This window comes from Salmo salar, chromosome ssa27 (assembly GCF_905237065.1).
Source record: "Salmo salar chromosome ssa27, Ssal_v3.1, whole genome shotgun sequence".
Taxonomy (NCBI): domain Eukaryota; kingdom Metazoa; phylum Chordata; class Actinopteri; order Salmoniformes; family Salmonidae; genus Salmo; species Salmo salar.
In genome coordinates, this window is record NC_059468.1 from 21,815,429 (window position 1) to 21,887,517 (window position 72,089).

The 72,089-nt window shown below is 41.4% G+C and overlaps 3 protein-coding genes and 1 long non-coding RNA gene across 4 annotated transcripts; 3 read left to right on the top strand and 1 right to left on the bottom strand.

Annotated features, from left to right (window-relative positions):
* Window positions 1-9,706: 9,706 nt before the first annotated feature.
* On the bottom strand, window positions 9,707-14,955 carry LOC106588716 (uncharacterized). Its single transcript, XR_001324699.2, has 3 exons — window positions 14,850-14,955; window positions 10,569-10,843; window positions 9,707-10,410 (listed from the first exon to the last, which is right to left on the bottom strand). It is a non-coding gene; the product is annotated as an uncharacterized lncRNA (long non-coding RNA).
* On the top strand, window positions 13,916-33,816 carry LOC106588715 (transmembrane protein 106B). Its single transcript, XM_014177992.2, has 8 exons — window positions 13,916-14,060; window positions 18,971-19,153; window positions 26,126-26,189; window positions 26,346-26,505; window positions 26,831-26,971; window positions 27,878-27,927; window positions 31,622-31,675; window positions 31,814-33,816. The coding sequence occupies exons 2-8, from the start codon at window positions 18,979-18,981 to the stop codon at window positions 31,932-31,934; spliced, it is 765 nt and encodes a 254-aa protein (XP_014033467.2). The 5' UTR covers window positions 13,916-14,060; window positions 18,971-18,978; the 3' UTR covers window positions 31,935-33,816.
* A 5,063-nt stretch (window positions 33,817-38,879) lies between these two features.
* Window positions 38,880-49,743, top strand: LOC106588714 (adseverin). The gene is made up of 16 exons (XM_014177991.2): window positions 38,880-39,215; window positions 41,444-41,598; window positions 42,339-42,500; window positions 43,135-43,284; window positions 43,547-43,639; window positions 43,712-43,844; window positions 43,968-44,056; window positions 45,416-45,631; window positions 45,886-46,007; window positions 46,112-46,202; window positions 47,462-47,632; window positions 47,872-48,049; window positions 48,584-48,705; window positions 48,777-48,854; window positions 48,950-49,010; window positions 49,193-49,743. The coding sequence occupies exons 1-16, from the start codon at window positions 39,023-39,025 to the stop codon at window positions 49,360-49,362; spliced, it is 2,184 nt and encodes a 727-aa protein (XP_014033466.1). The 5' UTR covers window positions 38,880-39,022; the 3' UTR covers window positions 49,363-49,743.
* Window positions 49,744-50,795: 1,052 nt separating this feature from the next.
* On the top strand, window positions 50,796-54,602 carry LOC106588713 (ADP-ribosylation factor-like protein 4A). Its single transcript, XM_014177990.2, has 2 exons — window positions 50,796-51,067; window positions 51,927-54,602. Exon 2 carries the CDS (start codon window positions 52,049-52,051, stop codon window positions 52,658-52,660), a length of 612 nt encoding a protein of 203 aa, XP_014033465.1. The 5' UTR covers window positions 50,796-51,067; window positions 51,927-52,048; the 3' UTR covers window positions 52,661-54,602.
* Window positions 54,603-72,089: the final 17,487 nt, after the last annotated feature.

Sequence of the window (72,089 nt, forward strand, 5' to 3'; positions counted from 1 at the left end):
TCTAACACACAACTGAGTCACTCCCCTCATTAAGAACAGGCAGGCTGTCCTGCCGAAGACCAGGGCCTTTGGGTTAGACTAGAGCAGCAGTAGGGCCTGGCATGGAGCAGAACTAAATAACCATCTCAAACATAAACAATTTCAAATATGGATCTGACATTTTAACATTTCATTATTTCACTAAACATTGCTTATGACTTTGGGCTTTCTATTCTTTCTCACTTACTTGTGGGTTATAGTAGAGTGGGTTACAGTACAGTACTACTTACTGTATATGACTTTGGCCTTTCTTTCGTTCAGCCCATATCCATTTCCAGGTATGATAACGTGATGAAAACAAGTTATTTGACTACATAACAATTTGGTTTGGTCTGCATTTCTTTAATCATTACAGATAATTACACCAGTACCACATCAGCCACATACATATTTATGAGCTCCAAAAGGTTGTGCAATCACTTTGACTTGATCGTAATTACAGATTGATGTAAACTGTTTCCCCTCTGTAACAGGAAATGTAATTTAATATTTCATGGCAGTTACATGCTAAGTATTCACGATATAGGCAATAATAACGGGTGTTTTGTACGTTCACTTAAAGGCTTCATTTAGTATTTTGACATAAATTAAATGCTTTCTTTGAAGCCAAGCTCAAGGATATCTATAGCCATCTTATAAATATTTAACCTTGTTTTTTTCTCATCATCAATTGTTTCTGAAATATTACATATACCTACAACTATGTGACAGACTGGAAATCGAGGCTAAGTATAGTTTGTCCCAGGTATTGTGGTTTTGATAGGATATGTTTAAATGTTTTAATTTTTTTAACAATGAAAAAGAGTTAAACATGTCAGCCTTCATTTTATCATGTCAGCCTTAATTTTAAATCATGTAACATTGCACTTGAGAGAGAAAATAATCCTGACCTGAGAAAAAGAGCAAAGGGCCCACATAAAAGCAGGATAGGACCCACATAAAAGCAGGATAGGACCCACATAAAAGCAGGATAGGACCTACATAAAAGCAGGATAGGACCCACATAAAAGCAGGATAGGACCCACATAAAAGCAGGATAGGACCCACATAAAAGCAGGACAGGACCCACATAAAAGCAGGATAGGACCCACATAAAAGCAGGATAGGACACACATAAAAGCAGGATAGGACACACATAAAAGCAGGATAGGACACACATAAAAGCAGGATAGGACCCACATAAAAGCAGGATAGGACCCACATAAAAGCAGGATAGGACACACATAAAAGCAGGATAGGACCCACATAAAAGCAGGATAGGACCCACATAAAAGCAGGATAGGACCCACATAAAAGCAGGATAGGACACACATAAAAGCAGGATAGGACACACATAAAAGCAGGATAGGACCCACATAAAAGCAGGATAGGACCCATATAAAAGCAGGACAGCACCCACATAAAAGCAGGATAGGACCCACATAAAAGCAGGACAGGACCCACATAAAAGCAGGATAGGACCCACATAAAAGCAGGACAGGACCCACATAAAAGCAGGATAGGACCCACATAAAAGCAGGACAGGACCCACATAAAACAACGCCAAATCAGATTAGAGAAACCAGGGTTGAATATCTTGTCACATTCCCCTTGTATCATCTCAGTAATGGATAATAAAACCATTAACATGCTGTTACATAAAAAGAGAAAACAAGGACAGGGAGGATAAACATGAAATAAAAAAATGCAACATGACAGACTGACAACAGATACACTGCTGTTCCTAATGCTGAGGATGGAAGAGAGCGAGAGTGAGAGAGAGTGAGAGAGAGAGAGAGAGAGAGAGAGAGAGAGAGAGAGAGAGAGAGAGAGAGAGAGAGAGAGAGAGAGAGAGAGAGAGAGAGAGAGAGAGAGAGAGGGAGAGGGAGAGGGAGAGAGACAGAGAGGGAGAGGGAGAGAGACAGAGAGAGTGAGAGAGAGAGAGAGAGAGAGAGAGAGAGGAGGGAGAGAGACAGAGAGAGCGAGAGAGAGAGAGAGATAGAGAGAGACAGAGATGAAAGTGTGCCACTGAACTGAGCTCAGCCCCATCACAGCACACGCACACAACAAAGACCCATCTATTATGGTGGGAGTGGGACAAATGAGGACAGAGACAGCCATGAAAACAGAGATGGGGAAATTGTAATATTGTGATCCAACACACACTGTTATTAGCAAGGCCATTAAAACCTCTTACTGGTGCATAATTGCGTGTCAAATGATTGAATTTGGTGTGTATAGTGCACTGCACCATAGCACATAGCAGCTTTTAGCAACACAGATTTATTTACATACACTAGTGTTGCTCCCAATTGTATTGGGTTGCACAAAAACAGTCTGTGGGAAGCCAGAAGTTAAATACAATTAAATTTCAATTTACTGTGCCGGGGGAAAGGCGGTTGGTCATGATGGGGGGAATTAGAGACAAAATGTCTAAAGGATATTATTATACAGACTTTCCAAACATGGGTCTGTTGTACAATTTACATTGTAAATTCTGTAACTCAAGTATGATTAAACAAATGACGTGTCTCATTTGACAACTATACAGCATTCAACTTGATTTGATGCATGGGTGTGGTGGGTGGTATGTAATCAAAGCTGCACTATCTGGGTGATATCCTGCTGATAACAGAGGAAGGAGGCTGAGTAAACATTGATATAACAGGAATGAATAGCCACGTTTTCAGAAGACATGGGCCTATAAGCAGAGTCAAAACACAGATCACAGTAGGTACGTTCGTATGTTCGGAGTTGGTTGGTGGATTTCAAACACTAAATGTTACTGCCATCATGTGGATAGAAACAGAATGGCGGCTCATGAATTCGTACAGATTTTGTTTGCAAGAATATGAACATTTCAAAGTAGCAGGCCTAAAATTGTAGCGATAATTGAAGATAATTTGCTCATGGTTTGGAGGCCACGTCCAAGTCTTAGAAATGCTTTTTTTACATTCTTACTTCCAAAAAACATGTGTTGCAAGGACGTGAAGAAGTACTTTCTTGTACTGTTTTGTTTTGCTATGTTTTCAACTTAACACGAGGATCAATCGATATGTACAATCAGTTTCAATCAGCTTCGCACGCAAAGTTGGTGGATTTGGATTCTCTTCTTCTTCTGTGAGGTTTAATGGCAGGTAGCTTGGTAGAGGTTCAGGAAGGGAAATGGCGGCGAGTAGCGCGGACAAAATGGAGGAAATGGAGAAAAAGTTAGTGAAGCAACAGCTGTGCTGGAATGCCAACAATATGGGAGATAATTTGAGAAACCAACTCTCGCATCTTTCACAGCATAGAGCGAGGGAGTCCGGGGGGTGACGAGGAGGAGCAATGGCGAAAGAGGAAGTATTGTGCGATTCTTGGCGCGAGAATAGTTGGTGAGAATGAGTGGATGATGGTGAAGAAAAGTGGAGTGAAAAGGGCTAAAGTTGGAAATTAAAAGGCAGTTTATGGTTGGAGAGCGATTCACGAGCAATGATGTTTTTTGGGGTGACCCGCTTGCAGTCTCAAAGATGGTGAAGGACAAATTGGGTAAATTGTCATCTGTTCAAGCAACCAGGAACGGTATGATGCTGATTTCATGTGTGTCAACAGCACAAAAAGAGAAAGCTCTGTGTCTCAACAAAATGTCGACGTATGATGTGGAAAGCTATGATTTTCAGAGTAGGCCACCGGTGTCATCTCTGGTGTTTCGTTGGACATAGAGGCTGTGTGGTTTAGGGATGACATTCCAAGAGTGGTAGACGCACATCGATTGAATCGAATGATAGAAGGAAGGAAGGAAGGAAGGAAGGAAGGAAGGAAGGAAGGAAGGAAGGAAGGAAGGAAGGAAGGAAGGAAGGAAGGAAGGAAGGAAGGAAGGAAGGAAGGAAGGAAGGAAGGAAGGAAGGAAGGAAGGAAGGAAGGAAGGAAGGAAGGAAGGAAGGAAGGAAGGAAGGAAGGAAGGAAGGAAGGAAGGAAGGAAGGAAGCCTATCGGTTAAATGTGGTTCTCCCAACTTATGTCAAACTTGGGTATGTGAGATATGCGGTGAGACCGTATGTACAGAAGCTGTTGCAGTGTCACAATTGTAACAAGTTTGTTCACGTGGCAAGTGTTTGTCAAAGGATTTGTCAGATGAAGTATGTTGTTGTAATTCAAATTTTAAATCAAATCAAATTTTATTGGTCACATACACATCTTTAACAGATGTTATTGTGGATGTAGCAAAATGTTTGTTATTGTGATGGGAATCATGTTCCTGAGTTTCCGGAGTGCCCTGTATGGATGAAGGAGGTCGCAGTAGCTAGGATCAGGGGCATCCAGCAGGTCTCCTATGTGATGGAAGTGAAAATTGCAGAAGGAGTGAGTAGAGAGGATTTGTTAGTGGCTGTCCAACAGTCTGCAGTGAATGCCATGCAGGAGAAAGATCCCTCCATAGTAATAGTGAAGAAGGTGGACAGCATAGTAGCGTGAATTTTGTTTGTGTTTATTTTTTACATTTTTGGTAATTAGTATGATTTGTTCACCCAAAACCTTTATTGAGGGGGGGTTGTATTTTATTTTACTACCCCATACAGTAGGTGGCGGCAATACACCTTATGAGTGTAGTCTGCCAATAAACCTCAGAGTAGAAGAAGAAGAAGAAGAAGAAGAAGAAGAAGAAGCAGCAGCTTTAACGGCGGTTGGCATCCAATACAGTATATCCTAACATTACTTTGTCAGGTAAAGACTCCGAATCAAAGTTCAAAAGAACAGACTGTCATCTCTGTTTCACCATGGTCCCCACCGGGTCTGCGTCGCACCAAACGGTGGGCGTTACAAACACCAGCAATCTTCAACTTAAATTGCTTCACCTCCACACTTAATGCTACCCCAGAAATGCCCTGTACCTAAGTGCAAAGCAAGATACAGGTCTTTCCCCAAGTTACGTTGCACGGAGTGCCTGCTCCCTCTGATCTGAAGAAACACAAACAAACATCACAAGTCCACCTTCACTGACTCAACAGCACCCACTATGTTTTCCTCTCAACCCCGAAACCACCCATGGATCAGCCAAAAGGCCTGGTTCCACTCTCTGCAAAAATGTCACTCCCACTGGACCAAAGGTATCTTTATGATAACCATTTCCATCAGTACTAGGCTCGGTCTCCCTCAATCTTTTCAACCTCCTCTCTCTTTCCCTCCAATCCTCCTCCCTTAACCAATTACCCGCCTACTTCTGAAAATATTAAACTTTTCCAAGTCAAAATCAATTTTTTGCCTCCTCGACGGACATGCTAAGCCCTGTACTCCCTCTCTTGTCAGTTTCAAACTTGCGAGAGGTGCAAGTCCTTTATTCCTTCATCACCATTAGCTTACAGTGGTTCATCCTTTAAAAGTTGCAGTGTACTGCGGCACAGCTTGTATGGTGCTGCAGAATTCTATGGCACGTTATTTAAGTGTCAACCACAGGTACTATTAATGCTAGTTAGTGCTAGTTTGACCACCAGAGGGCATCTTTGAGAAGCATTTGATAGCCTTCAATAGTGTCTGTACTAGAGAATTTAAAACCTTTTTTTGTAAGAACATAGTTTATGGCACTGATTTTAAGAAATGTAGTCTAACCAATACCCAAACGGAGATTCAGTGAAAATAGAAATCTCATTGATTTATCAAGACCGGTCCCCATGCTTGTCTCAGAGCAACACGAAATGGAGCTAAAATCACTGTAGGCTATTGCTTCAAATCCTATTGCTTTTAACTTCATTATGCTCTTTAAATAAATAAGACCTACACCACTTTTAACAGCACATTACTCAACACTAGTGAGACAGTGGCGGTTCTAGACCATTTCAACTGGGGGGGCCAAGCTGGGGCCAGTTTTACTGTTAGAGGGGACAGTTACATTAGTCATTATTGTTGTCATATCTTTTTCTTCACTGCATTGCAGGCATTAGCAGGCAAAAGAGCATGTTCATAATCATCATCGTTGCCACTGTCTAATAACGGATGTAAAAAACGAACGATAGAAAAAAATTGTTATGTAAAAATTATTTCATACTCCACATTTAGGGGGGCCACAAGGGGGTCCAAAATTGTTGTCACAGGGGCACTGCCCCCCCTCCAGAACCGCTACTGTAGTGAGACTCATGTAGTCTATGGTAGGCTCTCCACCAAGGATTCTAATTTAAAACCAAAAGCTGCCTCATGGGTCTCCCAGTGGCGGCCGGCACGGGTATCGAACCTATATCTGTAACAACGCATTTGAGATTATTTCGTTTTCAAAAAAACGAAAGTGAGCGATTGTAATCTGAATAAAGGCCAAAATAATATTTGTAAAGGCCAAAACATGTATTTCTGTTTTTAGAGGGAGAGAAAAGTTGGGCCAATTGTGCACCGCCCATAAAGGTCAAAATATAGCCCTGCTAATAGCCATAATGGCACTGTACAACGTGACCATGTGTGTTTGAAAGAGTATTTTCCAGTAAGCAACAATTTGTTTACCTTCATTAGACAACTTTGTTCCAATATTTCTGTAATTCAGTGATATTTATTCCCATAGTAATTCGTTATAGATCCTTAACTAAATAAACATTGCCATTTTGAAAGAGTATTTTTATCATTATTTTATTAACGAAAGCATAAAGATGCTGATGAAGAAATACAGTACTGTACAGTCTATGCTTTTACATTTGGATAATAAAGCATTTAAAGTATTTTGAAGATATAAGCCCCCTGCATTTGTTTATTAGGCTATAGCAGGACAGCATAACGGTCCGGACGGTCCTTGCTGTGCCTGGTGAGCAGTTGATCAAGTTCTGTTGTCAGAAGAGGAATGGAAATGTCAGGGTGAACAGAAGACCTGATGAACCCGCCAGGTATGTTGACTCTGCCTGTCGGAGTTGGAGTTCCAGAGCTCACAGGTGTGCCTGGCATGGATTGTGACTGATTTTGGAATGAATGATAACTTCCCCACCGAGATCAATGAAAGGAGAAAAAAAAGTGTATCCCATCATAAAGGAAAAGCGTTGCCTGAATCAACAAATCTCCATGGTGATGGATAAACTTTACATCAACTGGAAACTGTATCAGGACTCTAGAGTAACTCCCTGGCTATTTTAATCCAATCTTCAAATCTGAGTTTGTGTGTTGTAGTGTATCATGACAACTTCAACTCTAACGAATACATGCTCTATTGATCTCCACTTGACAAGGAAAGGGCTGCATATAGCTCAGGTTAATGTATGTAGCCTTCCTAGCAAAATACATGAGGTTTTTAACTTGGTCAACATAAATAATATTCGTATTTTGGCTTGACCGAAACGCATTTAGATGCATCTGTAAATTATGGGCTACTGAACATTCAAGGATATAGTCTACTTAGAAGGGACAGGAATAGGAATGGTGGGGGTGTAGCACTGTACATTCAGAATAATATACCTTTTAAGAGGAGGGATGACAAATAGAGGTACTATGGGCTCAAGTACATCTGCCTCACCAGGCAGCCATATTGGTAGGATGTGTGTATAGACCTCCTAGCTCTAAGGTGTCCTATCTGGATGACTTATGCACTGGGTTTGACCAGGCCACAGATAGTAACAGATGTTTTTATCTTGGGTGATTTTAATATAAATTGTGAGGATCATAATCATTCAAATAGAACTAAATTGATGAGATGTGCCGAGAACTGTGGTTTGAAACAAATGGTTAATGATACTACTAGATCATCAATTAAGTTGGGTCACCGTTCAGACACATGCATTGATCTGATCTTCTGTAATATACCATTGCAATGCTTAAAAGCCAGATCAATGCCAGTGGGCTGGACAGACCATAATATTGTGACCATAACCATGAACACCAAAGTTCCAAAGAAACCCCTAAGGATTGTGGTCAAGAGACATTTAAAAATATTTAATCATGAGCTTTTTCAAAATGATTTGGCCGCTGTACCCTGGGAGCTGATTTATCTAGAGGATGATTTAAATCACGCTACAGAATGTTTTATTGATTTGTTGACTGAGGTAATGGACCATCATGCCCCAGTAAGAAAGAGTACAGTTAGGGCTTGTCCATCTCCATGGATTGATGATGAACTGGGTGAGGCTTTTTCTCAAAGACATATGGCAAAAGTCTTAGCAGCCAAATCTAAACTAGACATTGATAAATAGAATTATAGAACACTACAAGCAGTTAAATTGAAATGTAAGAAAAAAAAGTATTTTACAAAAATGCTTTTATTGATTGTAAAAATGATTCTAAAAAGGCATGGAACACAGTTAAGGGCTTACTTGGTACATCTATCTCATCATGCCCATCGAGTGTGGAGGTTGGCGGGAGAACAGTATCAAAACCAGCTGATATTGCCAATCATTTTGAAGATTTTTTTACAAAGAAAATGAATTTACTGAGCAATAATGTAAACACCCATTCTTCCAAACAAGCTATTGTCCAATGGATTGATGATCATATTATGAGCAACAAAACCTGCTCTTTTAGTCTACGAATGGTGTCAGTAGAGGAGGTGTTGAACCTATTGAAGTCATTACCTAATGGTAAATCCACAGGTTATGATCTTATGGACAATTTTTATTTTGCTATGCTGCTTCCAGATAGCAGCTCCACTGAAATATATATTTAATTGATCCCTGTAAAAGGGGATGTTTGCAAATGTATGGAAGCCTGCTAAACTGTGTCCTATTCCGAGAGACAGCAAAGAACCCATTACTCCTGCCAATAGTCAACCAATTAGTCTACTCCCTTCACTCAGTAAGATATTGGAGGGTATTGTGAGTAGACAAATATGGGAGTACATGGAAAATAATTCTGATTACAGCCAATCAGCATGCTTATCGCAAAAAACATTCCACTACCACTGCATTGATTGACATGACTGACCAGTGGCTCAATGCTATGGATAATGGCAGGTTTGTGGGTGTACTATTTTTAGATTTTAGTGCCGCATTTGATTTAGTGGATCATGAAATAATTTTGACAAAATTCATGCATTCTGGTTTTAAGGAGGTATCTAACTGACAGGAAACAGTCCACCTATATCAGTGGTTCATTTTCTTCCCCTCATGCTTTAAACTGTGGAATACCGCAGGGCAGCTGCCTTGGGCCACTTCTTTAGTCAATATATACCAACAACCTTCCTTATGCCTTATCTGAAACTCAAGCTACTATATTTGCAGATGATACTGCAATTTATACAGCAAGACAATCGGTTCAACCGGTACAGCAAGCTCTACAAGTAGATTTGGAAAATATCAGGGAGTGGGTTTGCTGGAACAAACTTGTTTTAAACACCAAGAAAACCAAAGTTATATTGGTCTGTTCCACCAGGAAAAGGCCAACACCGCATGGGGATACAATTAAGTATGGAAGGAGTACAAATTGAGGAAGTGGCAGAAACAAAACAACTGGGAGTGCAGCTAGAGAACTGCTTGTCATGGTCATCTCAAATAGCTAATCTATGTAAAAAAAAAATTAACTGCATGCACGATCCAGAAGGATAGGTACATTTTTACCAGTAAAAATTCTTAAGCAAATAATACTAGCATTCATTGAGAGTCAGATGAACTACTGTTCTGTGGTCTGGGGAAATGCATAAGCAAGTGAAATTAGGAGGCTACAGAGCAAAGCAGCAAGGATTGTTTTAAGGTGGAGATATGGTTCTTCTGTTTTAGTCATGCGCAATGCTCTTTGTTGGTCATCAATCAACAAGAGAATTGAAAAAAAACATGGTTATTTTATTTCATAATATAAATCATTTTAAAATGGCCAAACTCTATTCACAACGGTATTCAGTTGGTAAGAGACAGACATTCAGTAAATGCTAGGAATATATTGTCCAGACAGAAAAGACAAATAGGCAAAATAACATTTTGATTTAGAGCAATAAAGAAATTGAATAATTTAACTGAGCAAACCAGAAACCTTTCAATATATATACATTTAAACAATACTTTAAAACCATAGGAATGTTGTGGTGGACTATGATAGGTGAAGAATCAATCTATATTTTTAGACTGTTAGAGTATTTATCTGGTCAATATGTTAGTGTATTATGTCTGTTTGTAACAGCGTGTTATATGTGAAAATGTGATCGTATTAAAAATTGTATTTTAATGTTTAAGGACTCTTGGAAGATTATTCCAAATGAGAACTAAAAGAGATCCTAATAACATCTAAATCAAATCAGATGGGCAGAATGGTTACGCCCTGAGCCCCCATTGGTTACAGTGGCCTATGATAGAAATGGTACATCAATTAAGAATTAAAAGTGACTCCAACACACAAATGCTGCGTACACATTTTAAGAATGTAGTAAAACTAACTGCTTTCTTGGCAACCATGTGTTTTTTCGGTGCAGCCCGTTGTCCAGCCGTTTGTCCACTGATCTCCACGGATGATTGTCGGCATTTTGTATGCTCTGCAAAAACACATTCGCGTTTTTAGTGCACAATAAAAAAATATATCTTTTTTTTTATTTAACCTTTATTTAATTATCGATTTTATTACACAGTATGCCTACACATTGATAGGCTATATACATTTTTGTTTTAAGAAAATGCACTGAAACCAAAATACCTTTAGTTTTGGTGATCCTCTCAGCTCCGGCTCATTTTCAAGTCCTCTCGTGGTTACGGTCCTAACCCTGGAACGGGTAGCACCATAGAAAGAAGCTGGGTTGATGAAAACAATGTCCATTTCATCTCTTCTCTTCGGGCGCAATGTCATTTTTTGCAGGTGGGGGGGATGTTCACAACTACAGTAGCCGGGCTATAAGGAGTCTGTTGTCCTTATAATCGGGCTACAAGTGTTTGAAAACCTGTTTTCAAAATGTCACCAGCTGTCTGTCACTACTGTAAATAAAAACACAGCATATTGTTTACATTCTTTATTGTAACCACAATGTCACAAAAAATCTCTATCTACCTTTCCAATTACTTTTAGAGTTTGGGATTTACAAATGTGTGCTTTTCATGTCATTTTTCGTTAAATCCAGTTTGGATTTAAGTAAAACTTTTGAGTGATGCCTTTAGTGAGAGGTTTAATGCTCTAATATTTAATAAGATCTGCCCTCCAAATTCATATCTAAGGGGCATTTTTCGCGCCATTACTAGTTACATTGTTTTAGTTTGAACGTCCAGACTGGCACTAAGAACAGCGGGAACATTTCCCTAGTCAGCGCCGTTATTAGTGCAATGCCCCTTAAAGTGTTGCTCTGTGCTACCCAGTGGGGTGGGGTGGGGGTCCACCCCCCCTTCCTCATGGGCTAGGTCCGTCTTCTGTGCATGGCTCTGCGGCCCATCCCGTGCCCCCTGCCCTCGTGGCTTGAACCTCGCTCGCCCACCACTGTTTCATTGGATACAGCTGGAGAACTGCAAGGCAATCCCATTGTGCGCCACTCGGGAGCCATGACCAATATGACCAATAAATATTGTCCTGCTAATAACAGGGTTAATAATATATCTGTGAGAATATCCAAGGGACTTTTATATAATTCTAAATTAATAATAATAATCGCTTTGTTTAAAAAATTATATTTTGGGGATGATTTCATTTTCAAATAATGTAAAATGATCGATTTAAAAGGCCATTCTTAAACATGGGGTGAGACATTGTTACTAATTTGTAAATAAAGCCAGTGTCATTTAGAATGATTTATTTATGTTTTTAGAGGGAAAGAAAGCAAAAACCTACAGTCATCTCATGGGTCTCCCAGTTGAGGCCGGCACAGGTATTGATCCAGCATCTGTAGCAACACAGCTTGCACTGCTATGCAGTGTCTTAGACCGTTGTGCCACTCAGGCGCTGTACAACATGACTGGTCGGGAGTGGGCTACAGTACTACAGTAAGAGCCAAATAATCCTAACAAAATAAAATAATTAAAACCTTAGTGTAACAACAGTTTTAGTAAGTAATACTGAAGTCGTGCACAATTATCAGTTTCTACTTAGGTTTATGTCGCCCATTCATTATCAGGTTGAGACACAGTAGGACCCAAAAAGCATAATCAGTGCTCTAACTCCCCCTTGCGCTGGTCTGGAGCAATGAAGTAGTGACGCAGGGTACCGTATTAAACCGCAAATTACCTCTAAATCCCGCAGCATAATCGCAAAACTTTTAGTGGAGCAGGTGGAAAAGTTACTCATGTAATCTTTAAACTGGAATAAAGACCAAGGATTTACATTGACCAAGGACTCACTGTAGGCGTTGACCGAGGTGGTGATAATAATAATAATAATAATAATTTATGAATTTGTTTATTTTTGTGATTACAACTTTTCTGACCACTCCTCAGCTGACAGCTGACAGTTACATCGAAAAAGCAGTACATCAAGACGAAGCAGCTGCTTTACAAGTGGGATGCACTGTTGAGCGTTACATTCCGAGGGGTTCGTGCTGATTGTACGGAGATTGTGACAGACGGTTAAATGGCGTCCCTTGACAAGGCAAGAACAAGATGTCAGGAGAAGTGCAGTATTATCAGAAGGAGACGTATACTTGGAATGCAGAGGAGGAATGGAGGGAAAAAGAGAGGCAGGGGAGGTATAAGCGAGAGAGGCTGAGCTTGAGTTGGTTAAAAATGGCAGAAAAAAGGGAGATGGTTTGTTAAAGAAGAACGGTAGAAAGTGTAAGCAGAGTGATCTGAAGACAGAAGGAGAAATGGAAGTGAATGAGGGCTTAGTATCGGAGGTCGTAGGTTTGTTGAAGTTCTCAGAGCCCGAGGCTTGCACCGAAGGTCAGGATAAAGATGAATCTGTGACAGTAGGAGTGAAGTTTTTGGAAAAAGTGGACTCTTGCCTTTTGGCTGATTCATTTGTGGTTTCAGGGTGGGTGAAAACAGAGTTGGGTGCTGTGGAATCAGTGAGGGTAACCAGAAGTGTTTCTGCTGGTAAGAGGGAGCAGGCGCTCCATGTTAAACGAATGGGGGCAAGCAATGTGAATTGTTTTGATCTCAAGAAAAGACCGCCATTGAAGGAGTAATTACTGGGGTAGCTGTAAATGTGAAAGTTGACCAACTGAAGGGGAAGATTCCCGGTGTTTGTGATGCTCATCATTTGGTGCGATGCAGCCAGGGTGGCGTGAGTGGTGAAACAGTTGAGTCATTGTCTGTTCTTTTGAGTTTTGATGTTGAGTCTTTGCCTGACAAAGTGATATTAGGATATATAAGTTATCCCGTATGAGCTTTTGTGCCAATTACATTACATTGTTACAGGTGTCAAGCTTATGGGCATGTGACAGCGGAGTGTAGGAAGGATATTCCTAGGTGTGAGAAGTGTGCAGAAGGGCATGAGACATAAGGAATGGGTAGAATTTGGGAAAGTAGTGATATATGTTAATTGTAGGGGTGTCCATTGGGCTGGGGATCAGAAATGTCCGGAGCGAGAGAGACAGGTTGAGGTTTCCAGGGTTAGAGTAGTGCAGAAGTTGTCATATGCTGAGGCAGTGAAGAAAGTAGAGGAAGATGGGTCAAGGGGGAGGGATCCTGAGAGGAGTGGTGTGAGTAGTAGATCTGTACCAGTACAGAGGGATAGGCCAACAAGTGATATGTGTTTCAGTAAGATTGGATTTTTAGCCTTTGTAGCAATGGTTATCAACTGTACTGCAGGAATGGAACATAAGTTGCAGAAAATTGAGGTTGTGGTGGCAGCTGCAGAGAGGTATATGGGTGTGCAAGACTTGAGATCAGAAGAGTTGCAGTGTGTGTTAAGTGGTGGTGTCACATCCTTTCAGGTTGTTGGCCTGAAGTAGGATTAAGTAGATGTAAATATTGGAGTAGAGTAGTTTTATTTATAATTATTTCATTTTTATTTAAAAAAAAAAAAAAGTCAGAGTTGTGGTAGATTGTATTTTATTTCTTTTTTCAAACTAAGTATGCGGGAGTTGTACTCCAGTCTAGTAGGTGGCGGTAATGCAACATTTGTTGGATGCCAACCGCCGTTAAACCTCATCTAAGAAAAAGACAGTTGCGTCATCATCTGAAATGCACTGCGAGTGTCAGTTTGTTTGATAGATAAACAAGAACTACATAACCTTAAACGATTGCAAGGAAAAACATAACTCGTATTCTGGTAAGATGGACAATACTAATTTACCGTTATGAATAGCATGCAGTTAAATATATGTCGTGTCATTTAATTCCAGTGCAAATCAAACTGTTGCTGCTAATATCGTTACCTAACCTGCTAACGTTATCCTGTTGCTGCCATTTTCGCTATCTAGCTAACGTTAGCCAGCTTATTTTATGATAGTTTATTTACAAACCAGCTAGCTACTTTACAAACCAGTCGATAGTCAAATGACTCTTGCTAACCGAATGAGGACACGCAATTGAGCTTAATTGGCTAACGTTATTTAGCAATCACACGAATCTAGACTGCTGATGTCCTGAAAGAGCTGCAGAATCTGGATCCCTAAAAATCAGCTGGGCTAGACAATTTCGACCCTCTTCCTAAAATTATCCGCCGCCATTGTCGCGCGACCCCTATTAACGTAAACTCACTCACTTTTGTACATCGCCTTGGTCCGTAAAAATTACCTTATTTTAGCGCCCAAAAAACCTAATACTTCCAGATCAACTGTAATGTCAATACCATTGTAGAGCACAATTTCTCCCCTTTCCAACAGAATTAATGCCGATACCTCCACGCTGCCCGTTTCTGCATGATTCAAGAAGGCAATAAGATCCGTCGGGTCTTTTTAAAAATGGCGGGTGGGGAAGCGAAACTAATGCGTGGTAGTGAGGAGAGATGTGTGTGGCAAAACTGCTTTTTTTCACTCGATCTGTCCAACTTATCACCTTATCGCCTCTAAAATGTAAATAAAACACTATAAAGAGTTTATATAATGTCATTACATACCTAGTTGAAGGTTTTTAGGGCGGTGCTAAAGTGATCTTCAGAAGTAAACATGATGATTGCAGTGATGACTCAAATGACTAGGTATCCCTTACCCCGTCAATGTCCATTTTTTTTGTTTTAAACGATGAGAGAAGTGCTACACCTGGTGGAGAGAGATTGTAAAACAGAAATAGTTGCTTTATGCGTGCTGTACATCGATGTAACGGAGGGTCAGTTTTTTTCAACTTTTCTCCAATACTATAGAGCCATTACCATGTCAACACTTGAATAGAAACATAGTTCACACCCCAGATCTTGAAGTCAACACAGTCGCTACAGTCCCATTAGTATTCCTTGCAGCCTCGTTTGAATGTTGCGGTTGCGCACATTTGTACGGAATGGGGTGAATTTACTTTACTAGTCTGTTCAACTTATCTTTCGTATCGTCTGAGATTCCTAAAGATTGGAAGGCGGCCGCGGTTATCCCCCTCTTCAAAGGGGGAGACACTCTAGACTCAGTGTTACAGACCTATATCTATCCTGCCCTGCCTTTCTAAAGTCTTCGAAAGCCAAGTGAACAAACAGATCATCGACCATCTCGAATCCCACCGTACCTTATCTGCTATGCAATCTGGTTTCAGAGCTGGTCAAGTCAAATCAATTTTTATTGGTCACATACACATGGTTAGCAGATGTTAATGCGAGTGTAGCGAAATGCTTGTGCTTCTAGTTCTGACCATGCAGTAATATCTAACAAGTAATCTAACCTAACAATTTCACAACTACCTTATACACACAAGTGTAAAGGAATGAATAAGAATATGTACATACAAATATATGAATGACTGATGGCCGAACGGCATAGACAAGATGCAGTAGATTGTATAGAGTACAGTATATACATATGAGATGAGTAATGTAGGGTATGTAAACATTATATAAAGTGGCTAGTGATACATTTATTACATCCATTTTTTTCCTTTATTAAAGTGGCTAGAGATGAGTCAGTATGTTGGCAGCAGCCACTTAATGTTAGTGATGGCTGTTTAACAGTCTGATGGCCTTGAGATAGAAGCTGTTTTTCAGTCTCTCGGTCCCAGCTTTGATGCACGTGTACTGACCTCGCCTTCTGGATGATAGCGGGGTGAACAGGCAGTGGCTCGGGTGGTTGTTGTCCTTGATGATCTTTTTGGCCTTCCTGTGACATCGGGTGCTGTAGGTGTCCTGAAGGGCAGGAAGTTTTCCCCCGGTGATGTGTTGTGCAGACCTCAATACCCTCTAGAGAGCCTTACGGTTGTGGGCGGAGCAGTTGCTGTACCAGGCGGTGATACAGCCCGACAGGATGCTCTCGATTGTGCATCTGTAAAAGTTTGTTTTTGGTGACAAGCCAAATTTCTTCAGCCTCCTGAGGGTGAAGAGGCGCTGCTGCGCCTTCTTCACCACGCTGTCTGTGTGGGTGGACCATTTCAGTTTTTTCGTGACGTGTACGCAGAGGAACTTAACTTTCCACATTCTCCACTACTGTCCCGTCGATGTAGATAGGGGGCTGCTCCCTCTGCTGTTTCCTGAAGTCCACGATCATCTCCTTTGTTTTGTTGACATTGAGTGAGGTTATTTTCCTGACACCACACTCCGAGGGCCCTCACCTCCTCCCTGTAGGCCGTCTCGTCGTTGTTGGTATTCAAGCTTATCACTGTAGTGTCGTCTGCAAACTTGATGATTGAGTTGGAGGCGTGCATGGCCACGCAGTCATGGGTGAACAGGGAGTACAGGAGAGGGCTGAGAACGCACCCTTGTGGGGCCCCAGTGTTGAGGATCAGCGGGGTGGCGATGTTGTTACCTACCCTCACCACCTGGGGGCGGCCCGTCAGGAAGTCCAGGACCCAGTTGCACAGGGCGGGGTCAAGACCCAGGGTCTCAAGCTTAATGACGAGTTTGGGGGGTACTATGGTGTTAAATGCTGAGCTGTAGTCGATGAACAGCATTCTTACATAGGTATTCCTCTTGTCCAGATGGGTTAGGGCAGTGTGATTGCGACTGCGTCGTCTGTGGACCTATTGGGGCAGTAAGCAAATTGGAGTGGGTCTAGGGTGTAAGGTAGAGTGGAGGTGATATGGTCCTTGACTAGTCTCTCAAAGCACTTCATGATGATGGAAGTGAGTGCTACAGGGCGATAATCATTTAGCTCAGTTACCTTTGTTTTCTTGGGAACAGGAACAATGGTGGCCCTCTTGAAGCATGTGGGAACAGCAGACTGGGATAAGGATTGATTGAATATGTCCGTAAACACACCAGCCAGCTGGTCTGCGCATGCTCTGAGGACGCGGCTGGGGAAGCCGTCTGGGCCGGCAGCCTTGCGAGGGTTAACACGTTTAAATGTTTTACTCACGTTGGCTGCAGTGAAGGAGAGCCTGCAGGTTTTGGGAGCAGGCCGTGGCACTGTATTGTCCTCAAAGCGAGCAAAGAAGTTGTTTTCTCCAGCACTGCTCTAACAAGCAACCAGTAAGAAAATGTAGGGGACGATGGCCCTCACTTATTAAACGAAAAATGTATTAACATTTGTGGGACTTACAGTGCATTGTGAAAGTATTCATCCCTCTTGGTGTTTTTCCTTTTTTGTTGCATTACATCCTGTAATTTAAATTGATTTTTATTTGGATTTCACGTAATGGACATACACAAAATAGTACAAATTATTGAAGTGAAATGAAAAAAAGTACTTGTTTAAAACAGAAAAGTGGTGCGTGCATATGTATTCACCCCTTTTGCTATGAAGCCTCTAAATAAGATCTGGTGCAACCAATTACCTTCAGAAGTCTCATAATTAGTTAAATTAAGTCCACCTGTGTGCAATCTGTCACATGATCTCAGTGTATATATACACCTTTTCTGAAAGGCCTCAGAGTCTGCAACACCCCTAAGCAAGGGACACCACCAAGCAAGCAACACCATGAAGACCAAGGAGCTCTCCAAACAGGTCAGGGACAAAGTTGTGAAGAAGTACAGATCAGGGTTGGGTTATAAAAAAATATCCAAAACTTTGAACATCCCACGGAGCACCATTTTAAATCCATTATTTTTAAAAATGGTAAGAATATGGCACCACAGAAAACCTGCCAAGAGAGGGCCGCCCACCAAAACTCGCGGACCAGGCAAGGAGGGCATTAATCAGAGGCGCAACAACGAGATGTTTGGTGTTTGCCAAAAGGCAAGTGGGAGACTCCCCAAAAATATGGAAGAAGGTGCTCTGGTCAGATGAGGCTAAAATTGAGCTTTTTGGCCATCAAGTAAAACGCTGTGTCTGGCGCAAACCCAACACCTCTCATCAGCCCGAGAACACCATCACCATGTTTTTCATCGGCAGGGACTTGGAAACTGATCAGAATTGAAGGAATGATGGATGACGCTAAATACAGGGAAATGCTTGAGAGAAACCTGGTTCTGTCTTCCAGAGATTTTAGACTGGGACGGAGGTTCACCTTCCAGCAGGACAATGACCCTAAGCATACTGCTAAAGCAATACTCGAGTGGTTTAAGGGGAAACATTTAAATGTCTTGGAATGGCCTAGTCAAAGCCCAGACATCAATCCAATTGAGAATCTGTGGTATGACTTAAATATTGCTGTACACCAGCGGAACCCATCCAACTTGAAGGAGCTGGAGCAGTTTTGCCTTGAATGGGCAAAAATCCCAGTGGCTAGATGTGCCAAGCTTGTAGAGACACCCCAAGAGACTTGCTGCTGTAATTGCTGCAAAAGGTAGCTCTACAAAGTATTGACTTTGGGGGGGTGAATAGTTATGCACGCTCAAGTAGTTTTTTTTGTCTTATTTCTTGTTTGTTTCACAAAAAATATTTAGTATCTTTAAAGTGGTAGGCATGTTATGTAAATCAAATGATACAAACCCCCACAAAAATCTATTTTAATTCCAGGTTGTAAGGCAACAAAATAGGAAAAATGCCAGGGGGGTGAATACTTTTGCAAGCTGCTGTAGTTCTCCCATCAAGGTACTCTTGAAGAAAACAGAAGGATAAATGTCATTATTTAAAATGCCTTGATTGTCTTAGCATTCCAATATAAATATATATATTTTTTTAACTTGTCAAATCCCAACAAGTAACCTTTGACTCCCTCCTCCTCCAGGTGTGACCATGGGGAAGGCCTTCTCCCTCCTGTCCAAGCAGGCATGCTACGATGACCCCCTGACCACCACACAGGACGATGATGGGAAGAGAGAGGACATGTCCCAGTTCCCCTACGTAGAGTTCACAGGCCGGGACAGCGTCACATGTCCCAGCTGCCAGGGCACTGGGAGGATACCTAGAGGTGAGCACCACACACACACACGCGCGCGCACGCATACTTATGTAGAGTTCACTGGCAGGGACAGCGTCACATGTCCCAGCTGTCATGGTACAGGCAGGATACCTAGAGGTAAACAGGAGGAGTAGAGTACTACTAGCCTGGTCTCAGATAACTTAGTTAAGCTGCTATACCATTTGAATGAATATGACTCGGTAAGAGTTTTTATCAGCTCAGGATCATAGTCAGACGGCAGTTGAAGTGCTGATGTGTATGGAAAACCACGTGGGTGCTCTCTTGTGGATAATGAATAGTGTGACTCCAACTCACTCTGTGGGCTTGAGGGAATGAGACCAATGACTGAATTTGGCATATGAAGGACACATGCTATGCCCGTAGACTATAATCAAAGCTGTGTTTGTAGTTTATGATTTTATCCCCAGAGCCTGGTGTATTTCCCCTTTGAGGGATAATAATGTACTATAATGATTAGTGATGTGAATCTCTCCTTTCAAGCCTGATTCGATACCAATCTATCCATTTGATTGACTATTTTACAATTTAATGAAACAAATCTTATGGAGAATAAACTATTTCTAAGAGTTTTTCCGCAAGGCGGCGGCATAGGTGTCAATAGCGTTGGAGGAGAAGTTCTGAGGGCCAGCACCAATCCACAACTAGGAACACCACGTTTGAACACGCACTAATGCATGCACAGATTCTGACACATGAACACAAACATGCATGCACAGGCAGTCAAATAATAACCCCTGTTTTTCATGGGAAAAACACTGCAGCTGTGCAGTCACTCCTTCATGGCTCTGACAAATAACCAGACTATTTTCCTTGATTTTTCCCTAGGCCACACAGTAGTCTTAGTTTTGGCACACAAAACCGAAAAGTATTTGAATTCTGGAACTAGATGTTCATACACTTGTTTGATGACGTTACATCATGTCATCACACCCACCAGTGGTGAGAGCCTGCTCTAGTTGTTTTTCCCATCCTCTGTGCCCAAGTTGGTTTTAGGTGGTGCTACTTCACAGCTCTGTTTGCTTCCCTGAAGCACATGTATTTGGAACCAGGATAGCACTGTGAGAGCTTTTGCTGAGAAAGTGACTTACCACTATTGTTTGAGCCTCCTAACATAATTATAAAGTTTTTAAATATATATTTGCCTTTTCATCCTATTTTTCGAATATCTGTGGAATTATCGTCCAAAATCGGTAAAATACCATATTGGCCAATGAAATCGGTGAAATGATTTATCGGTCAGGCTCTAGCTATGACACAGCCAGTTAATATAGCACAGTTTTGGATTTCACCCGTCTCAAAAGCGAATGGTTTTGACCGTTTGACCGTAGGCCTACAGTGCAACTCGCCAAATTGATTGTTGTTCAACCTGTTCATGTAAAAATGACCAAATGCACTGATAGTTTAAATCGAAACTACAGTACCAGTCAAAAGTTTGGACACACCTACAAATGTTACTTTATTTTTACTATTTTCTACATTGTAGAATAATAGTGAAGACATCAGAACTATAAAATGACACATATGGAATCATGCAGTTGAGTAACCAAAAAAGTAGTGATGCAACGAAATGACATTTTTTGGCTGATACCAATAGCCAATATTTTCCTTGCCAAAAACCCTGATACCGATAACCGGTTAAATAGTTAACACACACACACATGGTCCCAGCGGTCTAAGGCACTGCATCTCAGTGCAAGAGGCATCACTACAGTCCCTGGTTCGAATCCAGGCTGTATCGCATCCGGCCGTGTTTGGGAGTCCCATAGGGCGGCACACAATTGGCCCAGCGTCGTCCAGGTTTGGCCGGGGTAGGCCGTCATTGTAAATAAGAATTTGTTCTTAACTGACTTGCCTAGTTAAATAAAGGTTACACACACACAAACACCGCACTGACCAAGAAGTTATTTTGTTGGTATTTACGTATGTCCCCATTACCAGTAAAACATAATCAAAACGTATTTCTTTCACTTACTTGCTGTGCTGTTTCATTGTTCATTTTTTTTCAGTCGTTTCATTCTCAACCAGGATTTCTATGGAACGCCTTTTGAGTCTTTGCGTGTCAAAAAATATACTATTTAACGCTATTTTATGTGTCAAATAACACTATTTGACGTGTCAATTAAGCTTGTTGACCAATCAGGACCTGAATATGACTGCACCTCACTAATTTAACGTAGTTATTACACATTGATTACGCTATCACTCCTATTTCATGTCACAACGATTCATCGATACATATGCTATGATGCTAGTAAAGTTGTCTCACGCACCTACGGTGCTGGTCATTAAAAAAAATAAGCTATCTAGCTCATGGATGCAAACAATGTTCTTCCCCAACAACATAGCAAAACGACAATCTGTTTCAGTAGCTATAGTTAGCTAGCTAACTATATAGCTAGGTGTCATCTAAAATAACCCTAATTCATAAGACACTTCATATTTGATTAATGGTGGTCAGACCCATCTATGTGATGCTAGCCACAATGAGGATTAGCCACAACAGCGGACTTTGCGGGTAGCCTTCAAAATAAAGGTATGACTTAATTCTACTATTTGTATTAATTTGCATCACTGTCAATGACATACTTTTTTGAAGGCAAACCACAAATTCCACTAGTGTGCCTAATCCTTATTGTGGCTAGCTTCACAACACGTAACTCGGTCCTGTCGAAGCCTCACTAGCCAGATGAAGCTAGCTGGCTGCTTATAACATTTTCATGAACTGAAGTTCAATTTCAATAGGTGAACAAGTGGCTGCCTAGCTAATATTCCTAAATCATTGCTAAGAATAATGAAAATGACTGCAGTTTCTACTGGTTATTGTTTTCAGGCTGGTTGTATTGGTGCTTGCTAGGTACCAAGCTAAAGTTAGCAAGCCCAGAAGTTGTGGTTGACCAAATTATTACATTTACATTTAAGTCATTTAGCAGACGCTCTTATCCAGAGCGACTTACAAATTGGTGCATTCACCTTATAATATCCAGTGGAACAACCACTTTACAATAGTGCATCTAAATCTTTTAGGGGGGGGGTTAGAAGGATTACTTTATCCTATCCTAGGTATTCCTTCCTTAAAGAGGTGGGGTTTCAGGTGTCTTCAGGTGTCTCCGGAAGGTGGTGATTGACTCCGCTGTCCTGGCGTCGTGAGGGAGCTTGTTCCACCATAGGGGTGCCAGAGCAGCGAACAGTTTTGACTGGGCTGAGCGGGAACTGTGCTTCCTCAGAGGTAGGGGGGCCAGCAGGCCAGAGGTGGATGAGCGCAGTGCCCTCGTTTGGGTGTAGGGACTGATCAGAGCCTGAAGGTACGGAGGTGCCGTTCCCCTCACGGCTCCGTAGGCAAGCACCATGGTCTTGTAGCGGATTCGAGCTTCAACTGGAAGCCAGTGGAGAGAGTGGAGGAGCGGGGTGACGTGAGAGAACTTGGGAAGGCTGCCGCTTTCTGGATGAGTTGTAGGGGTTTAATGGCACAGGCAGGGAGCCCAGCCAACAGCGAGTTGCAGTAATCCAGACGGGAGATGACAAGTGCCTGGATTAGGACCTGCGCCGCTTCCTGTGTGAGGCACGAGGGTCATCTCCTTGATGTTAGTGGAGAACGACAGGGTGTTGTCCAGGGTCACGCCAAGGTTCTTAGCACTCTGGGAGGAGGACACAATGGAGTTGTCAACCGTGATGGCGAGATCATGGAACGGGCAGTCCTTCCCCGGGAGGAAAAGCAGCTCCGTCATGCCGAGGTTCAGCTTGAGGTGGTGATCCGTCATCCACACTGATATGTCTGCCAGACATGCAGAGATGCGATTCGCCACCTGGTTATCAGAAGGGGGAAAGGAGAAGATTAATTGTGTGTCGTCTGCATAGCAATGATAGGAGATTACTTTATTACTATAGCGGTATTGGAAACGCATCGTTCGTGGCCGGTGTTTACTTGTTTGCAGACTTTTTTGTTCAGATTTGACAGTGCTACTGTATCTTCTTTGACCAGCAAAGACCCAATCGGCATTCAATAACGTAAACTCACCCCATTCCGTACAAATGTGCACAACCGCGACATTCAAACCAGGCTGCAAGGAATACTAATGGGACTGTAGCGACTGTGTTGACTTCAAGATCTGGGGTGTGAACTATGTTTCTATTCAAGTGTTGACATGGTAATGGCTCTATAGTATTGGAGAAAAGTTGAAAAAAACTGACCCTCCGTTACATCGATGTACAGCACGCATAAAGCAACTATTTCTGTCTTACAATCTCTCTCCACCAGGTGTAGCACTTCTCTCATCGTTTAAAAACAAGAAATGAACAGTGACAGGGGTAAGGGAGGGATACCTAGTCATTTTTTGCGTCATCACTGCATGCGATCATGACTCTCAAAGCCGCTGTTTACTTCTGAAGATCACTTTAGCACCGCCCTAAAAACCTGACTCAAATTCGACACAAACCTTCAAATAGGTATGTAATGACACATTATATGAACTCTTTATAGTGTTTTATTTACATTTTAGAGGCGATAAGTTGGACAGATCGTGTGGAAAAAGAAGTTTTCACACACGACATCTGTCCTTCTCACTATCACGCATTAGTTTTGCTTCCCCACCCGCCATTTTTAAAAAGACCCGACGAGCTCATTGCCTTGTTGAATTATGCAGAAACTGGCAGCGTGGAGCTCATGTCATAGATTTTGTTGGAAAGGGGAGGAATTGTGCTTTACAATGGTATTGACATTACAGTTGATTTGGAAGTATTACGTTTTTGTAGCGCTAAAATAAGGTCAATTGTACGGACCAAGGCGATGTACAAAAGTGAGTGAGTTTACGTTACTATGTATGTCGTGAAGCCAATAGCAGTGACGCTATTACTGTGTAACTCCGGTAGGGCAACATTTGAAAAATAGCGCACTTGGTAGTGTGTACCGGTGCTCGACCAGTCGGCGAAAGCCAACATCACCCACGACAGAGAACGGTTGATTATCAAGGGAAATTGATTCCATTATCTTGGCTTTAATGGATTTCGCCTTTTGAGTTGTCTCGCTGAAACTTTCTTACTCTTTCATATGACTGCTCGACCAATATATCGTGCATCCCTAAAAAAAACATGTAAAAAAAATAGTTTCTTCAAAGTAGCCACCCATTGCCTTGATGACAGCTTTACACCCTCTTGGAATTCTCTCAACCAGCTTCATGAGGAATGCTTTTCTGACAGTCTTGAAGGAGTTTCCACATATGCTGAGCACTTGTTGGCTGCTTTTCCTTCACTCTGCAGTCCAACTCATCCCAAACCAGCTCAGTTGGGTTGAGCTCAGGTGATTGTGGAGGCCAGTCATCTGATGCATCACTCCATCACTCTCCTTGGTCAAATAGCCCTTACACAGCCTGGAGGTGTGTTTTGGGTCATTGTCCTGTTGAAAAACAAATGATAGTCCCACTAAGTGCAAACCAGGCGTATTGCTGTGGTAGCCATGCTGGTTAAGTGTGCCTTGAATTCTAAATAAATCACTGACAGTGTCACCAGCAAAGCACCCCCACATGATCACACCTCCTCCTTCATGCTTCACGGTGGGAACCACACATGCACAGATCATCCGTTTACCTACTCTGCATCTCACAAAGACAAGGTGGTTGGTACCAAAAATCTCAAATTTGGACTCATCAGACCAAAGGACACATTTCCACCGGTCTAATGTCCATTGCTCATGTTTCTTGGCCCAAGCAAGTCTCTTATTCTTATTGGTGTCCTTTAGTAGTGGTTTCTTTGCAGCAATAGCGCTTGATGGTTTTTGCAACTGTACTTTCAAAGTTCTTGAAATTTTCCGTATTGACTGACCTTCAAGTCTTAAAGTAATGATGGACTGTCATTTCTCTTTGCTTATTTGAGCTGTTTTTGACAAAATATAGACTTAGTCCTATTTGGTAAAATACCATCTGCTGAATACCACCCCTACCTTGTTACAACGCAGTAAGAAGGAAATAAATTCCACAAATATATTTTTAAGGCACACCTGTTAATTGAAATGCATTCCAGGTGACTACCACATGCAGTTGGTTGAGAGAATGCCAAGAGTGTGCAAAGCTGTCATCAAGGCAAAGTGTGGCTACTTTGAAGAATCAGAACTATAAATATATTTTGATTTGTTTAACACTTTTTTTGGTTGCTGCATGATTCCATATGTGTTATTTCATAGTTTTGATGTCTTCACTATTATTCTACAATGTAGAAAATAGTAAAAATAAAGAAAAACCCTTGAATGAGTAGGGTTGTCAACTTTTGACTGGTACAGTATATCTTATGGTGAACCTGGCAATTGAAAAGCCCTAATTAGCATTACATTTACATTTACGTCATTTAGCAGACGCTCTTATCCAGAGCGACTTACAAATTAAAATGTTCAATCAGCAAGATGTGAGTTGTGTCCACTCCGGTAGCCTTCACTCTGCCGGTAAAACACAATACAGCGCATTTGTTAACAATTACCCAAATTACATTTGTCACCTAACTAATACAGCTTATGATTTGACATTGCGAAAGCCATTTTACAATTGTTTATGTGCTGAAGGTGCCACGCAGATATACAATTATTAGATCAGAGATAGGCTCTCGTTGCCTTGAGTTGCGGCGCTCTGTGTGCACAGTTATCTGACTTGGAGATCAATGATAGGCTGCTGAAGGAGAGGAAGCATCATTTCAGTCACAAGATTTAGAGCTATTTTTGGATGGGGGGCATAGAATTACAAATACATTTTAAAAAACATTAGTGAACCGGCGGTCTGCAATTAAAAAAAATATATATTATATTCTGACCGATTCATGCCATATTTGGATCTGTTTGGGCTCCTGCGAATCGATGCACTCATATCTTAAACAGTTGAACCAGGGACTGATGCCTGTTGGTGAATCGTTACATTCCTAGTATTGCTGTAATGTTGTAGTTATGTCAGATGATTAGTTTAAATATTTCCTTGCATTACACAGGCCAAGAGAACCAGCTGGTGGCATTGATTCCATACAGTGACCAGAGACTCAGGCCCAGGAGAACGTAAGTGGAATGTTGTTGTTGGGTTGGTAGCTATAGGCTAAACGTCACAATAATGTTTTCCCATGTGACTGCAACTTTGCAAGTAACTATTCCTTTCTTGCAATATTCTTTTGTATCCTGCTACTTCTGACCCTGCCTTTTGGCTCTCTTTCACAGGAAGCTGTATGTGACGGCCTCAGTGGCTGTGTGTCTGCTGCTGTCCAGCCTGGCTGTTTTCTTCCTATTCCCTCGTACCATAGACGTCTCTTACGGGGGCGTGAAGTCTGTCTTCGTCACCTACGATGAGGATAAGCGGATTGTCTATCTCAACGTGACAGTGAGCCTCTCTCCTCTGTTCTAACCACACCATGATGATTTGGATCAAGTAGGACAGTCACAGGAGGAGACTGCTTTTCCTTATCAATTCCTTCAAATATTCTTTACTCCAAAGGTTGCCCATGTTCGGGCAGATGAGTTGGGTCACAAATGTAGTGGGATTCTAGGTATCCTGCCATCCCTGGCGATTGAGCCCTTGAGCAAGGCACCTAACTCCTAAACTGCACCAGGGTTGCTGCACTGGCTAACTCTGGTTTCCTGTGTGTTTGTGTGAAAAGATGAATTGCTGTGATCATAAAATTACAAAATATTCTTCTTCATTCCAGAACACTCTGAACATCACCAATAACAACTACTACAGTGTAGAGGTGTCTAACATCACAGCCCAGGTCCAGTTCTTCAACACGGTGATCGGGAAGTCCCGCATCAATAACAGCACCGTTATCAGTCCTCTGGGCTTGCAGCAGGTACACAACTCTGTAATAACACGGTAACAACTCTGCAATAACCAGGGGGGAGTACAGCGTCCAGGCAAAATATATGGCGGGGGTACATGAGCCGATCACAATAATTGTAACAAAATGTCAAGACAATTGTAGGCTATTACACCAGTTTTTATCATTACTGCATGTCAGCGGCATGAAAACAGGTGCCGCAAAATGTGATGTGGTTTCACGAGAAAACTGACATTTTGCCAAGGCAGAGATCTGTGGCCATCACCGAGACACGCGCAGGCAGCAGTGGACGCATACATTTTGGCCTAAATGTCATTACACTGTAACAGATGACTCTTTCCATTCACCACTGTTTGGAGGCTGGTAATATGTTGCCAGTGGATGAATGTGGGCGGGTAGCTAGTATAGGAGCACTTTGAAGGGATTTTGACAATCGGATGAAAACGTGACTGGTTGTGTTTATGCTACAGTAATAGGTAATACATTTTACAAGTTAAATGACATCTTTACGACGAGGCACACGGAGATCCTATTCAATTAATAAGGATTCTATATGTAATTCTATGATTAGGCCCTTAAAATTCTACTTTCACCACTGGTAATAACACTAACTGCACTGTAATAGTGTGGTTATTACACAACGATGACTGGTAATAACACACTAACTGCACTGTAGTGTGGTTATTACACAACGATCATTATTGGACGTGCAGCAGAAACTCCAGTTTCACTAAATTCAAGATTCAACAACCCCTAGCTGTTTTTTGTTTTTTTTGTACTAGATTCAGACACCTCTTCCTTGTCCTGTATCCCTTGTCACAGTGAGGATTTCAGGTCAATTTCCTATTTTGGTTCTTGGAGCACTCTTTCCCCATGTCACCTTTTTGATCATAACCCTGTGTGTTGTGTTGTTCCCAGGTTGACTTCATGGTTCCCACCATTATAGCAGATGAGATGAGCTACATGTAGTAAGTACAGCACATTACAGCACTAGTATAATGATAACACTGGGAGCCTAATGGTCGATGTTGTTTAAAATAAATCCTATGGGAGTACAGATTGCAGTGTGGAGTCCTCTTTCAGTTCTTGCTTAACCTCGTCCCCAGGCTCATTTGTTACCGCATATAGAGCCTGGAAACCACATGACACTAAAGTGGGACTTGAAAGGGGCACATGCTAAAGGTTGGGGAGGGACAGAGAGCCTGTCATAGCTGGATTAGTTGGGACTTTCAAAAATATGCAATAAATTGCAATGTTGGATCACACCGACCCATATTATTTTTTTGGAAGCCCAATTGATTCTGATCTTCGCAATATAACGTTTATGTGAAGACGTATTTTTAGATCAAGGGTATTCAACCAGGGGTCCGCGGAGATACTGCAGAGGGTCCATGAAACATTTTTAAATATTATTTTTGTATGCATGTATCGCTAGCAACCGATTATTTTATTTTTTTATTTTTTTATTTTTTATTATTACGTACCTACAATAGAAAAGAGGATAATATATTCTGATGTCAACTTTATTACGTAAACTTCATATATTGAGCCAGTTACACTCAATGGAATATCTGACATACAGTTGAAGTCGGAAGTTTACGTTCACTTAGGTTGGAGTCATTAAAACTTTATTTTCAACCACTCCACAAATTTCTTGTTAACAAACTATAGTTCTGGCAAGTCGGTTAGGACATCAACTTTGTGCATGACACAAGTAATTTTTCCAGCAATTGTTTACAGAGAGATTATTTCACTTATAATTCACTGTATCACAATTCCAGTTGGTCAAAAGTTTACATACACTAAGTTGACTGTGCCTTTAAACAGCTTGGAAATTTCCAGAAAATTATGTCATGGCATTAGAAGCTTCTGATAAGCAAAAAAAAATGTTTCACTTTTATTTAACCAGGTAGGCTAGTTGAGAACAAGTTTTCATTTACAACTGCGACCTGGCCAAGATAAAGCAAAGCAGTGCGTCACAAACAACAACAGAGTTACACATGGAATAAACAAATTTGCAGTCAATAATACAATAGAAAAGGTCAATATACAGCGTGTGAAAATAAGGGAGGTAAGTCAATAAATAGGCCATAGTGGCGAAATAATTACAATATAGCAATTAAACACTGGAGTGATAGATGTGCAGAAGATGAGTGTGCAAGTAGAGATACTGGGGTGCAAAGGAGCAAAATAAATAACACTATGGGGGATGAGGTAGTTGGATGGGCTTTTACAGATGGGCTATGTGCAGTGATCTGTGAGCTGCTTTGACAGCTGGTGTTTATAGTTAGTGAGGGAGATATGAGTCTCCAGCTTCAGTGATTTTTGCGTTTCGTTCCAGTCATTGGTAGCAGAGAACTGGAAAGAAAGGCGGCCAAAGGAGGAATTGGCTTTGGAGGTGAACAATGAGATACACCTGCTGGAGCTCGTGCTATGGGTGGGTGCTGCAATGGTGACCAGTGAGCTGAGATAAGGTGGGGTTTTACCTAGCAAAGACTTATAGATGACCTGAAGCCAGTGGTTTGATGACGAATATGAAGCTAGGGCCAGCCAACAAGAGCATACAGGTCGCAGTGGTGGGTAGTATATGGGGCTTTGGTGACAAAACGGATGGCACAGTGATGGACTGCATCCAATTTGCTGAGTAGAGTGTTGGAGGCTATTTTGTAAATGACATCGCCGAAGTCAAGGATCGGTAGGATAGTCAGTTTTACTAGGGTATGTTTGGCAGCATGAGTGAAGGAGGCTTTGTTGCGAAATAGGAAGCCTATTCTAGATTTAATTTTGGACATCATTTGAGTCAATTGGAGGTGTACCTCAGGATGTATTTCAAGGCCTACCTTCAAACTCAGTGCCTCTTTGCTTGACATCATTGGAAAATCAAAAGAAATCAGGCAAGACCTCAAAGAAATTGTAGACCTCCACAAGTTTGGTTCATCCTTGGGAGCAATTTCCAAACGCCTGAAGGTACCATGTTCATTTGTACAAACAATAGTACGCAAGTATAAACACCATGGAATCACGCAGGTGTCATACCGCTCAGGAAGGAGACGCTTTCTGTCTCCTAGAGATGAACATACTTTTGTGCGAAAAGTGCAAATCAATCCCAGAACAACAGCAAAGGACCTTGTGAAGATGCTGGAGGAAACAAATACAAAATTATGTATATCCACAGTAAAACGAGTCCTATATCGACATAACCTGAAAGGCCGCTCAGCAAGGAAGAAGCCACTGCTCCAAAACCGCCATTTAAAAAAGCCAGACTACGGTTTGCAACTGCACATGGGGACATATATATATATATATATATATATATATATATATATATATATATATATATATATATATATATATATTTTACTTTTTAATATCCTCTGGTCTGATTAAACAAACACAGAACTGTTTGGCCATAATGACCATCGTTATGTTTGGAGGAAAAAGGGGGAGGCTTGCAAGCCGAAGAACACCATCCCAACCGTGAAGCACAGGGGTGGCAGTATCCTGTTGTGGGGGTGCTTTGCACCAGGAGGGACTGGTGCACTTCACAAAATAGATGGCGTCATGAGGAGGAAAATGATGTGGATACATTGAAGCAACATTTCAAGACATCAGTCAGGAAGTTAAAGCTTGGTCGCAAATGGGTCTTCCAAATGGACAATGACCCCAAGCATACTTCCAGAGTTGTGGCAAAATGGCTTAAGGACAACAAAGTCAAGGTATTGGAGTGGCCATCACAAAGCCCTGACCTCAATCCTATAGAAAATGTGTGGGCAGAACTGAAAAAGTGCGTGCGAGCAAGGAGGCCTACGAACCTGACTCAGTTACAGCAGCTATGTCAGGCGGAATGGGCCAAAATTCACCCAACTTATTGTGGAAGGCTACCCAAAACGTTTGACTCAACTTAAACAGTTTAAAGGCAACGCCACCAATACTAATTGAGTGTATGTAAACTTCTGACCCACTGGGAATGTGATGAAAGAAATAAAAGCTGAAATAAATAATTCTCTCCTATTATTTTCACATTCTTAAAATAAAGTGGTGATCCTAACTGACCTAAGAAAGGGATTTTTTTTTAACTAGGAATAAATGTCAGGAATGGTGAAACTGAGTTTAAATGTATTTGGCTAAGGTGTATGTAAACTTCTGACTTCAACTGTAGGCTTTAAAAAAGCACCTGTGAAAAGTGCTGCCGGTAAGCTTTTTTGACTTGGACATACATTTTTGCAACACATGGCTAACCTTTGTTTTAAACAGCTGCTCTTAGTGAACATGTGTTTGCAGTATCTTTTCTACCTAATAGACAGTTTACACTTCCTCTTCCAATTATAATGTGGGCAAGTCAAAATACATTTTTGGGTTCACCAGTTTTCCTGGGAGGGGGTCCCTGGGCAAGAAAAGGTTGAAGACCCCTGTCTTAAATTCATACTTTCCGATTTCCCGAACTTACTTCATTTCTTGTTTAGCCTTTCACTTGCGCTGCTCCTGCTATGAAATCCACAACAGTTATGCTGATGGACTGAAAGATCAGCAAATAGGCTCCATTCAAGTCCCTTTCTGAAACTCTGTGAAACCAGACTGTTTGACAGAGAACAAGATTTTTTTTTTTTTCTTATCACATGAAACAGCCAATCTGACTGAAGCATCTGTTCTTCTATTTCCCAGTGATTACTGCACCCTACAGACCATAAAGGTGCACAACATTGTGGTTATGATGCAGTAAGTACTCTGGCTGCACATCTCTCTTTAAATATTCACACAGGACCACAGAAGCCTGGTTCCCATTCTCCCATGTAATACTTGTTAATGCACTTGTAATACTTGTCGATAATATATATTGAATAATCCTGTTTCCAGGGTGACGGTGACCACAGTGTACTTTGGCCACATGGAGCAGGTCACTCAGGAGATGTACCAGTATGTAGACTGTGGAGGTAACACCACCACTGTGAGGGGAGGCGCAGCCCAAGGTGTCTAATGCCCCAATACCTCCAGAGTAACTCCCATACTTGCCCCCGTGCCCTACCTGAGCCCGGTCCTGGTGAGGGTCCTTGGATGCTAGTCTTTCATCAGGGATCTAGGAAACCTGCCAAATCTGGAGAGCTACTGTGTGTGTAGGCTTTTGTTCCAGCCCTTCTCTAACACAGCTGATCAGTTGGATATAGAATGTTAGACCAGGGATAAACGTGTCCACCCAGTAGCTCTCCAGGAGGAAGGTTAGCCACCCCAGCCGAAGATGGTACACTTTCTCCTTCCTCTTCACCATCCATCTACTGATGAAGACCCCACTGTCATGCATTTCTGTGTTAGCTTACTGTTTTGTTGGGAGTATATGCCAAATGTGCAGTTGAGGGGAAGAATTCAACCTGTCACTGTGACAATGTAACATTTCACAATGCCACTCCAGACTCCTCCAAACCACTTTGAACTGTAAATGTATATGAAGTAATAGCACTTTCCTGTCTATGGATGAAGATAACCTCTGAAAGAGTTCTCTCAGTAATCTGATCTCAAATAATTATGATAGTCAGAGAAGTTGAACCAACAGATCTGGGACCAGTCTTCTATTCTCAAAGTTGGACCTGTTGTAACACTATAGTGTGTATTATTATGACATGAATCTAGTCCATTTAAATCTGCTGATTAATTACAATCCCCTATATAGCACTACTAGGGCTCTGTCCAAAGGTAGTGCGCTATATAGGGCCCTCAAACTCAACTCTGGACCTCAAAGCCAGTTCCACTGTGTTTTGTTTCATTGTTCCCCTCTAGTCATGGACTGCTTTAGACCTGGGACAACAGGTGGGGTGCAATTATCAGGTAGAACAGGAAACCAGCAGGCTCTGGACCTTGTCGGGTAAGAGTTGAATCCCCCTGATATAGGAAATAAGGTGCCATTTGAGATGAAGCCAGAATGTGGCGTTTCCAGGATTTCTCAGCTTGTAATGACCAGGTTCTCCTTTAGAGGGCAGTCTGTACAATATGTGAATTTGGACCAGTTTACTGTGATCTGTTGTGTGTGATCCGTTGACGTGAATTAAGGCTTATATCCCTGAAATTGAGTAATTTAAGATATTAAGTTCCTTCTGCCACTCTGTTCCCAATTGGTAAAATATTGATTGATTGATTGATAGTGATTCCTTATCAGTAATTTACTCCTCTCAGTTTGTGCCTACGAGGGAGTTGCGTAATGTTTTGTGATCCCTACCTACTGCTGATTTGTATTTGACCAACTGAATTTTTACATTCCATCTGATCCATTTTCATGATATACATAGAGGATTTATTAATAACCTGCAAGGCACTGCGTTTTGATAATTTACTTCCCTTCCTATCAAACTCAGTTGAAGAGTTTGTAGAACTACCTAGATTTAATGAAAACCTGTTTTTAATACAACTTTTGTAATATGATTCCTACCTACGTTGTAGAGAACCTTTTTGAAATATGAACTCAAATTAATATAAACTACCCTCTTTCATAGATATAAATATACCTTGATTTTCTTAATAAATAATCAACTGTAGTTTGCCATTGTAATTAGCAGTTTCCTAGGTTATCGTAGAGCACAATTAATTTTGTTTTTGTTCCTAATCAAGCACCTTAATTGTGTATGGAAGAGTGGTTCAGCTTTTGATTGAATGTTAGGATCGAGTGAAGACTTGAAATACTATTGGTACATCAAGAAGAGTGGTTTGATGATCTGACGAGGTTGTTCTTTCTGAATGTCTACTTCTGTCGGGTAGATACATTATTCTGATTAACAACTATTTGACTAGATGTAAATACAAGCTGTTTTTAAAGAGTATAAATGTAGTTTTTATTTATTTGCTTTTCATCATATATTAAATTGTTTGTCCTACCTAGGTATGTTGTCATGCTTTCAGGAAGAAATGTAATAGCACCACATTTGTTGTCACCACATTTGTCTGTTATCTTGTATTTTCTTCAGTCTTTGTTCATACCTTTTTTTTATATAACAAACCACAGAGGAACTGGTAAGAAATGGAACACTCGCATGCTTTAGCACATGAATCAGTGTGACATCACAATGAGTTCATGAACCAGAATTGGAATCATACTGGTACTTCTGATTCGATGGATGTTTGCAAAACGGTGGTCTCCTGAGCAAAACTGAACTCGCACAATGTTGCCATGGGGACAGTGAATAGCCAGTGGGAACAGTTTTTACATCATGAACCCCATATTTGACAAACGCCTGTCTGCATAAATAGCCCCTTTTGGTGGCATTTGGCACATTATTTAATTTCCTTAGGTGGCTGACGGTACGTTGTTATCCATACACTTTCAGGCCCTTTTGGAAGGTGATCTTCCTTTTGCCTTACAGCAAAATAATGGTAAGTTGATATCACTGATGACATGTTGATGCAAGCTTGTATGCTTAGTGACTTGTCAGATGAGCCTTAATTAACATGGTTGTAGCCTCAAAGTTGTTTGACTTGACAATGGAGCAAGAGCACCAATAGATCCTGGAACAGGCTAGTAACCAAAGTTTGAGTCCCAGGACGGACAGGGAAATCTGGAGGAAGTTGCAGCCGAAGAGTTGCTGGCTTCAATTTCCTATGTTCTATACCCAGTACCAGTACCATTGTGCCCTTGGGCAAAGCACTTACCACCAGCAAATATGAAAATAATGTCTCTGCAAATAGTATTGTATATTACACATATTGTATAACTTGTTTATTTTTGCATTTTGTGTATGCCAGACCAGCAGTGACATTACTTGTCACTGCTGCTCCTAACAGTGCATGGGGGGGTATACCAGGTGTACCACGCAGCCCATCGGCATCCTGGCACACTCTTCCTGTGTACCAGGGTCCCCCGCCTCACCAGCTGGCCTTGACCACTTCAGAGATACAGAGGGGCACTGTTCCAGTGGTGTAAAGTACTTAAGTACGTAGTTTTTTTGGGGTATCTGTGCTGTACTATTTATATTTTTGACAACTTTTACTTTTACTCCACTACATTCCTAAAGAAAATCATTTTTCCTGACACCCAAAAGTACTCGTTACATTTTGAATGCTTAGCAGGACAGGAAAATTGTCGAATTCACACACTTATCAAGAGAACATCCCTGGTCATCCCCTGCCTCTGATCTGGCAGACTCATTAAACACAAATGCTTCAGCGGTTCCAAGATACCCAGACTTCTCCGAGGACGCTTTGAGTAACATTATCCTTTCACAATATGCCACTCTCATGAACATGTTCCCACATCCGCAGCTTCCTCCCTTACCCGTACCCTCCTCCCTCCCTCTGCAACCTCACCTCGTCCCAGTCTATGGAGAGACTCCAGACCTACTCACACCATCTACCCACAGCGACTGAGTCACCCATGGCAAACCCAGTGATGCCAGCTACACCAATACAGCTGGCCGTTTTGAGGACCAGTATCCTGCCTCCCGAGAACTCCAGCAGCCAGGTGATGCCGACTACAGCCAGGGTCACATTATATGGCCTGGACCGCGACGCACTGGCTGACAGGGAGGACTTCACACTAGAGCGCTACCTTGACATGTTCACTGACTGAAACACAGTGACTGTGACTATGGAAAAATAACCAATAAACATTTGGAATAAAGACAATGCTCTGCTGTTGTTTATTCTAATGTAATGTGCATTTGTTTACACTAATCAGTCGTCGGAAATAGAATGCCTTCATTATTGATTAGCAAATGTGAATACCGTCACACTATTAGCTAGTTAATGAACTAGTCATTTTGATATCTCCATGTCTCTGGGAAATTAAATGTAGTTGGTGGATTTACGATATTGATTGATATCAGGCAGGAATGATGACAAACAGGACGATAACATATCAAGACGAGGAAGGAAGACAAGGTGCTATATTTTTTTCAGCACTTGTTTTCTGCTGTTGGAACTGTGGCTGTCGTTCGAAGCAGTTGCCTGATTTTAAGGGCTATGTGTGTAGGCCTTATCCTCTCAAGGCTGAGTGCCCCAAAGGACACAACAGAACAGGGCAAGACTTCTGTTCACATGGAGACCCAATATGAACACATATCTGACCCAATCAAGCAGATGATTCGTCTTGTGAAACATGCTGACCCAGAAGAAAGCACTCAGTGAAAAATTGCCTTAATGAAATGGACTTCACTGCTGTCTAGAGGCAGACAGATTGAAATATTGTCTGTGCTTGTGTTATGACAGTTTGCTACAGGAGTCAGTTAATACAGTGATACTGTAGGCTATTACATCATAGCTAGTTATGTAGTGTTATCAGTGCTTAACTTGGACTGAAATAGGTTCCGGTTCTCATTTTGGGTGTCGGTATTGTTTTTATTTAGGTGTAGGAGCTCCACAATACCTTTGAGCTAATATTCTTTAAGATGAACAGGGGCTCAAGCAGTAGAAAATGTGAGGTGCCGGTACTCAGCTCCGGTAAGATCCTGCCTGCCCAAGTCAAGCACTGAGTGCTATGCCTATTCAATGGGCCAGATTCAGTATGGTGATATTTGGAATTTATATGGTATTTATGACATCATAGCTGTTCTTTCCAAAATAATGAATTAAACCTCTCAAAGATTCAATTCCCAGCAGGTGGTACCTTTTCACTTTGAATTCCAGTAAAGTTGTTGAATTCCAGTAAACTATTGATTTAATTATGAGCCATGTAATAAACTTGTAATAGATGACACATGACAGAACTTGTTTGCTTAACTGCATGTAATCACTTACTGGTGGAGAGGTCACAGCCTGTCTTTGAATCTAACACACACACACACACACACACACACTTTTACTGCACTAATTTCAAAGTACCACTGCCTGTAAACTTCCCTTAAATTGCCTATCTTACCGTAAAATATGTTGCCTACCTCACCATTGTAAAGAAAATACTATGAGGAAATAACACAGCCAATGTAAAGCTGAACATAGTAACTTTAAGTGACGCTGAAGTGTGGGTATATATTGCAGATATATTGCAGATAAAGGAAATTGACACCCATAGCTTGCACTTTAATATCAGTTCCGCACCAAAAACAGGATATCACATGACACTGTGTTTTGATATGTTTACAGTGCTAAGCAACAGCACTGTTTTGCTCCATTTCATTTCTGACATTGATAATTTTTTTCTATCTTTCATATGCCCATAGACTATATTATGTTCAGCAATATATAGAAAAAATACCCAAATCAAAAAATGTATATTAAAAAAATTACTGTACTTTTTTTTTTTACATTAACAATTGAATGTATGGAAATTGTTGTTGAACTCAAAATACTACTCATATTTCAGAACAAGCGGTAAAGCTTCATTTGACTCCAGTTTTTGCTTTGTAGCACCTACGTATGAAATATTATGGAGTCTTAAAGGAGGAGGTCTGGGTAAGTCCAAAAATGTCATAAATATGCCAACTTTGATTATTTCTCAATGATGCTTTTTGATACAAATGTCAAAGATATGTCAACAATACTTCCTCCAAAGGACCATTCTATTTATTAAACGTTGTGAAAGTCCCGAAATCATGGTCTTTTTTTGTCCTGGTTTCGTGAGGAATCACCATTATAAAGCTTCCATCACTGGTCTGGTTCCTCCTCTTCTATTGCTCACATTAACTGACACTAAGTGGAAACTGGTCACTGGCGTCACCAACTTTAACCTTATTTTTGAGGGGGTTAAAACTCTACAGTACTCAAAACAGATTAGTTGCACAACATTATCAGATTGGTCTTGTAAAAAAACACTTATGTATTAGTTAGTAGTAAGTAGTTGTACTACAGACTGTCATTGTATTTCTAGACTTATGAGGAAAATGCTTGACATTTTCCAAAGATTTGGCCCCAAGCTGTGCAATGTGTTGGAATTGAGCAGCTACGGCTGGTAAATCTACAAGTTTTGAATACCATCACAAAGACCTTGGACTAGGACTCTCCCCTAAGCCATAACCATTAGAGACCAGTCTAATACGAAACAAGAAATAGGGAACTTGAAAGGGAACCATTCTGTAATGTCTGGTTTATATTTAGTTTCTTGGTCAAATGGTAATATTTTTTTAAACCAGAGTAGAGATCAATTCTGAACTGATGCAATTGTGGGGAATTGTTTCTGGTTGTCTATGTTTGTAAGTGCAGAGACAAATAACCACACACTGATATCATGGTCCAAACACACCAAAACAGTCGTGAAGAGGGCACAACAAAACCTTTTTCCCCTCGGGCGATTGAAAAGATTTGGAATGGGTCTCCAGACCCTAAAAAAGTTCTACAGCTGCACCATTGAGAGCATCCTGACCAATTGCATGGTATGGTATGGCAACTGCTCGGCATCGACATTGACTCTGTACCGGTACCCCCTGTATATATGGCCTCGTTATTATTATGTCATTTTATTGTGTTACTTTTTATGAAATGTTTTACTTAGTTTATTTAGTAAATATTTACTTAACTCTATTTCTTAAACTGCATTGTTGGTTAAGGGTTTGTAAGTAAGCATTTCACGGTAAGGTCTACACATGTTGTATTCGGCGCATGTGATAAATATAATTTGATTTGGTTTGCTGAGCTTTGTTGAAACTACAAGATAAACATCTCTGTTGACCTGATCTGAATGCAAGTTATTTGAAGCCTAATATTATGATGTAATAAAGTTATTATAGCAGAACCTTTACTCTGAGCGCTTTTCCAAGGGCATATTGGAAATAATGAGCATGGATAGAGACAGTAATATGTAGGTGTAGTGAAAACGTGTGTGTGTGTGTGTGTGTGTGTGTGTGTGTGTGTGTGTGTGTGTGTGTGTGTGTGTGTGTGTGTGTGTGTGTGTGTGTGTGTGTGTGTGTGTGTGTGTGTGTGTGCACGCATGCATTGTGTGTGTACTTTGGCAGCCTCTAAGACACACCCACCCCCTCTCAGCCTCAACCTCAGCCTTATAGCCCTGCACACTGCTGCTATTGACTCACTCCTCTCCTGGACCAGACAGAGAACAGAGCAGCAGTCTGTGCCTCGCTCTCACCCCATACTCTTCTCACCACACCAGGGATCCACGTCCAGCCGTCGCCCTTCTGCTACCAGACAACCAGAGGAACCATGGTGCTCTACCACAGGGAGTTTGACAAGGCAGGCAGGGCAGCAGGTCTCCAGATATGGAGGATAGAGAAGATTGACCTGGTCCCTGTGCCTGAGAACCTGCACGGGAACTTCTATGTTGGGGACGCGTACGTGGTCCTCCACACCGTCAAACAGCGGGATAGCTGCTTCTATGACCTGCACTACTGGCTGGGTGAGTTGGAGTGAATGAGCGAGTGTGTTTCCTCAGGCTCTTCCCACACTGGATGATTTGTTTACTGATGGAGGGTTATGAATCCCTGGAGATTAACGTGAATACATTTGGGGAGTGCTTCATAGACGTTCAAGTTTTATAGCTACAGGCTGAAATCCATGGCATAATATTCTCAGAACCTTCTCATTAACATGAATAAATACATTGGCAATAGCTAAAATAACTTAGCATCAAAGGACATAATATACTAACAGTGTTATAACACATTCCCTTCATCATAGGATCATATCTGAGTAGATGTATTCATATAGGAGAAGAGCAGGTTGTACATACAAGACAGAGCAAGATAGATGGTTTGGCTTGACACCACGAATACAGATATGAGATGCTGATAATGTTGAGAAAGATTGGATTTATTAATCACTATTATTTGGCATTGCTGCTGGCCTGCACCTCCCCGCTCTTTGTGGATGATCGTGTGTGAGCAGGGATGGAACATAAGGATTTTGGGCACCTGGACAGCCAGGCTAGCCATCTAAAAAGTCAAGCAGTCTAAAAATTCAAAAGGCACTCTTCATCCCTGTGGATGGAAATTGTGAGGTCTGTGAGGTGCTGTTCTCTTGGTGTACAGAGAAGTAAAGCAGAAGCAAGTCAGCCGATCTTGTCATCAGCTGAGCTGAATACAGTTTTTTTGCCTGAAGTAAAACATGAAAGTGACTATCTGGGTGGGGTGATTGACTATCATGAATGTTCCTGGATAAGATAAGGTCATTCTCAGCAGAGGTCGTAAACTATATCAGTCTTCGTTCCACACGTAGTGGGACGGGGATGTTTTCCCTTCCTATCAGGACTATAGCCACTCTGGAAAACGATCAAGCCTTTTCATTAACCTTTGAGTAACTTCTCTGTTCAGCTGTCTCAGAGTACACACATTGTACCTGAAAGTGCTGTCAGTTTTGTGGTGGAACTACTGAACCATGCAAGTCAAGGCTACTGATCTTTAACTCCAGCTTCCTTCCTAGACACAAAATCATATATTTGTAGGTCTCTCTCTCTCCCACACCCTCTCTCTTTCTCCCTCTCTCTCTCTCTCACTCTCCCACCTTCTCTCTCTCTCCCACCCTTCCTCTTTCCTCTCCTCCCTCATGCCCCCCCCCATCATTAATCATTAACCTCTAAACACACTAATGGACCTCCAAAGGGTTTCCTTCACATTATGCTTGATGCTATGGGCTTTAATTTTTCCCTCAGTTCCTTCATTCAGTCACTCACTAAATTAGAATGGCAACATGTTATAGACTGGTAGCTAATGTTTAACTATGTTAGTCACACCAAAATAGTAGGTATGACTTGGACTGTTTACCTACCTCATCAGGCCTACAAGGTACCACTTACAGGGTTCCAGCTCCTCAAATCAAGTCCAATTGTATTGGTTACATACACATGGTTTGCAGATGTTATTGCGAGTGTAGTGAAATGCTTGTGCTTTTAGTTCCGACAGTGCAGCAATATATAACATGTATTCTCACAATTCCACAACAACTACCTAATTAAAAACAAATCTAAGTAAAGGAATGGAATAAGAATATATACATATAAATATATGGATGAGCAATGACAGAGCTGCATAGGCAAGATGCAATAGATGGTATAAAATATAGTATAGTATAGTATAGTATTGTATAGTATAGTATAGTATATGAGATGACTAATGCAAGATATGTAAACATTATTAAAGTGGCATTATGAAAGTGACTAGTGATCCATTTATTCAAGTGGCCAATGATTTCAAGTCTATACCCAGGCAGCAGCATCTCTGTGTTAGTGATGGCTGTTTAACAGTCTGATGGCCTTGAGATGGGTGATAAACCACGGTTGTGTTGTGCAGCAGCAGCAGTCACTCAGAAATGTACAATGGCAACACGCAAGGCTGTTAGATTCTGTTTGAGAGTGAAAATATGAAAACCGTATCACCAGTGTGATTATTGTTGCCAAGCCATCTGTCTGCAAGGGTGACAAAAAAGATGTGAACAAACAGGCCCACGCCACACAGTGTGAAAATAAAGCATACTATGAACATCACAGTGATAACATCAGCTAGGCAGTTTGACTCATAAGAATGAACATTGTGCTTAAGTTCCTTTGTCTAAACTTGAATACTCTCTCATTTCATGCCAACATTTATCATATTGTATTTAAGTATTGTACCACTCATGTTCTCTCCTTAGGTAAGGAGTGCAGCCAGGATGAGAGCACGGCGGCGGCCATATTTACTGTTCAGCTGGATGATTTCCTAGGAGGGAAGCCTGTCCAGTACAGAGAACTGCAGGGGTTCGAGTCCACCGCCTTCACACGATACTTCAAGGGAGGCATCACATATAAAGTACAGTATTGTCTTACTGATGCATTTTATTTCAGTTTATGTCACTAATATTAGATTTGTTCCTGTATCTGTCTTACTGCTGTTTACTACTAGAAGATATGGTGTTATATTGAACCAAAAAGCACCCTTATTTTTAGCAGTGAACATTCATTCCATTTGCCACATTTCAGACCTGGGCATCATACGCTGGAGGTCTGCTATTAAATAAACACTTGTTGTAACGTTTTGTTTGGCCCTGACCATGGGCAGCAATCTGACTCATGGGATGGTAAAGGAACCTGGTGTGCAGATGAAAAGGAAAAACAGTTATGCGTGATCCTCACCTTGTTTGTTTTCCTTGGTTCAGAGCCTTTCTTGATTTTCCTTAATATTACCCAATCACTAGAAGGAACTACTTGACATTCTAACCTTGTTCAACCTCACAGGGTACTCATAGGCTCTGACATTGACTTTTATATGTTGTTTCAGGGATGTTTCTGTTGGGTACTATGTCATCAAATCAAATCAATTTTTTTTAAATAGCCCTTCTTACATCAGCTGATATCTCAAAGTGCTGTACAGAAACCCAGCCTAAAACCCAGCCTATGTAACTGTATCTTGTTTTGTATGTGATGTATGCTATGTACATCTTGTATTGCTTTTAAACTGAGCAAGACAAATTCCCTCTTGAGGGCAATGAAGTATTCAATTTCATCCTGATGTACTCCATTTTTTTAATATTATATCCTGTTCTATTCTAGGCCGGAGGCGTGGCCTCTGGGTTCCATCACGTGGTCACCAACGACCTGTCAGCTCTGAGACTATTCCATATCAAAGGTCGCCGCGTCGTCAGGGCAACCGAGGTCACCCTCAACTGGTCCAGCTTCAACAGAGGGGACGGTTTCATCGTGGACCTTGGTGCAGTAAGTTTTGATTGATTGATTGATTGATTGATCTACTGATTGACTAATTGACTCATCAATGGATCGACGGATCGGTAGATTGTACTTTAGCCTCCCTCTATGTGAGAGTATACCATATAGATATAGAACATGTATCAATGATATAGTGTCTATGTTGGGAACACTGCCTCTGCCACTTGTATGGCACAGATGGTAGTGCACTCAGAGAACCTGTAACAACAGTTCATTTGTTTGACTGTCACCTTCCTGAGAAAACAGACACATTGTCCAGACAAACTTCAAATTCTGTTGAAAGTCAAATATTAACTGTTCGGCTTGAGTTCTTCTTAAATATATGCAGGCCTACGGTATGTTGACTTGAGGTGGGTTTATGTATCAGATCATTTGATATACAAGGTATCCTAATGTTTACCAAACTAAATCTAAAAGCTGTACTGTTCTCTTATTTGAATATTGCCGGAAATAAGGATGTATTGCCACATAACAGTGACCCACTGCGTTTGAACCCGGGTCATCTGTTTGCCCCAGCATAGTGTTAGTTATCCCTCGAAGCTAAACGCCTGTATGCACCTGGAACTTGATAAAGTGAGCAACAACCTTTTTCAAATGAACCGTACCTGTTACTCGTCTATAGGTTATCTACCAGTGGTGTGGTTCAGAGTGCAACAAGTTTGAGCGCCTGAAGGCAGCGCAGGTGGCTGCCAGTATCCGTGACAATGAGAGGAATGGCCGAGCAAAGCTGGTTGTCGTGGAAGAGGGGAGCGAGCCATCTGAGTTAACTGAGGTGACAGATGCTAATTCAATATGTATTTTTACAACCACAATATTGAACTTTCATTCCCTAGTCTAGAGTTTGCGCTCTTGAATGGACATTTATCGCGAATTACTGCAGGCACCTAACTGTATGACAGTTAAATAATCCACTTATGTACACTATCATTTTGCTATCTCCATTAACACAGTATTATCAATTTTAATATTATTAATATTGTCAATATTATCTTAGTCTTTTTTGTCTTTGTGTTTTTACCGGTCAACCTTAACAGGTACTTGGCAACAAGCCAGATCTACCAGAAGGTGATGACAATGACGATGTGATGGCAGATATCTCCAACAGGAAGATGGCCAAACTCTACATGGTATGGGACACAGTCTATACACACTAACACACACTCACACACACACACTCATCTCGATGTTATTCCTTTCAGGTATCAGATGCGTCCGGAGAAATGCAGGTGACCCTGGTCTCAGAGGAGAACCCGTTCTCTCAGAGCCATCTGCTGTCTGACGAGTGCTTCATCCTGGACCACGGGAAGAGCAAGATGATCTTTGTCTGGAAAGGTACGTATTTAAACTGCTACACATGCTTATCTTGACCGTCTAAATTCATCCCCTCATCCTTTAGTACCTCCCATCTTTTTGTACCTCTTCTTCTGCATGAATCTTCCATCATCACCCATAAAGGCCGTAACGCCAACCCCAGCGAGAGGAAGACTGCCATGAAGACTGCTGAGGGCTTCATCAAGCAGATGGGCTACCCAGCTAACACACAGGTTTATGCTCATTATCATCCATATAGCGTCAGTCACAATTGCTTTGGTTGGATCATTTGATTGGATCAACTCGTGACTCAAATATCAGTCTATGTCAGTTCATGACCTGCTAAACTGATCAAATCAAACTTTATTTGTCACATGCATCGAATTCCACAAGTGTAGACTTTACCTTGAAATGCTTACTTACAAGCCCTTAACCAACAGTGCAGTACAAGAATAGTTAAGAAAATATTTACCAAATTAACTAAAGTAAATAATAATTTGTACATGTAGGTAGGGGTGAAGTGGCTATGCATAGATAATAAACAGCGAGTAGCAGCAGTGTACAAAACAAATGGGGGGGGAGCAGTACTCTGACCTCACTGACTACACTGCCAGTTCTCTGACCTCCTCCCTATAGGCTGTCTCATTGTTGTCGGTGATCAGGCCTACCATTGTTGTGTCATCAGCAAACTTAATGATGGTGTTGGAGTCGTGTTTGGCCACGCAGTCGTGGGTGACCAGGGAGTACAGGAGTGGACTAAGTACACACCCCTGAGGGGCCCCAGTGTTGAGGACCAGCGTGGCAGATGTGTTGTTACCTACCCTTACCACCTGGGGGTGGCCCGTCAGGAAGTCCAGGATCCAGTTGCAGCGGGAGGTGTTTAGTTCCAGGGTCCTTAGCTTAGTGATGAGCTTCTTGGGCACTATGGTGTTGAACGCTGAGTTGTAGTCAGTGAACAGAATAATTCTCATAGGTGTTCCTTTTGTCTAGGTGGGAAAGGGCAGTGTGAAGTGCGATTGAGATTGCGTCATCTGTGGATCTGTTGGGGCGGTATGCGAATTGGAGTGGGTCTAGGGTATCCGGGAGGATGGTGTTGATGTGAGCCATGACCAGCCTTTTCTCAGGTTTTTGCCTGCCATATGAGTTCTGTTATACTCACAGACACCATTCAAACAGTTTTAGAACCTTCAGAGTGTTTTCTATCCAAATCTACTAATAATATGCATATTCTAGTTTCTGGGCCAGAGTAGTAACCTGTTTAAATTGGGTACGTTTTTAATCCGGCCGTGAAAATACTGCCCCCTAGCCCAGACAGGTTAAAGAAAAAAGATTCTTCCAATTCGTGGTGAGTAATCACTGTTCTAATGTCCAGAAGTTATTTTCGGTCGCAAGAGACGGTAGCAGCAACATTATGTACAAAATAAGTTACAAAATAAGTTACGAACAAGGCAAAAAAAATTAAAAATAGCACAATTGGCTAGGAGTATGTAAAACGTCAGCCATCCTCTTCAGCGCCATCTTAATCAGGACTGAAGGAGAGTTGATCCCCAACGCTGACATTCATAGAAACAACTCCTCTTCTCTATCTCCAGATCCAGGTACTTCCAGAGGGTGGGGAGACTCCCATCTTCAAGCATTTCTTCCAGGGGTGGAGGGATAAAAACCAGAGCGAGGGGTTTGGGAAGGTCTTTGTGACCGAGAGGATCGCAAAGATACGTCAGGTGGAGTTTGATGCCTCCAAACTCCATGAGTCCCAGAGCATGGCAGCCCATTATAACATGGTGGATGATGGCACAGGAGACACTCAGGTACAGGACCATGTGTTACTGCCACAAGACTGTTAGCCCGCTGAGCTAAGGTCTAAGCAATAGATCAGGGAGCTAACACAGGCTTTCAGGTATCAGGCAAGGTTCTTCATTACGCAAGCATTACGAGCAGTGGATAAGCAAATGTGCTAATCTAAAAATGAGTCAGGTGTTTTATTCAACTGACAATTCCAATCACATGGATTGTAAACAAATGATAGTAGAATAGCAAGCCAGATGCATGTTTCATGTTCCAGATCTTCAGAGTGGAGAGCAGTGGTCGAGTCCCAATCGACCCAAAGACCTATGGCCAGTTCTATGGAGGAGACTGTTACATCATCCTCTATACATATAAGAGAGGACAGATCATCTACACCTGGTGAGTCTGGTAGACCTGTGCTCATATATTCAATTAGATTGGTTGGTTGGTTGGTTGGATGGATGGATTGATTAATTGATTGATCCCTATACTTCCTGTGGCAGGCAGGGGGCTAACAGCACTCTAGATGAGCTCACAGCTTCTGCCTTCCTGACTGTGGAGCTCGATCGCTCTCTGGGTGGGAATGCAGTTCAGGTAAGTCTAACTAACCCAAATTAAGTTGAGGATCTCTTATTGTCCAATGTCCATAGATGTCCAGTGGATGTGCTTTATCCCAACCCCTCCAAAAGACACAAACACTGCTGTTGGAGCGAAGGCCCTCGGTGGAAATGTGTAAAAGCTGTAGAAAGATTTAAACCTTTTTTTTAGATCACAGTTGTAAAGTGTGATACTAGAGGTTATTCTCTCCAGCCCATAGTGTATTAAATTCCCTAATTTGATTGTTTTATCAGGGTTTACTTTCCATGTCTACGGGGCATGATGTAATCTTTTCTCTGGATGTGAAGTTGGTATCTCATAATCTGATTCAATAGTTTATGATCAACTGTTAGCACAGGGTGCCGCTGGGAGATTCTCAATTGGTTTTACTAACTCCTCCGTCCTCTCCTCACCTCTTTTTTAAAAAAGGTCAAAGGTAATTGAGGAGAGGAAACGTGGAAACAACTGCACTTGTATGAAATGAGAATCTCCTTGTCCACTCGTGCCTCATCAGGCAAATGGAGAGCTTGGGACTATAAGGTTCAATGTGGAAAAAGATGATTCTGATGGTTCTGATCCCTCAACGGTTTGAATGGTGTCAGCGATGTTTATCTTGTATTCTTTTGAAATGAACAACATGATTTGGGGTATTTAGACTACTATATAGGTAGAGAACATTGAACAGAACAAGGCTATGTCAATAACAACATTTAGACAAAAATGCAGATACAATCTTATAGTCCCAAACTCTCGAAATGCGTTTGCAGGGGTGGAATACCCAAATAAATGTGTAAAGCGATGAAAACAAATGGAGCTAGTTGTGGCAGACATTTTATAGATAAGTAGAGTATAGTTTTTAAATGTGTACTTGTTTTTCACCATTGAAAAAAAAACACATCTGATTCAAAGTGGGTGTGGCGGATTATAAAACACTTCTGCGCTACCTGCCGCGAGGACACTCTTGTGCATCCTCTGCTGACGTGGGTCATCGAAGAGGGAGCAGACTCCTTTGTTCGCCTACTAACGAATTGACACTTTCCTCGACCACTCGACAACTTATCGGTTTCTGGGTCACGGAGGATAGATAACGGTATTTTGCCCAAATGAGAATCTCCCACTGTGTATGCCATGTTATAGTGCCCCCTAGTGGTTGTCTACAGCATAGTTTTCTACCTGGCCCTCCAGCTATGGCTTTGCTATCCTTAAGCTCCTGTACCAAATTTGATATGCGTTACTACTCTCTTTTGGTTTCCTAGGTGAGAGTATCCCAAGGAAAAGAGCCTGCCCATCTCCTGAGTCTGTTCAAAGCCAAGCCCCTCATCGTGTATAAGAGTGGTACCTCACGCATCGGAGGCCAGGCACCTGCAGCCCCCACACGCCTGTTCCAGGTCCGACGGAACCTGGGCACCATCACACGCATCGCAGAGGTTAGGATATTCTCTCACAGACACACACCTATGGTTGTTTGATTGGCAGAGATGGAAGGTATACACACATGAATGCAGTTTTCACACTATATTGTGAATAGGCACTGATTATGCTAAATTTGAGTTTTTTTGCATTGGCATTTACGATGCTCATTTGTCATTTCCTATCATCTAGACTGGAGGTCAGTGTTTCCTCACCACTAGATCCCAGTTGCATTGTCTGTTGTGTGTTATGGCAGGTGGATGCAGAGGCTGGCAGCCTGAACTCTAACGATGCATACCTGCTGAAGCTGCCCTCGGGGGGGAGCTACCTGTGGGTGGGTAAGGGTGCCAGCGAGGACGAAGAGCGGGGGGCCCAGTACCTGAGTCAGGTGCTGAAGTGTCAAACACAACGCATCGTAGAGGGACAGGAACCAGGTGAGAATATCATACAGATTCCTTGGCCTGGGCTCATGTTCATAAAACGTCTCAGAGGAGGAGTGCTAATGTAGTATTAATTTTCCTTTCTAGTTCATAATGAATAACAATATATGGACGGGTTCCTGATATTAGATCAGAAGTTCTACTCCGAGAAGCTTTATGAGGGGCGGCAGGTAGCCTAGTGGTTAGAGCGTTGGACTAGTAACCGAAAGGTTGCAAGATTGAATCCCTGAGTTGACAAGGTAAAAACCTGTTGTTCTGCCCCTGAATAAGGCAGTTAACCCACTGTTCCTAGGTCATCATTGAAAATAAGATTTTTTTTTCTTAGCTGACTTGCCAAGTTAAATAAAGGTCAAATTAAATTTTAAAAAATAGATGTGATGTAGTACTCAGGAAAGTCACCAGGGGGCAGACTGACACAAGGAAAGTCTTGAGACAGATTGAGAAGTTTGAGGTTTTTAGTCCTAAAAATGTATATCACAAGTTCAAGATGCAAAGAAACCCAAGCAGATTTGTTTTGTTTGGTTGTAGCGAACTTCTGGGCAGCGTTAGGGGGAAAGAAGGACTACCAAACATCAGAGAGACTGGCGAGTAAGAGCCTCACTCAACAACCTCGCCTGTTCGCCTGCTCCAACAAGACTGGCAGGTTCATAGTGAGTACCGCACACTCACACACTCACACACACACACACACACATAGATAGATGACAAATACTGTTTGCAGATTGAGGAGGTTCCAGGGGAGTTTACTCAGGAGGACCTGGCAGAGGATGACGTGATGCTGTTGGATGTCTGGGATCAGGTATGGAGCTTGTTACAGATCCTCAAATTACAATTTTCAGCCCATTTCTAACTCTATGGAGGTTGAACTACATTGATGTTAATTTTTTGTGATAGGTGTTTATCTGGATTGGCAAAGATGCCAATGAAGTTGAGAGAACTGAATCTTTAAAATCAGGTGAGTTTTGGTCTTTGCCTTGTGTGTGTATATAGGGTAGTTTATTTTTCGTAATACGTTTAAGATATAGTTTACTATAATACATAAATATGTGTATATACCTTTAATATATAAGGGGTGTGAACACCCTCTTTTCTATGGTTTATCCCATTGATAACATCTCTGTGCTCCCTTCCTTACAGCCAAGACATACATAGAGACGGATCCGGGCGGTCGGGATAAGAGGACCTCCATAGTGATGGTGAAGCAGGGTCATGAGCCCCCCACCTTCACAGGGTGGTTCCTGGGGTGGGACGCGGCACGCTGGGACTCAGTCACCATGGCCAGGACCATGAAGACACTGCAGATTTAGCATCAATGAATCCCAAAAGTTATAACACCATTATAACACAGTTTAGACAGTTATAACAGTTATAACATTCACTCTGTATTCAGTAGAGGGTTTACAAAATACTAGTGTGAAAGGAGGGTTAGCTATCCCTTCAGGGACTAGTGTTAACCCCAGATGACGTGTACTGCTTGGACATCTTTGTTGTTTTGTTCCAAAGACAAAAGACCAAAAAGTATGATATATGATGTTAATTTGAATGCGGATCTTTACATTTGGACTACGTCTGGAAATAAATATTGCTATTTGCTCTGTAAAAACAAAAATAATAAGTTTGTAATTTGTGTGTTGGCGAGTATGGAAGATTGAATGCTTTTGTCATTAAAAACTCTGATAGAAAATGCATAACGCCTTCTGAGAGTTATTTGCATGAACTCACACTGAGAAAGAGAATTTCATCGTTTTTTTGTCCTCGAGTCTAACCTAGCCTCGAAAGCCGCCTGATCTCGCGAGCTTACATGAATGGTTCGCAAATCAGTCTGGTAATTACCAGGCTAAAAGTCTAACCACGATGGACAATCAAATGAATTCAAGATGGGCTAATACATTATTAAACATTTATTAGCTCCAGTGTCTTGTCTTCAGCTCAAACCTTGGCCTACTGTGTAGCCTGTAAAATTAACTTGTAATTCATATCCTACAATATTCAGTACCTGAAAAAGTCATTTTGGTCACTTTAGAATATCAAAAGAAAGATCTAGGCTTTCCAATGAGAGACATAGTAAATTGAGTGTGAGATTGGGCACAGACATCAATTCAACGTAAATTGTATTGAAGTAACGTGGAAACAACGTTGATTCAATCAATGTGTGCCCAGTGTGATTGCACTGCAATGTTATTTGAAATGTACATTTCCCGCCATCACAATGTCTGGGGACTCCACCCACTTTCAGATCCTGCACTTGAAACTGTTGAGCGATCAGAGCAGATCCGAGAGACCAGATCCGAGAGACCACCCAAGTCACTCAGTAAATCTGCTCTTGATGGTCCTCATCTTGGTGAAGGAAATCACCGTGCTTTGATCTTACATTATTGCTTTTTTCCCATTCTGATCTAATTATAGAATAATTTTTAAAAATCGGCAAACATTAGCCCTATTTGTATTTGAACATACACATTTAGGCAGGACACGTCTTTTAAAAATATCTAGATCTTAATATTTGTCATATTCTTGGCGTTTGTTGCAATCAATGAAACTTGAAACATTTCAATCACAAGCCACACAAGCGTAGCCTATAAGATAAGGTACACATTTTACACAGAAAACATCATATCAAGTACAAATACATCTAGAATATATAACACGCCCTTTTCATTGCAACCAGTACAATGTAATTTCAGAGTTCAACGACACGGAGTGACAGAAACAGGTGGTGCGTGGAGGTGTGTCGGGTGAGGACGACGACGCAAACAGACACCGCTCATCACCAATCGGACAAGGAGAAAACGGAGCGCTCTGGGACTTCAACCAAACAGAGCTCTCGCTAGAAACATTCTGGGTTGAACCCGTGGTGCGGGAATTGAATGGAGAGGGAGTCCATCCACGTTTATCGCTCAGTAGTTGTGTGGACCTGAAAGTGTGAGCAAGAGACAGGAAATCATAAAGGATACCCTGTTGCAACGATTTTGCGTTCATGTTTTGGAAAGTCCATAGGCCTACATCACAAAGGTAGGTGTGCATTCTACAAATTATATATTTTTTTTCCATGCCTGGAGATTATGCATAGAGATTACGTTTAGTACAATATGTGGAATGAAAAAGATTATACCCAAACCATCGTCACCAATTTTTCATGACAGTTTGCATTGAATGTCTGCCTAGACCGCCTAATATTGAGTGCAAGATGATTGAATAGCAAACTAGCAATAGCCTACTAACATATATAAGAGCATTCGATTCATTGTTTTGTTTTTTCATAGCACATGTTGGCATAACCCCTCTGTCTGCCTGTCAACCCATTTGTTTTGCCGTTAGTGGTAGAAGACTGACGTTGCCGCGCAACAGTTTCTTGATGGCCAGCCAGTCAATCTTCTGTAGCCTATTTAGATTATTCTCTCAATTTACGATTTGTCAGGCAACGAGCAGAATAATGTTATTCCTTGTGCCAACGGCAATGATCATCAACCCGAAGACAGTTAAAGGCGGATTTCGTTGGGAGCACGCCGGCGTCCTTGTCGTCCAGTATTGATAGTCTACTGTCTGAATGGGAATTAACATATGAAATCCACCGACCTCCGAGCGCTGCTCCAGACGCTACATGTGCAAATAGGCTCCTTTCACACCCGGCTGGTTTACCGCTCATTCTTCTCATGGCCCGAAATATTACAGATGTAAAATGCTTAAGAATAAGAAAGAGAGAGAGCATATTCACTTACAATGAGAAAAGGAAAAAAGAGACTGTATAGGCCTAGGCTATATTCACTTACAGTGCATAGCTCCAATTGTAAAGCAATAGACGGCTGTTCTTGTTGGTTGTTGAGTGCTTTTTACAGCTGCTTACATTGTGTCCTCTCTCTTTTATGTCTAGGTGAATGCTGCAGCACAGCCCCCTGGAAAAGGAATGAGCAAAGAAGTCTTGTGATTATTTGTTGAAGCAGCAGCGGCACGCTTCTCCCCTGTCTGAGTCTCCCTCAAAGTGTGAGTAACAACATGGGGAATGGATTATCAGACCAGATCTTGCCCAGCCTTCCTTCCTTCCAGGCTCTCCATATTGTCATCCTGGGTCTGGACTGCGCCGGGAAGACCACTGTCCTCTACCGCCTTCGTTTCAATGAGTTTGTGAACACGGTCCCCACTAAGGGATTCAACACGGAGAAGATCAAAGTGTCCCTGAGTGCTAGCGGAAAGTCCTGGCGGAAGGCGGCGTTCCACTTCTGGGACGTGGGCGGTCAGGAGAAGCTCCGCCCCCTGTGGCGCTCATACACGCGGTGCGCCGACGGTATCGTGTTTGTGGTGGATTCCGTCGACACCGAGCGTCTGGAGGAGGCCAAGACGGAGCTCCATAAGATCACGAGGTTAGCGGAGAACCAGGGGGTGCCTGTTCTAGTGGTGGCCAACAAGCAGGACCTGAGGAACTCCCTGCCGCTTCACGAGATGGAGCGCTCTCTGGCTCTAGCAGAGCTGGGTAACGGAACGCCCTGGCACCTGCAGTCCGCCTGCGCCATCATAGGGGAGGGGCTGCAGGAAGGTCTCGAGAAGCTCCACACCATGATCATCAAAAGGAGGAAGACGCAGAAAGCTCAACAGAAGAAGAAGAGATGATCGGATTGGTCACACACACAACTGCCATCATGGCGGAGTTGGTGGAGTTACACAAGGACTTAATGTGAGATACCAATGGTGATGGACGGTGACCCACCTGTCGGGGTGTTAACCTGTTAACCATGAGCTGGACATGTGGTGTTGACTAGTATGGTGTACCAATAATGCTAGGTGTCTCCTTATCAATACATTGACCAGGTAATGTGGAGCACTCAGTGATGGGTCAGCTGCTTGCCTGCCTGCCTGCCTATAAGTCTGTCTTGGCTCAGTTGTATCAGTCAAATGGAATGGGACTGAGTTTGTTCAGGGCTGTCTCGGGGGGTTGTCACTATGTCCTCACTGGAACTGATGGAATAGGTTTTTTTCACCATGCCATGGACTTTGGATGGTAGCAGTCCTGGCTGGCACAGCAACACGGGACAGTAGACACTAATGTATTTTTATAGGAAGTATTTCGTCATACCATGAGGCACACAAGAGTTCCCAGAGAGACAAAACAATCAAAACGTTGAAGTGTCAGAGAAGTCAAATGCACACTTGATTGTATGCTGTCATTACTGTCAAGTGTTACAAGTGTATGTAGCCTATTGTTCAATCAGTTTGAAGCATGAAAACACAATGAAATTATAGGTTTACCAAAGCTTTTGTTGACAATGAGATTACATGTCGAAAACACAAAGGACTATCAAGTTGCAGTAGGAGTCATGTTAGTGTGACCTCTGAAATTTAGTCTTACAATCAGTCAGTATTAGAAGCAGGGGCGCAACTTTCACTGGGAACGGGGACATGTCCCCCCCACATTCTGAAATTGCATTTTTGAGAACGTTTAATCATTGGAATGTGACACAAAACGAGGCAACTGTGTGCTTTAGGACCATGCGGACGCCTCCAAGCGGTCGGGTAAACTGTTTGGAGTGTTTGTCCGACTGGATAAAATAAAATAAAAAATGATGTCCCCCCCTCTTCTAAAACCAAAGTTGCGCCTCTGTATACAAGTTTCGAGAGAATAGTTCACAATAAGCTCAATGATGATGATTCACTGAGAAGAGAATACAGAGATGGACATTTTTAAACGTAAGTGTAACAACGTTAGTGTTTCATCAGTGATAAATGATTAGGATCTACAGCAGTTAAGCTATTTAATGTTACTATCACTTGGGTGAAGTGAGGTCAAGGTGGGGTATAAACTCAGTTCAGCTCAGCACTATTGGTGTCAGTGGTTGTAGTTGTGTCTTGTGTAATTCTGTTGATTGTCAGGCTCAGTTGACTAAGCAATCCCTGAATATTCCTTCCTGGCTTGGCTAGCGGCCTGATCTGGACCCTGTACTCCAAAAGTGTCAGGCATCTGTCAGATCCAGGCCTAGTACCTGCCTAAGACTTTAGTGTAGAGTGTAGATCCAGCCCTCCTTCACTATCTACCTAAGACTTTGGGTGCATTCCAGATACACCTTTTCTGCTGTCAGATCCAGCCCTACCTAAGACTTTAGGTGCGTTCCGGATACACTCATTCTACTCAGGTCCTTGCAGTTTACAGGATCGTTATATCATGTTGATGTGCTTCCTGAGATGTTAAATAGTTCTCCAAATAATGTAAAGATCTGATCATCTGATCTCAGACCTGTGCAGAGTTTGTGTACCTGGAACGCACCCATGGACTTCCATATTCCATAGGGACAGTCAAGTAAATGCACTTTATTGGTCCGTTTTCTGGCCTTGCGTCATCCGATTTTTGTATGACGTTTATTATGATACTTAAAAGAAGTCAAATATTGATATTGCTTCGGAGGAAGCGTTTAAAAAAAGTTGTTACACTGTTACCACATTGGACCGTCGGTTCTGTCCCCCTGTTTACTGTCTGTGTGTGAGGCGGGAGGGGTGATCATATGTATGTGTTTGTTTGTAGGAATTTGTTCAACTCGAATAAAGCAACAATGAAACGCAATAACATGACATCGCACACAGTGTTTTTTTTCCTCTCCCATGTCAAAAGTGGTGAAAATAATTTCATAGATAACGTTAGACATTGGGCAACAGTGTTATGAATACTAACTTCAGAGGAAGAAGAAGAATATTTAAGTTACACTTCTATCATAGCTTATCAGTAGTTATATGGCATTTACACACTGCATTGGATTCTGGGGGAAAAAAATAGTAAATCACTGATATTTGCTCATGAAATAGGTTCCCGCCCTCCTGTCAGTGTGGAAATGGAGAATAACAAACTGGAGAGATGTGCTTTCATTACACAGTGTACTTTACTCTACTCACACACAGACACACTGTATTTCACTTTTCACCGACCTGAATTCACTGGCTACGCCCCAAACCCCCTGAATTCTGCGGTGAAACTAATTCAGGTTCAACAGCTACTCTCACTGTTAGCTAGAAGTGAGGCTGGTGTTCTAATGAGGCTCATGAATATTCCTGAGAAACACTGAGGGAAAAGCATGATATGCATAATGGAACAGGGAACAGGGTCATAGCAGTGGGATTTGGAGCTGGGCACAGAATTACAACTCTGATAGTGGTGCTGATCAGGTGGCCTTGGGATATAGGCTACCTCCATTACAGCAGTATAACATGTTCACACCATTACCAGCTGTTGAAACTATGTATTATCTTGTTTATTATCTGGGGCTGGTTTCAGTGGTGTTGGGAAGTTGGTGTTTGGAGAAGAGACGAGCGGTCACAGCCAGTTCTAGCCCAGGAAGACCCGCCCTCAGAACAATAACAGATACTAACAGAGAGAGGGAGAGGAAAAGGGAGGAGAGGGGCAATCGGTCAGAGGAGATGATCCAGTAAGGAGTTATTTTTCTGGACTTGTTTCCCCTGTTAAGCCCTTTCCTGGTTGTTGGCTGGATGGAGGGGAAGGCACAGTCATGTGAGGGGAAGGCACACACATGTGCACGCACACTGACACGCACACACACACGTACAAATACACACACACATGCTCACACGTACAAACAGAAGTGCACACACACACACACATAACCCCCCCACACACACACACAGCCCCCCCACACACACACACATAACCCCCCCACACACACACACACACACACACACACACACACACACGCACACACAACGTGGTCAACCAGGTATCTGATAGGGATGGATAATGGAGGTGAAACTGGCACACAGTTAATTGTTTCAGAGATAATGAAATATGCAAAAATATTCTCTCTGCATATTCATGTTCTCTCTCTGCATGTGCACCTACAGAAAGCCTGGTCCTGCACCAAAAACGTCAAAGAGAATTTCAAATGTGTTTTCAAACATTTTAAGAATTTAGTATTTATTTATGAATGGAGGAGCAACATAGACATTGTTGCAACTAAATAAACAGCAGAAAACAGAAATAATATGAATTTGACTTCGTAAAGCTTCACACTACTTTTTCAAACTACTCTTCGCTCTGCTGTAAACATTTGGATGAAACATTTCAATACTACACCTAACCAAGTGTTACTTTCCTACCACATGTGGATATGACTGAATGATCGTCCAGGGTCCATGTAAACTGGCACATTGTTTCTGTGACATCCCTTCTCTGGGGCTAAATGGCTATTTGCCCATGTCAATTTTTCCATCATAGTGACGTCAGACAGACGTGTGTGGCACCAGAGGTTAAGGCCAGGGGGAACACACACACACACACACACACACACACACACACACACACACACACACACACACACACACACACACACACACACACACACACACAGTTTAATTGGGGTGTAGGGTTCAGTCATTCCCATACCCTCCTATCATTCTCCCTCTCTTCCTCCTTTCCTGTACCACTACAAGCCCTGCCTGGGCCCCTGCCCTTTGATCTTTTGATGTAAGTAACATGGTATTAGTGTGTTAAGGGGCTAAACACATGGACTACAAGCCCCTTCAAATTGAGCTTTGCTTGACTTAATTTGTCCTGTACAATTAAACCAATGGAATTGTCCTTAAAGTGCAAACTGAGCAAAATCAAGCGCACCTGCTGACCAGCATCATGGGATTCCTCCCTGCCCTCAGAACTAGCTGATTCAGAAGCTATATGTCAAACCACACCCTGTACCAGTCCAACCCTGTTCAAGTCACACACCCGCCATGTCCCACTCCGCCCACACCCTCCACTCCTCCTATGTGACACTGAACTAGGCCTGCTCTAGGGTCATAAAAGAGAAGCTCACAACCATAAAAAATCACTGTGCACATGGTCATTAAGGGTTTCCATGGAGGGATGTAGTGTGGAGCCAGATTTGGACTGTACATGTTTTCATCTACACCAGATGTTTTACTGTACCTTCTGCTCTCGCTGCTGTGACGTGACGCAGGGCAGTGCCCTAAATTATGAGAGCCAAACTCACACGCTGATGGCATCTCTGTCTACCCTTTTCTTCCTCATTTAATGTCATGCCATTTGTATTTATTTAACCAGGATAGTCCACTCAGTCACAATTAGCACTATTATGTGAAAGTGAACACACTCAACTCTGTGTTGAGTTCATTTTGTGTAGACCACTAAGAGGTTAGTCTGATCTGATGGCTTCCTGTGGTTGAGGAGATGGACAGGTATTATCAGAACAAGCTCTATATTACTGCTTCTCTGTCACTATTACCATTCATTTGAAGCCTGTCTGCCTCAGAGGTCTAGCACCGTCAGTACTCCAGAGGTGTGAATGTGGGAGTGGAATCATTCATGTTGGATGGGTGTGTGTGTGGAGCTCCGATCATCCCTCACCTCCAACGTGTGTGAGCTGTGGGGCAGGGTGTGTAAACTGTGGTAGCCAGGGTGTGGATGGTGAGGCCGTCATTGATAAGAGAGGAACCAGAGTTACCACTCCCTACAGCATGGCTTTCCTGAGAAGAGGCCTAGAGCGGCCTGACCTCGCTAACACTCAGAGTGAGAGACAGGACATTACTACAGCAGAGCTTTTCACACTTTGCAAAGTGTAGGGGGGGGGGGGGGGGAAATCTTCATTTTTCCCGCTTTACAAGCATGGCCTATTGTCTCACCCTTTCCCCGTCAGTTTATTTCTCATGTATCAGCAATTTTTTTATTGGCATCAATAATAACGATATAATGAATTTTGGAAAAGCGCAGTGTAATGTTGTGAAACATCAATTATTTCCACCTTTTTTGTGTTAAGTTAAACAAACAGATTAAAAATTATTTCTGTGCCTAAATACTCCTTAATAACAACTAACGGCTGTGCAAAATTGCATAATAAGGCCCAATGAACCGTTTTAATTTATTTTTCATAATAACAGGAAATGAATGGGTGATTGAGATGACGCCGGAGGAGATGGCTGCTGTTGTACGGGCTCCTAACCAATTGTGTTATTGTGTGTGTTTTTTCACGTTATTTGTAACTTATTTTGTACATAATGTTTCTGCAACCATCTCTTATGACCAAAAAGAGCTTCTCTATATCAGGACAGTGATTACTCACCTCGTACTGGACAAATATTTTTTATTTAACAAGTCGGACGCGAAGGATTTACTTCAGATACCCGACAAGGCCCAAATCCCCATCATTCACATGAAGAAGAGACTGAGATATCGGGGACCTAGGTCGGGATGAATTGCAAGGATCCGACGGCAAGTGAGTAATCCCCCTCTATGATCAGTCCTATTAGGCAACATGCAACTTAAAATTTAACCAGGTATTTAACCAGGTAAGCCAGTTGAGAGCAAGTTCTAATTTACAACTGCGACCTGGACAAGATAAAGCAAAGCAGTGTGACACAGACAACATAGAGTTACTGTCACGGTTGTCGAAAGGAGGAACGGACCAAAGTGCAGCGTGTGTGTCGTTCCACATTTTATTTACACTGTGAAACTATGCAATACATAAATAAACTGAATGACTACAACAACAAACCGTGACGCAGTGGTGAAACATACACTGACTCAAAGATAATCTTCTCCCACTCCAGGTGGCAAAAACCCTACTTAAGTATGATCTCCGTTTAGAGACAACGAGGACCAGCCGCCTCTAATTGGAGATCATCCCAAACAAAACCCCAACATAGAAATACAAAACTAGAACCTGAACATAGAAATAGAAAACATAGAAGAAGAAGAAAAACCTGTCACGCCCTGACCTACTCTACCATAGAAAATAACATCTTTCTATGGTCAGGACGTGACAGTTACACATGGAATAAACAAACGTACAGTCAATAACACAATATCACAATAGAAAAGTCTATATACAGTCTGTGCAAATAAAGTAAGATTAGGGAGGCGAAATACAGTTGAAGTAGGAAGTTTACATACACTTATGTTGAGTCATTAAAACTTGTTTTTCAACCACTCCACAAAATTCTTGTTAACAAACTATAGTTTTGGCAAGTCGGTTAGGACATCTACTTTGTGCATGACACAAGTCATTTTTACAACAATTGTTCACAGACAGATTATTTCACTTATAATTCACTGTATCATAAATCCAGTGGGTCAAAAGTTTACATAGGCTAAGTTGACAGTGCCTTTAAACTGCATAGAAAACTCCAGAAAATGATGTCATGGCTTTAGAAGCTTCTGATAGGCTAATTGACATCATTTGAGTGAATTTGAGGTGTACTTGTGGATGTATTTAAAGGCCTACCTTCAAACTCAGTGCCTATTTGCTTGACATCATGAGAAAATTGAAAGAAATCAGCCCAAAAAATTGTAGAACTCCACAAGTCTGGATGTGACCACGCAGCCGTCATACCGCTCTGGAAAGAGACGCATTCTGTCTCCTAGAGATGAATGTACTTTGGTGCAAAAAGTGCAAATCAATCACAGAACAACAGCAAAGGACCTTGTGAAGATGCTGGAGGAAACAGGTACAAAAGTATCTATATCCACAGTAAAACGAGTCCTATATTGTCATAACCCAAAAGGCCGCTCAGCAAGGAAGAAGCCACTGTTCCAAAACCGCCATAAAAAAGCCAGACTACAGTTTGCAACTGCACATGGGGACAAAGATTGTACTTTTTGGAGAAATGTCTTCTGGTCTAAAGAAACAAAAATTGAACTGTTTGGCCAAAATGATCATTGTTATGTTTGGAGGAAAAAGGGGGAGGCTTGCAAGCCGAAGAACACCATCCCAAACGTGAAGCACGGGGCTGGCAACATCATGTTGTGGGGGCCCTTTGCTGCAGGAGGGACTGGTGCACTTCACAAAATAGATGGCATCATGAGGAAATAAAATGATGTGGATATATTGAAGCAATATCTCAAGACATCAGTCAGGAAGTTAAAGCTTGGTCGCAAATGGGTCTTCCAAATGAATGAACAATGACCCCAAGCATACTTCCAAAGTTGTGGCAAAATGGCTTAAGGACAACAAAGTCAAGTTATTGGAGTGGCCATCACAAAGCCCTGACCTCAATCCCATAGAAAATTTGTGGGCAGAACTGAAAAAGCGTGTGCGAGCAAGGAGGCCTACAAACCTGACTCAGTTACACCAGCTCTGTCAGGAGGAATGGGCCAAAATTCACCCAACTTATTGTGGGAAGCTTGTGGAAGGCTACCCGAAACGTTTGACCCAAATTAAACAATTTAAAGGCAATGCTACCAAATATTAATTGAGTGTATGTAAACTTCTGACCCTCTGGGAATGTGATGAAAGAAATAAAAGCTGAAATAAATCATTCTCTCTACTATTATTCTGACATTTCACATTCTTAAAATGAACTGGTGATCCTAACTGACCTAAGACAGGGAATTTTTACTAGGATTAAATGTCAGGAATTGTGAAAAGCTGAGTTTAAATGTATTTGGCTAATGTGTATGTAAACTTCTGACTTCAACTGTAATTACAATTTGGATAACCTCCTCCGGCACAATCCAATCATTGGATAACAAAATGGATGAGCTCCGATCAAGACTATCCTACCAACTGGACATTAAAAACTGTAATATCTTATGTTTCACCGAGTCATGGCTGAACAACAACCTTGGATAACATACAGATGCCGGGGTTTTCGGTCCATCGGCAAGATAGAACAGCTGCCTCTGGTAAGACAAGGGGAAAAACACTTTAGACCACCTTTACTCCACAGACAGAGACGCATAACTCCCTCGCCCTCCATTTGGCAAATCTGACCATAACTCTATCCTCCTGATTCCTGCTTACAAGCAAAAACTAAAGCAGGAAGTACCAGAGACTCGCTCAATAAGGAAGTGGTCAGATGCTAAGCTACAGGATTGTTTTGCTAGCTCAGCCTGGAATATGTTCCGGGATTCTTCCAACGGCATTGAGGAGTACGGCACATCAGTCGCTGTCTTCATCAATAAATGCATCGATGACGTTGTCCCCACAGTGACCGTCGGTACATACCCCAACTAGAAGCCATGGATTACAGGCAACATCCGCACTGAGCTAAAGGGTAGAGCTGCCGCTTTCAAGGCGTGGGACTTTAACCCGGATGCTTATAAGATATCCCGCTATGCCATCCGACAAAACATCATATATGCGAAGCATCAATACAGGACTAAGATTGAATCGTACTATACTGTCTCTGAAGCTCGTCGGATGTGGCAGGGCTAGCAAACTATTATGGACTACAAAGGGAAGCACAGCCGAGAGCTGCCCAGTGACACAAGCCTACCAGACGAGCTAAATAACTTCTATGCTCGCATCGAGGCAAGCAACACTGAAGCATGCATGAGAGTATCAGCTGTTCCGGACGACTGTGTGATCACGCTCTCCGTAGCAGGTCAACATTTACAAGGACAGACTGATTACCAGGACGTGTACTCAAAGCATGGGCTGACCAACTGGCAAGTGTATTCACTGACATTTTCAATCTGTCCCTGACCGAGTCTGTAATACCAACATGTTTCAAGCAGACCACCATAGTCTCTGTGCCCAGGAACACCAAGGTAACCTGCCTAAATGACTACCAACCCGTAGCACTCAGATCTGTGGCCATGAAGTGCTTTGAAAGGCTGGTCATGGCTCACATTAACACCATTATCCCAGAAACCGTAGACCCACTCCAACTTGCATACCGCTCCAACAGATCCACAGATGATGCAATCTCTATAGCACTCAACACTGGCCTTTCCCACCTGGACAAAAGGAACACCTATGTGAGAATGCTGTTCATTGACTACAGCTCAGCGTTCAACACTATAGTGCCCTCAAACCTCATCACTGAGCTAAGGACCCTGGGACTAAACACCTCCCTCTGCAACTGGATCCTGGACTTCCTGATGGGCGGCCCCCAGGTTGTGAGGGTAGGCAACAACACATCCTCCACACTGATTATCAAAACAAGGGCCCCTCTAGGGTGTATGCTCAGTCCCCTCCTGTACTCCCTGTTCACTCATGACTGCAAGGCCAAGCACGAATCCAACACCATCATTACATTTGCCGGCGACACAACAGTGGTAGGCCTGATCACCGACAATGATGAGACATCCTATAGGGAGGAGGTCAGAGACCTGGCAGTGTGTTGCCAGAATAACAATCTCTCCCTCAACGTGATCAAGACAAAGGAGATGATTGTTGGCTACAAAATAAGGATGACCGAGCACACCCCCATTCTCATCGACGGGGCTATAGTGGAGCAGGTTGAGAGCTTCAAGTTCCTTGGTGTCCACATCACCTTAAACTAACATGGTCCAAACACACCAAGACAGTCGTGAAGAGGTCACGACAATAACTATTCCCCCTCAAGAGACTGAAAAGATTTGGCATTGGTCCTCAGATCCTCAAAAGGTTCTACAGCTGCACCATCGAGAGCATCCTGACTGGTTGCATCACTGCCTGGTATGGCAACTGCTCGGCCTCCGACCGCAAGGCACTACAGAGGGTAGTGCGTACGACACAGTACATCACTGAGGCCAAGCTTCCTGCCATCCAGGAACTCTATACCAGGCGGTGTCAGAGGAGGGCCCAAAATATTGTCAAAGACTCCAGCCACTCTAGTCATAGACTGTTCTCTCTGCTACCGCACGGCAAGCAGTACCGGAGCTCCAAGTCTATGTCCAAAAGGCTTCTTAACAGCATCTACCCCCAAGTCATAAGACTCCTGAACAGCTAATCAAATGGCTACTCGGACTATTTGCATTGTTCCCACAACATTTTTATGCTGCTGCTACTGCTCTCAGTTTATTATCCATGCATGGTCACTTTACCTCTACCTACTTGTACATATTACCTCAATTACCTCGACTAACCGATGCCCCCGCACATTGACTCTGTACCGGTACCCCCTGTATATAGCCTCACTACTGTTATTTTATTGTTGCTCCTAAATTATTTGTTATTTTTCTATTTTTCTAGGTTTTTTTTCAAACTTTATTTTTATTTTTACATTTTTTTTTACTTCAGTTTATTTTAGTAAATACTTTCTTAACACTTTCTTTCTTAAAATGGCATTGTTGGTTAAGGGCTTGTAAGTAAGCACTTCACTGTAAGGTCTACACCTGTTGTATTTGGCACATGTGACAAATAAAATTTGATTGGATTTGAAGCTCATTATGAAGTAGATAATATCAGGGAACAGTAAGCTCTGGAATCTGTGACCTTTTCTTCAAGGTGAAACTTCCAAATGCCATAAGGGATTATTCAAACGTAACTCAGATATTTTTCTCATATACTTATTTGATTTTGAGTTGAATGGCAGTTCAACAAAACATGTACAAATATTATCTTTCAAGTAAACAGACCGGTTCAACTAGTGCAGTGTGTGTGTGTGTGTGTGCGCACGCGCGCGCGTAGGGGTGGTAGAGCCAATGGAGGAACACCTCAGACCCAAACAGTCCTACTTCACTCTATTACGTAACTAAGGCCTGAATTTGGATGCCCCAGCATTGTTCTTGTCCCTGTTTAGACGAGAGTTTAACAATAGCAATCATATCTCCATTTAACTTCAATCACATACATTATTAAGTGTTAAGAGAAAAGTTCTGAACTCTAATTCAGTCTGTCTCTCACCCCATAGCTGCACTCCACATACGATGTGATCAACAGGAGACTTTGCCAGTTGTATGACTGTTTCTGAAACTTTGCAAGTGGGACAAAGCAGGTTTCCCTTTCTCCCTGAGACAATGGGAAGAGAGACAGGGAGGGGAATAGGGAAGGGTGGGGGAGGTTAGAGGGAGGTGGCTGGACAGTCCTGTGGATTTGTTATTCCATAAATCCTGAAGGTTGTCCTCCCACTCTAACCGAGTCACTGTGACAACATGTAGTAGTATGAGTGTTAAACCTGGTGTTCTGACTAAATAAACAACATGTAGTAGTAGGAGTGTTAAACCTGGTGTTCTGACTAAATAAACAACATGTAGTAGTAGGAGTGTTAACCCTGGTGTCCTGGCTAAATAAACAACATGTAGTAGTATGAGTGTTAAACCTGGTGTTCTGACTAAATAAACAACATGTAGTAGTAGGAGTGTTAAACCTGGTGTCCTGGCTAAATAAACAACATGTAGTAGTAGGAGTGTTAACCCTGGTGTCCTGGCTAAATAAACAACATGTAGTAGTAGGAGTGTTAAACCTGGTGTTCTGACTAAATAAACAACATGTAGTAGTAGGAGTGTTAACCCTGGTGTTCTGACTAAATAAACAACATGTAGTAGTAGGAGTGTTAAACCTGGTGTTCTGACTAAATAAACAACATGTAGTAGTAGGAGTGTTAAACCTGGTGTTCTGACTAAATAAACAACATGTAGTAGTAGGAGTGTTAAACCTGGTGTTCTGACTAAATAAACAACATGTAGTAGTAGGAGTGTTAAACCTGGTGTTCTGACTAAATAAACAACATGTAGTAGTAGGAGTGTTAACCCTGGTGTTCTGACTAAATAAACAACATGTAGTAGTAGGAGTGTTAAACCTGGTGTTCTGACTAAATAAACAACATGTAGTAGTAGGAGTGTTAAACCTGGTGTTCTGACTAAATAAACAACATGTAGTAGTATGAGTGTTAAACCTGGTGTTCTGACTAAATAAACAACATGTAGTAGTAGGAGTGTTAAACCTGGTGTTCTGACTAAATAAACAACATGTAGTAGTAGGAGTGTTAAACCTGGTGTTCTGACTAAATAAACAACATGTAGTAGTAGGAGTGTTAAACCTGGTGTTCTGACTAAATAAACAACATGTAGTAGTAGGAGTGTTAAACCTGGTGTTCTGACTAAATAAACAACATGTAGTAGTAGGAGTGTTAACCCTGGTGTCCTGGCTAAATAAACAACATGTAGTAGTAGGAGTGTTAAACCTGGTGTTCTGACTAAATAAACAACATGTAGTAGTAGGAGTGTTAAACCTGGTGTTCTGACTAAATAAACAACATGTAGTAGTAGGAGTGTTAAACCTGGTGTCCTGGCTAAATAAACAACATGTAGTAGTATGAGTGTTAAACCTGGTGTTCTGGCTAAATAAACAACATGTAGTAGTAGGAGTGTTAAACCTGGTGTTCTGACTAAATAAACAACATGTAGTAGTAGGAGTGTTAAACCTGGTGTCCTGGCTAAATAAACAACATGTAGTAGTATGAGTGTTAAACCTGGTGTTCTGACTAAATAAACAACATGTAGTAGTATGAGTGTTAAACCTGGTGTTCTGACTAAATAAACAACATGTAGTAGTAGGAGTGTTAAACCTGGTGTTCTGACTAAATAAACAACATGTAGTAGTAGGAGTGTTAAACCTGGTGTTCTGACTAAATAAATAACATGTAGTAGTAGGAGTGTTAAACCTGGTGTTCTGACTAAATAAACAACATGTAGTAGTAGGAGTGTTAAACCTGGTGTTCTGACTAAATAAACAACATGTAGTAGTAGGAGTGTTAAACCTGGTGTTCTGACTAAATAAACAACATGTAGTAGTAGGAGTGTTAAACCTGGTGTTCTGACTAAATAAACAACATGTAGTAGTAGGAGTGTTAACCCTGGTGTCCTGGCTAAATAAACAACATGTAGTAGTATGAGTGTTAAACCTGGTGTTCTGACTAAATAAACAACATGTAGTAGTAGGAGTGTTAAACCTGGTGTTCTGACTAAATAAACAACATGTAGTAGTAGGAGTGTTAAACCTGGTGTTCTGACTAAATAAACAACATGTAGTAGTATGAGTGTTAAACCTGGTGTTCTGACTAAATAAACAACATGTAGTAGTAGGAGTGTTAAACCTGGTGTTCTGACTAAATAAACAACATGTAGTAGTAGGAGTGTTAAACCTGGTGTTCTGACTAAATAAACAACATGTAGTAGTAGGAGTGTTAAACCTGGTGTTCTGACTAAATAAACAACATGTAGTAGTAGGAGTGTTAAACCTGGTGTTCTGACTAAATAAACAACATGTAGTAGTAGGAGTGTTAACCCTGGTGTCCTGGCTAAATAAACAACATGTAGTAGTAGGAGTGTTAAACCTGGTGTTCTGACTAAATAAACAACATGTAGTAGTAGGAGTGTTAAACCTGGTGTTCTGACTAAATAAACAACATGTAGTAGTAGGAGTGTTAAACCTGGTGTCCTGGCTAAATAAACAACATGTAGTAGTATGAGTGTTAAACCTGGTGTTCTGGCTAAATAAACAACATGTAGTAGTAGGAGTGTTAAACCTGGTGTTCTGACTAAATAAACAACATGTAGTAGTAGGAGTGTTAAACCTGGTGTCCTGGCTAAATAAACAACATGTAGTAGTATGAGTGTTAAACCTGGTGTTCTGACTAAATAAACAACATGTAGTAGTAGGAGTGTTAAACCTGGTGTTCTGACTAAATAAACAACATGTAGTAGTAGAAGTGTTAAACCTGGTGTTCTGACTAAATAAACAACATGTAGTAGTAGAAGTGTTAAACCTGGTGTTCTGACTAAATAAACAACATGTAGTAGTAGGAGTGTTAAACCTGGTGTTCTGACTAAATAAACAACATGTAGTAGTAGGAGTGTTAACCCTGGTGTTCTGACTAAATAAACAACATGTAGTAGTAGGAGTGTTAAACCTGGTGTTCTGACTAAATAAACAACATGTAGTAGTAGGAGTGTTAAACCTGGTGTTCTGACTAAATAAACAACATGTAGTAGTAGGAGTGTTAACCCTGGTGTCCTGGCTAAATAAACAACATGTAGTAGTATGAGTGTTAAACCTGGTGTTCTGACTAAATAAACAACATGTAGTAGTAGGAGTGTTAAACCTGGTGTTCTGACTAAATAAACAACATGTAGTAGTAGGAGTGTTAAACCTGGTGTTCTGACTAAATAAACAACATGTAGTAGTATGAGTGTTAAACCTGGTGTTCTGACTAAATAAACAACATGTAGTAGTAGGAGTGTTAAACCTGGTGTTCTGACTAAATAAACAACATGTAGTAGTAGGAGTGTTAAACCTGGTGTTCTGACTAAATAAACAACATGTAGTAGTAGGAGTGTTAAACCTGGTGTTCTGACTAAATAAACAACATGTAGTAGTAGGAGTGTTAAACCTGGTGTCCTGGCTAAATAAACAACATGTAGTAGTATGAGTGTTAAACCTGGTGTTCTGGCTAAATAAACAACATGTAGTAGTAGGAGTGTTAAACCTGGTGTTCTGACTAAATAAACAACATGTAGTAGTAGGAGTGTTAAACCTGGTGTCCTGGCTAAATAAACAACATGTAGTAGTATGAGTGTTAAACCTGGTGTTCTGACTAAATAAACAACATGTAGTAGTAGGAGTGTTAAACCTGGTGTTCTGACTAAATAAACAACATGTAGTAGTAGAAGTGTTAAACCTGGTGTTCTGACTAAATAAACAACATGTAGTAGTAGGAGTGTTAAACCTGGTGTTCTGACTAAATAAACAACATGTAGTAGTAGGAGTGTTAACCCTGGTGTTCTGACTAAATAAACAACATGTAGTAGTAGGAGTGTTAAACCTGGTGTTCTGACTAAATAAACAACATGTAGTAGTAGGAGTGTTAAACCTGGTGTTCTGACTAAATAAACAACATGTAGTAGTATGAGTGTTAAACCTGGTGTTCTGACTAAATAAACAACATGTAGTAGTAGGAGTGTTAAACCTGGTGTTCTGACTAAATAAACAACATGTAGTAGTAGGAGTGTTAAACCTGGTGTTCTGACTAAATAAACAACATGTAGTAGTAGGAGTGTTAAACCTGGGGTTCTGACTAAATAAACAACATGTAGTAGTAGGAGTGTTAAACCTGGTGTTCTGACTAAATAAACAACATGTAGTAGTAGGAGTGTTAACCCTGGTGTCCTGGCTAAATAAACAACATGTAGTAGTAGGAGTGTTAAACCTGGTGTTCTGACTAAATAAACAACATGTAGTAGTAGGAGTGTTAAACCTGGTGTTCTGACTAAATAAACAACATGTAGTAGTAGGAGTGTTAAACCTGGTGTCCTGGCTAAATAAACAACATGTAGTAGTATGAGTGTTAAACCTGGTGTTCTGGCTAAATAAACAACATGTAGTAGTAGGAGTGTTAAACCTGGTGTTCTGACTAAATAAACAACATGTAGTAGTAGGAGTGTTAAACCTGGTGTCCTGGCTAAATAAACAACATGTAGTAGTATGAGTGTTAAACCTGGTGTTCTGACTAAATAAACAACATGTAGTAGTAGGAGTGTTAAACCTGGTGTTCTGACTAAATAAACAACATGTAGTAGTAGAAGTGTTAAACCTGGTGTTCTGACTAAATAAACAACATGTAGTAGTAGGAGTGTTAAACCTGGTGTTCTGACTAAATAAACAACATGTAGTAGTAGGAGTGTTAACCCTGGTGTTCTGACTAAATAAACAACATGTAGTAGTAGGAGTGTTAAACCTGGTGTTCTGACTAAATAAACAACATGTAGTAGTAGGAGTGTTAAACCTGGTGTTCTGACTAAATAAACAACATGTAGTAGTATGAGTGTTAAACCTGGTGTTCTGACTAAATAAACAACATGTAGTAGTAGGAGTGTTAAACCTGGTGTTCTGACTAAATAAACAACATGTAGTAGTAGGAGTGTTAAACCTGGTGTTCTGACTAAATAAATAACATGTAGTAGTAGGAGTGTTAAACCTGGTGTTCTGACTAAATAAACAACATGTAGTAGTAGGAGTGTTAAACCTGGTGTTCTGACTAAATAAACAACATATAGTAGTAGGAGTGTTAAACCTGGTGTTCTGACTAAATAAACAACATGTAGTAGTAGGAGTGTTAAACCTGGTGTTCTGACTAAATAAACAACATGTAGTAGTAGGAGTGTTAACCCTGGTGTCCTGGCTAAATAAACAACATGTAGTAGTATGAGTGTTAAACCTGGTGTTCTGACTAAATAAACAACATGTAGTAGTAGGAGTGTTAAACCTGGTGTTCTGACTAAATAAACAACATGTAGTAGTAGGAGTGTTAAACCTGGTGTTCTGACTAAATAAACAACATGTAGTAGTATGAGTGTTAAACCTGGTGTTCTGACTAAATAAACAACATGTAGTAGTAGGAGTGTTAAACCTGGTGTTCTGACTAAATAAACAACATGTAGTAGTAGGAGTGTTAAACCTGGTGTTCTGACTAAATAAACAACATGTAGTAGTAGGAGTGTTAAACCTGGTGTTCTGACTAAATAAACAACATGTAGTAGTAGGAGTGTTAAACCTGGTGTTCTGACTAAATAAACAACATGTAGTAGTAGGAGTGTTAACCCTGGTGTCCTGGCTAAATAAACAACATGTAGTAGTAGGAGTGTTAAACCTGGTGTTCTGACTAAATAAACAACATGTAGTAGTAGGAGTGTTAAACCTGGTGTTCTGACTAAATAAACAACATGTAGTAGTAGGAGTGTTAAACCTGGTGTCCTGGCTAAATAAACAACATGTAGTAGTATGAGTGTTAAACCTGGTGTTCTGGCTAAATAAACAACATGTAGTAGTAGGAGTGTTAAACCTGGTGTTCTGACTAAATAAACAACATGTAGTAGTAGGAGTGTTAAACCTGGTGTCCTGGCTAAATAAACAACATGTAGTAGTATGAGTGTTAAACCTGGTGTTCTGACTAAATAAACAACATGTAGTAGTAGGAGTGTTAAACCTGGTGTTCTGACTAAATAAACAACATGTAGTAGTAGAAGTGTTAAACCTGGTGTTCTGACTAAATAAACAACATGTAGTAGTAGGAGTGTTAAACCTGGTGTTCTGACTAAATAAACAACATGTAGTAGTAGGAGTGTTAACCCTGGTGTTCTGACTAAATAAACAACATGTAGTAGTAGGAGTGTTAAACCTGGTGTTCTGACTAAATAAACAACATGTAGTAGTAGGAGTGTTAAACCTGGTGTTCTGACTAAATAAACAACATGTAGTAGTATGAGTGTTAAACCTGGTGTTCTGACTAAATAAACAACATGTAGTAGTAGGAGTGTTAAACCTGGTGTTCTGACTAAATAAACAACATGTAGTAGTAGGAGTGTTAAACCTGGTGTTCTGACTAAATAAATAACATGTAGTAGTAGGAGTGTTAAACCTGGTGTTCTGACTAAATAAACAACATGTAGTAGTAGGAGTGTTAAACCTGGTGTTCTGACTAAATAAACAACATGTAGTAGTAGGAGTGTTAAACCTGGTGTTCTGACTAAATAAACAACATGTAGTAGTAGGAGTGTTAAACCTGGTGTTCTGACTAAATAAACAACATGTAGTAGTAGGAGTGTTAACCCTGGTGTCCTGGCTAAATAAACAACATGTAGTAGTATGAGTGTTAAACCTGGTGTTCTGACTAAATAAACAACATGTAGTAGTAGGAGTGTTAAACCTGGTGTTCTGACTAAATAAACAACATGTAGTAGTAGGAGTGTTAAACCTGGTGTTCTGACTAAATAAACAACATGTAGTAGTATGAGTGTTAAACCTGGTGTTCTGACTAAATAAACAACATGTAGTAGTAGGAGTGTTAAACCTGGTGTTCTGACTAAATAAACAACATGTAGTAGTAGGAGTGTTAAACCTGGTGTTCTGACTAAATAAACAACATGTAGTAGTAGGAGTGTTAAACCTGGTGTTCTGACTAAATAAACAACATGTAGTAGTAGGAGTGTTAAACCTGGTGTTCTGACTAAATAAACAACATGTAGTAGTAGGAGTGTTAACCCTGGTGTCCTGGCTAAATAAACAACATGTAGTAGTAGGAGTGTTAAACCTGGTGTTCTGACTAAATAAACAACATGTAGTAGTAGGAGTGTTAAACCTGGTGTTCTGACTAAATAAACAACATGTAGTAGTAGGAGTGTTAAACCTGGTGTCCTGGCTAAATAAACAACATGTAGTAGTATGAGTGTTAAACCTGGTGTTCTGGCTAAATAAACAACATGTAGTAGTAGGAGTGTTAAACCTGGTGTTCTGACTAAATAAACAACATGTAGTAGTAGGAGTGTTAAACCTGGTGTCCTGGCTAAATAAACAACATGTAGTAGTATGAGTGTTAAACCTGGTGTTCTGACTAAATAAACAACATGTAGTAGTAGGAGTGTTAAACCTGGTGTTCTGACTAAATAAACAACATGTAGTAGTAGGAGTGTTAAACCTGGTGTTCTGACTAAATAAACAACATGTAAGTAGTAGGAGTGTTAAACCTGGTGTTCTGACTAAATAAACAACATGTAGTAGTAGGAGTGTTAACCCTGGTGTTCTGACTAAATAAACAACATGTAGTAGTAGGAGTGTTAAACCTGGTGTTCTGACTAAATAAACAACATGTAGTAGTAGGAGTGTTAAACCTGGTGTTCTGACTAAATAAACAACATGTAGTAGTATGAGTGTTAAACCTGGTGTTCTGACTAAATAAACAACATGTAGTAGTAGGAGTGTTAAACCTGGTGTTCTGACTAAATAAATAACATGTAGTAGTAGGAGTGTTAAACCTGGTGTTCTGACTAAATAAACAACATGTAGTAGTAGGAGTGTTAAACCTGGTGTTCTGACTAAATAAACAACATGTAGTAGTAGGAGTGTTAAACCTGGTGTTCTGACTAAATAAACAACATGTAGTAGTAGGAGTGTTAAACCTGGTGTTCTGACTAAATAAACAACATGTAGTAGTAGGAGTGTTAACCCTGGTGTCCTGGCTAAATAAACAACATGTAGTAGTATGAGTGTTAAACCTGGTGTTCTGACTAAATAAACAACATGTAGTAGTAGGAGTGTTAAACCTGGTGTTCTGACTAAATAAACAACATGTAGTAGTAGGAGTGTTAAACCTGGTGTTCTGGCTACATTGCCAACCTGGCCCTCATACTATTATGGCCATCATTGGTCACTTAATCATGTTCACCTTCCAATTGGCTCATTCAACCCATCTCCTCTCCTTTCTACTCAAGATTGGTGCTGTGAATGCACCTTTTATTAGTTTGCACACCACCACAAAACCTCAAAGAAGTTGCTGTGAATGAGAATGTGTTCTCTTCTCAGTCAATTTCCATAGTAAGTTTAGGGTTAAATAA

Coding starts and splice junctions, on each gene's coding strand:
- LOC106588715 (XM_014177992.2), top strand. CDS start 18,979: ATGGGGAAGGCCTTCTCCCTCCTGTCCAAGCAGGCATGCTACGATGAC. Junction 26,506..26,830: donor TTGTCTATCTCAACGTGACA/GTGAGCCTCTCT, acceptor TCTTCATTCCAG/AACACTCTGAACATCACCAA. Junction 26,972..27,877: donor GTCCTCTGGGCTTGCAGCAG/GTACACAACTCT, acceptor TGTTGTTCCCAG/GTTGACTTCATGGTTCCCAC.
- LOC106588714 (XM_014177991.2), top strand. CDS start 39,023: ATGGTGCTCTACCACAGGGAGTTTGACAAGGCAGGCAGGGCAGCAGGT. Junction 46,008..46,111: donor GGACAGATCATCTACACCTG/GTGAGTCTGGTA, acceptor TTCCTGTGGCAG/GCAGGGGGCTAACAGCACTC. Junction 48,706..48,776: donor ACAAGACTGGCAGGTTCATA/GTGAGTACCGCA, acceptor TACTGTTTGCAG/ATTGAGGAGGTTCCAGGGGA.
- LOC106588713 (XM_014177990.2), top strand. CDS start 52,049: ATGGGGAATGGATTATCAGACCAGATCTTGCCCAGCCTTCCTTCCTTC.